The sequence below is a fragment of the Protobothrops mucrosquamatus genome, unplaced genomic scaffold, assembly GCF_001527695.2.
Source record: "Protobothrops mucrosquamatus isolate PMUCROS unplaced genomic scaffold, P.Mucros_1.0 scaffold1165, whole genome shotgun sequence".
NCBI classification, from domain to species: Eukaryota; Metazoa; Chordata; class Lepidosauria; order Squamata; family Viperidae; genus Protobothrops; species Protobothrops mucrosquamatus.
The window spans coordinates 191,490-259,484 of record NW_015387380.1 but is presented as its reverse complement, the minus strand read 5'-3'; the positions used below and the strand labels follow the sequence as shown (position 1 = coordinate 259,484).

Below are 67,995 nucleotides of genomic sequence, written 5' to 3'. Positions count from 1 at the left end.
TATATATATATATATATTTCACCTACTTATGTAGAATCTTATTTTGTGGAGTTAGGGATATTATTAGTAGTTTACTTTTAGTTGAATAGTATCCTGGGATAAGGTTTGGGAAGTCCGGGGGGTGGGGGGTGGGGAATGGGGGTTTAAATTTTTATGTATTGTGATGTATTTGTGATGTGTGTTTTTTTTATGATAAAAATAATAAAATTTAAATGTGAAAAAAAAATAAAATAAAATAAAATAAAAGAATGCCTAAGCTTAATTTGAATCCATTTCACCAGAGAACATGGGAATCCAAGCCTTCCATAATGGAGAGTAAACACACTTCCCCTTGATTGATCCCATCCAGAATGATTTCCATAGCTTACTGGAAGAAAGGGTAACTGGCAGCAGCTTTGGCAAGCCCAGATCACGAAATAGCAAAAGCAGCCATGTTTTCTCAGCCTGCAAGATGGAGAAAATGAAAATATTCAAATTAGAGCCATGAATGGCATTTTATATACATCACCCCCACTTTTGTGCCAATCGTGTGCGACTGGCAGCTGCCAATTGAGATGAGAAGTTTTAACTATGTGGCCGTTCTCACTACATATCTTCCATCTCTTTTATACCCTCCATATGCCTCTGAGACACCAATGCCACAAGCAAAGAGAAATTCTATTTGGCACAGAAACCCGTTTGGCCCAAATAAGAGGTCATGCAGAAAATTAAATACTTTCCTCTTCCTACTGATCACAGAGATGAAGCAATTCTTTAACACCATGGGAAAACATTGACTAAATGATTCCTCAAGAAGACACATCTCTGACTTCCGGTGGCTCGGTGGCTGCCGAAGGAGGTTGTTTGACAGCCTCCCGTCCGGGACTGTGTAAAAATCGCCAAAACAGCGTGTATCAGCTGTTTGGCGATTTGAAACTTCTCTCCGGGCAAAGGAGAGAAGGAGAGCTTACTCTGGAGTAGGAGTCAAGTTCCCTAGCCTCCCTGGGTGCTCCCAGCGAGGCGAAGGTGAGAACTCCTCCGGAGCTCAGAGTTCCTCCGCAGATCGGGACGTCTTCGCTATTAGCGAAGCCAGACGCCGTCTCCACCTCTGATCTTTTTTTTCTTGAATTTAACTGTGAGTACTATTAACAGACGGAGCTGACTAGGAAACTTGAACTTTTTATGAAGAAATTAAAACTTTGACTCAGAAGATTAAAGTACTCTTCTCAAATGATTGAAAATCGAAAGTTAACATTTTTGGGGGGAAAATGGCTGCGGCTTAGCCGCTTCTTTGTTCTAAAGAGACACTTTCACTTTCCTTCCGGTTGTGGATTGCTACATTGTTAAGACTGTAAAGAATTCTTAAAAATTACGGAAAAATTAAAGAAAAATTTGTTTGATCTTTAGCTGCTTTGGACTGTATACTAAGACTTTTTTTAAACCTAAGAATAGCTTCTAAACGAGGTGTAGCCCCTGCTTCCTCTCCAGCTGTACAGACTACGCATCAGAGAGCTAAAACTCCTCCACCCTCCTCACCACCTTATATTACTTTAAAGGATTTGCAGGATTCTTTGATGCAGATGCAGAATCAGATGTCTAAACAAATTGTGCAACAAATGAGAGTGGAGACAGAAGAGCTTCTTGCTAAAAAGAATGATGAATTGTGTGAGAGCATGTCTCAAATTTTTCAGGGCTTTGCTTTTCATATGGATCGTATAGAGACTCGTGTGGAGGAAGTGGGAGAGAAAATGGAAGGGATGGAGGAGAGAATGGAAAAAGTAGAAGAGAGTATAGAGATTACTCAAAATGACATTGTAATGACACAATTCAGAGAGATGGAACATGCAATAAGAATCAGAGGCTTGTGGGAGGATGCACAGGAGAAACTGAGAGAAGAGGTATCAGCTGCCCTAGCATTGGTTTTAGACTGCGACCCTGAAATTATCTATGGAGAGATTGAAAAAATATTTAGAGTCAATTCATGGGTTGCACATCAGAGAAAACAGCCCAGGGATGTTGTTGTTTATTTTTCTAGAAAAGTACGTCGAAATGAAATTATACAGGCCTTCTATCAACAGAGATTTCAGATTGCTGCTCAGGATATTATACTTTTGAAAGAAATACCTTTAAAGATTTTAAGAAAAAGAAAGGAGTTTGCTTTCTTGGCTCAAGAGTTGAAGAAGCAGCAAATACCTTTTAGATGGGAAATACCAGTTGGAATGGCCTTAACATATGCTGGGAACCGTCATAGACTCAACACAGTACAGAAGGCAAAGCACTTTTATCTAACGGTTCTGAAAGCTGATTCATCTTCTACATCACCAGCTAAAGGAACAGAAGAAGGAGTGGAACAACTGATTGAGGATTTGCCTGGAGCTATGTCGTTATCTGCAGGAGATCTTCAGAATTTACAAGTGTTGGAGGCAAAACAGGACCCAAAAGACCAGAGAATGACACGTGTGGCTCATAAGCGTAAGGAAAGAGAGCAACAGAAAGAGGCTATGCCCCAAACATGTTCAACTACTTCGGAGCCAGTGGGAGGGGCCAGACCTAAAAGATCTGTCATGATGGATCTTCAAGGGATGATTCAGAAGCTCCAAAAGCCAAAGGATGGCTAAATTAATAACTTTAAATGTTAATAGATTGAATTCGCCACAAAAAAGGAGAAAAATATTTTATTATTTGAAGCAACATAAGAATGATATTATATGTTTACAAGAGACACACATTATATTAAAAGATCAAAAATATTTATTTAATCCTAAATTGGGTTTATATTTTGCCGCCTGCGCTCAAAAGAAAAAAGCGGGTGTAGTTCTTTATGTTAAGAAGGAATTGATGCCAAAGTTAATAGATACTGATGCAGAAGGAAGATTTGTATTTGTTGAAACTACTTTGAATGGGGAAAAATGTCTTCTTGTGGGCTTATATGCACCAAACTTATATCAACAACAAAAGCAATTTTTTACTTTTTTGCATCAAAAGATAATGCAATTGGATTATAAATCTGTTATCATGATGGGAGATTGGAATGGTGTAATAGACCCAAAAAGAGATAAAAAAAACTTCAGCTAAAACTTCAATGCAAATTAAATTGCCTAAAAGTTTTTTTGCATTACAGGAAGACCTTGAGTTAAGAGATATATGGCATGAAAGGAATATGGGAGAAAGTGATTTCACTTTCTTTTCGGATAGGCATCAATCTTACTCCAGAATTGACTTTATTTTGATTACTACTGATTTGATTTCTAGGGTTAAGAAGGTGAAGATTTTTCCTAAGATATTGTCGGACCATAGTCCTGTATGGATGGAGATTTCAACTGATGGAGGTAGTAGAAGGACTTGGAGACTGAATGAGAATTTATTGAATTATGAAACAAATGTGCAGAAACTTAAAGATTATTTAAAGGAATTTTTTGCATTGAATATGAATAAGGGCACCTCTATATTGATGGTTTGGGATGCAAGCAAAGCAGTTATGAGGGGTGCCTTAATTTCAATGAACTCTGCTTATAAGCGAAAACAGCAACAAAAGTAGAAAGATATGGAGCAAGAGATAAAAATAAAGGAAAAAGCTTTCTCCTTAAATCCAATGGATAAGAGTTTAAAGGCATCTATTGTAATGTTAAAAGAACAGTATAATATGTTGCTTTCTGATCAAATTGCTATTAATTTGAAATATATGAAACATAATACATTTTGCAATGCAGATAAACCTGGAAGATGGTTAGCGTACCAATTACGTAAGAAACAAAAACAAAGACTTATTGAGAAAATGAACTATAAGGGTACAGAAGTTTTTCAACCGGAATTGATTAAAAGGGCTTTCACAGAATATTTTTCTAAATTGTATGCCTCTGAGAATATACAATTTGATGAAATAGATAATTATTTACAACAAGCAAATTTGCCATGTCTTTCTGAGGATCAAAAAGGGCTGATGAACGGTATGATCACGTTGGAAGAGATTGCAGAGGCATTTAAACAACTGAAGGTTGGTAAAGCCCCTGGTACAGATGGGTTTACTGCAATTTATTATAAAAAACTATCGGAAGAAATGTTAGAACCCTTGAGATGTCTCTTTAATGATATTTTAATGGGAGGACAAATACCACCATCTTGGAGGACTGCATTTATTTCACTTATACCGAAGGAGGATCAAGATACGACCCAGCCTAAAAATTACAGACCAATATCTTTATTGAATACGGATTATAAGATTTTTGCAAAAATATTAGCTAATAGACTAATGCAAGTAATGAAACAGATTATTCATGTGAATCAGTCTGGATTTATAAATGGAAGATATATGAAGAATAATGTTAGACAAATTGTGAACTTGTTGGAGTATTTGGATAAAAATAATCAAATCCCGGCGGCCCTTATCTTTTTGGATGCCGAAAAGGCTTTTGACAAATTGGATTGGCAATTTTTGTTACGTTTGGTTGACAGAATGAATTTTGGGGATAGATTTTCATCAGCGTTAAAGGCTATTTATCAACTACAGTTTGCTCAAGTGATTGTAAATGGGGGTTTGACAGATTCAATTAAAATTGAAAAAGGTACAAGGCAAGGCTGTCCATTATCACCGTTACTGTTTATCTTGACTTTGGAGATTTTACTAATCAAGATTCGAGAGTCTTCACTTGTAAAAGGAATAACTCTGGGTAACAATGACTATAAGCTTAGAGCTTTTGCTGACGATTTGGTTTTTATTTTGTCGGAACCAACTGACTCGGCAAGAAATTTGAAACAGATATTGACACATTATGGGAAGGTGTCTGGATTTAAAGTAAATAATAATAAGACTAAAATATTAGTTAAAAATATGTTTATGAAAGATATAGAAATTTTAAGTAATGTAACTGGCTTTGAAATAGTAAAAAAAGTGAAATATTTGGGTGTTGATATTACTGCTTCTAATGCTAAATTGTATAAAAATAATTATGATAAGTTATGGAAAAAAGTTCAAAAGGATTTGATGGTTTGGAAGAAATTACAGCTATCATTATTGGGAAGAATTGCAGTGATAAAAATGAATGTTCTCCCAAAGTTTCTTTTCTTGTTTCAGATGATACCTATTTTAAAAAAGGATTCAAATTTGGAGGAATGGCAAAGAGGCATCAATAGGTTTATATGGCAGGGGAAAAAACCTAGGGTAAAATTTAAAATTTTGCAAGATGTACGGGAAAGAGGGGGACTTAAAGCCCCTAATTTAAAATTATATTATGAAGCAGTGGTATTAACCTGGGTTAGTGATTGGATTAATTTAACCAATAGAGATATTTTGATACTTGAAGGTTGGGATTTATATTATGGATGGCATGCCTACTTATTTTTTGATAAGAAAATTGATCGGGCTTTTAAATCTCATATTTTAAGGGTTGCACTTCTGAGAGTTTGGAAAAAGTATTCATATAAGGTAAATTTAAAAATTCCAATGTGGGCTATTCCGGAACATGCAATACAAGGAATAGTAAGGGGAGCAAAATTACAAGGTATTGTTTATAAAGATTTACTTATGCTAAGAGGACAGGACTGGCAAATTAAATCATTGGAAGAGTTAAGACAGGATAATGTACTCCAGTCCTGGTTGTTATATTTTCAATTGGTTGAGAGATGGCATATAGATCAGAAATTGGGTTTAATGGTAGAAGATGTGAACTTGATAAAACAGATTAAAGATCAAAGTAGAGCCCATATTAGGAGAATATATAGCGTTTTGATAGAACTTGATTCGGAAACAGAATTGGTTAAAGATTATATGATTAAATGGGCTCAAAATATTCAAGAACCAATAAAGTTAGAAACTTGGGGAAAAATTTGGGTAAGAAATGTCAAGTTCACCCAAGCACAGAATCTAAGGGAAAATTTTTATAAAATGTTTTATAGATGGCATTTGGACGCTCAAAAATTGTCTTGCATGTATCCGAATTTGCAACCAAAATGTTGGAGATGTGGTAGTATGGATGCTACTTATTATCATATTTGGTGGACATGTAGGGATGTTAAAGCCTTTTGGATTAAGATCTGGTGGAACATTCAACAGATTTTTAAGAAAAAGATAAAATTTACACCGAAGTTATTTTTATTGGGTATTATGGACAATTTGGATCAAAGAGAAATTAAATTGATGTTGTATTGTATAACAGCAGCAAGGATCTTAGTTGCTCAAAATTGGGAAAAAAAGATGTTACCAACTATGGATGATTGGAGACAAAAAGTATCATATTTTGCAGAGATGGCAAAAATATCCGCGTACCTGAAGGATCATTCTCAGGAAAAGTTTATCTCAATATGGAGAAGATGGATAGATTATATTCAGAGAAAGTATGAATTGAAAAATTATTATGTAGCTTTTGATTAAAAATTCAGAACAAAAATAGTTATATCAAATATTGATATAATTAAAAAAAATTGTATGTATTTTAATGTTATTTTAGAGTCACAGCAAATTTGTACTAGTGTGTAGTAATAATGAGTAGTTTTGAATAGAATTGGATTATTGTGCGTTTATTTCCTAGATTAGCTTTGGGAAGTCCTGGGGGGGAGGGGGGAAAGGGGTAGGTTTGTATTATAGATTTATATGTATATATATGTATGATTTTTTAAAGAGGTGCCCGGTGATGCCCCAATTGCACAGGACGGGATGGTTGAGTGAGGAAAGGGAGGTAGGAAAGAGGGAGGAAGGAGGAGTGGTGGTAGGTTGGGAGGAGGAAGGTGTGGTAAGTGGAAGAGGGTGGTGCAGGAGGGGGACACCGGACACGTCCGTGAATGTATTGACTAGTGTTGTTTTTTTTTGGTTGATATTGTGATAAAAAAAGATCTATGTTTTTGTTTTTCAATGAAAAATCAATAAAAATTTGTTTAAAAAAAAAAAAAAGAAGACACATCTCTGTTGTTCTTTGGGCCCAGTAGTGATCAGTTTAATTCCATTTATTTGTTTATCATATTTATATGCCTGTCCTTAACTAAATAGTAAAAGATTTATTCCTGGAGGTTCTGTTAGATATCGTTTACAGGCATGAAAATTTCACAATTCATCCTGTATTCTATAATTACAATGAATTATATACAACTGTCATAAAAGCTAGTTTGTTGTGCGGGACAAGTGAAACCAATTTGCAAAGTTTTCATAAATCCCACGCATAAGTATATCATATGCAAGGACAGATATAAGCCCTGGGGAGGAAACAGAACTGAGGGCAAAGGTTAAAAGTATTGTATTGAACAGAGCAGTCTCAGAATTCAGTAGAAAGATTAGCTAGGCTATGCCTAATACTTTGCTTTGAAATACATGCTGGAATCCTTTCGGTTTACAAAATTCATCATAGTTTTTATTGAAAACTGTTTACTAAAAAGAAATGAATTGGATTGGACCAATTTTAATTTTATTACTATTTATTCTTGCAATTATGTTCCTTTTGAAAAAGGGCAGTTCCTGGAATAACAGCTCCCCCAATCTCCCTCCGGGACCCAGGACCTTGCCCATTTTGGGAAATCTGCACATGGAGGATCTGAAGAGGCCTTACAGAACAATGATGGAGGTAAAGACTGGTGATTAACAAGCATGAATATTTTTTGCCAAAATTAGCTGGGCGGGGGACAAAATCTTGGTAAGTTACAAAAGTAAGTCTCATGTGTTCCCTGATGATTTTCAACATTTAAGGAAATATTTTAAAAATAGAAATTTACTAGTATCTGAATATGTTGAAATATCCTGAAAGGATTATTTCAAGAAAATCTTTTTGTTAATGGATGTAAAATTTTCTAATTGAATAAACCATTTTCTAATTGTTTATTCAATGAGAATTTTTTAATTTTCTAATTAAAAACAATTTTCTAATTGTTTATTCAGATTTGCAGAAATTGTTCAAACCTCAATGAGTTTTTGAGGAAATATAAATGTTATTAAGCTGAATGACAGGATATGTACTTAGAGGTACTCCTATTTATTACATATTTTAAGCAAAATTATAAGTTAAGTTATAACAGTTGGTTTCTTAAACCATCTTCTACATATAAATATTGATCAAAATGGTCTCTTTGTTTTTCTTCTGCTGAATTCAAGTCGTCAAAAAAATATGGTCCCTTTTTCCACATCAAACTGGGATTTCAGGAGATGGTGGTGCTGATTGGCTACAAGATGGTCAAAGAGGCTCTAGTGAACCAGGCTGATGTATTTGCTGATAGGTCCACATCCCTCTTTTTGATGGGGCAGCAAAAGGATTTGGTAAGTTATTTCATTCTGGCTTATAGCTGACAAATCTTTCATATGTGTGATCAGTATAATGTAGAACTTTTCATCTGAGGTTTTCAAAAGCAATATTTCAGTTGAATGAAACTGAGATTCCAGGAAATGGTGGTGCTGACTGGATATTAGATGGTCAAAGAGGCTCTAGTGAACCAGGCTGGTGCATTTGCAGATAAGCCCTTTGTTCCCATTTTTGAAGATGCAACAAAAAGGTTTGGTAAGTTATTTCATACTGGATTGTAGTTGACAAAGTTTCAGATGTATGATCAGTATAATGTAGAATGTTTCATTTGAAGTTTTCACCAGAAGAATCTCAAATGAGAGTGTAAAACATTATCAATGAAATCCCAATACTTGCTGCATCAGTGTGATTCCTTCCATGCCATCCGCAGAGAGCAAAGTAGTGGCCAGGAGGGCATGTTTTAGAGCCCTTCAGTTTAGGCATCAGCAAGGGAAGGTTATATATGAAGGAAGATTAGCTGCTAACTATAGCTGGTCTTAATTGAAAAATGCCAGTCATGCACAGGACATCTCCCAAGGCCCTATCTCAATCATCTCCTGCCACCTGTCCTAGCAACAAGGGCCTGTGCATTTTGATTGGTGGATTGCAATTCAAACTCCACTGAGGCATCATTTTTTTAAAAAATAATGTCTTTGCAACCACATGGTCAGAAAATATCCACAAAATTCCAAGCTTTCAGGAAAAAGGTAAAGAAATGTTTGGTGTGAAGATAACATAGAAACAAACTATCTTATCCTTTTTCTCTTCAGGTCTTGTTTTTGCTCAGTGAAAACTGGAAAGTGATGCGACGGTTTACATTATCCACATTACGGGAATATGGAATGGGCAAGAGGACTATTGAAGGCAAAATCACAGAAGAGTGTAGTGTCTTAATGAAGACAATGGAGGCTTATGCAGGTGGGTTGGCATTTGCTCCTAATGCTCTACTGGAACAACTTCCAGAACAAATGTAGATTGAAAAATAATTTCCTTAGATTATATCAAATAAACAAGGAGTGTTTTGGGAGTACCTTCTCTCCAACAATTCTTAAACCCATTGTTTTCTACTTATAAATATGCTTCCTTGTCCAATTTATGCTACATATATTTACTGAAATGTGACTTATGGATGGCAAAATGGTTCCAAGAGACTTGAATAGAATTCAGTGTAATACAATCTCTCATAAATAACACTTCTAGAGTTATTCTTGTGTAGAGACTTGTCTAGATTCTCCATATAGAGCAGGTTGCAAGCCCTTCATCTCAGCATGAAAATATGTTAAAGGCTGGAATTATAACTTTTCCCTGCTTTGGGTCAAGGATAATCAAAGAACAGAAAGATATAGCCTAAAATACTTTCTCCAATGAAAGTATTATTTCTGAATTGTCAGTATGGAATCCCCCCTTATAGTTAGCATAGCCCACTTCCCACATAGCTAAAATAGTAGCAGATGGTATCTCGTATTTTCCAAAATATTAGTTGTTAAAGTCCTACTGTGCTAAATGTGCTTAACACACTGTATCCGGGTTGCAAACATCTGGATATTTATGGAATAGCATCAAAAAGATACACAAAGTTCTCATGATTGGCATATTTAGGGTTCTCTGCATTTTTGCATCCCAGAAATTATGTGGATAAAATTGACTTGAGGAAAAAGAAATAAGAGATGTCTGTGATATAAAAATAATCTAGAAAACTAAAGGTTCTTTGTTCAACTGACAAATGAGTTCTGTTTGTGGAGCATGCCTAGATATCTACAAACTTATTGTGCTATTTCCTTTTTGGAGTGCCAGTTGTAATAAAGAAAGGCATGAGATTGTAAAAATGCAGTATCTACTTTATTAAGTATTATCATTATTTTAGCCATTGTCTATCCACTGCAGGATGAAGGCCTCTTCCACATATTTCCATCCAATATGGCAGTGATGGCGAACCTTTTAGAGACCGAGTGCCCAAACTGCAACCCAAAACTCACTTATTTATCGCTGGGTGCCAGGTGGGCATGGCCCACTGGGTGGGCATGGCTGTGGTGGTCATGGCAGACTGGGTGGGTGTGGCCAAGGTGGGCATGGTCACCTTGATGTTGCTCGTGGGGAGGGATGCCTGTGGGGGACGGGCAGGGCTGGGGGAGATCCAGGGGGTCTCTGGCAGGTGGGGTGGTGGGCAGGAGGCTCGTCCTGTGGGGTGAGGTGAGGCAAGGTGAGACAGGGCGAGGGTGCCATTGTCGCAGGGCAAGGTGAGGCAGGGGCCAGGGCGGCTGCCTGACACCATCGGCCCCCGCACACAGAGGCCAGCGAGCCCATGGGGGCCGACAGTGTCCATCAGCAGCCAGAGCCTGCGGCCCCTCGACCGGTGCACTCTAGGGCTCCGCAGCCCGCCGCCTTTGAACTGGATGGCTGGCCAACAGCTGAGGAGGCGATGCAGTGGGTCGTGCCCAGGAAAAGGAGACCGTGCAAGGCCAGGATGGATGGGACGTGGGGGAGGGAAACCAGGCGTGCTGGGATGCATGCGGCCACATGGGACCTCGGCGAGTTAGCAGCTGGCTGGTTGAAGAGGGACAGTTGCCATCTCTGGGGCATGGTGCGCGTGCCCACACAGAGGGCTCTGAGTGCCGCCTCTGGCACACGTGCCATAAGTTCGCCATCACTGCAATATGGTCTTGAGTTTTCTTTTGCCAACTGGGCCCACAATACTTGTTGATGTTATAGATCCGTCTTGTCTTAGGTCTCTTTCGTGGATGCTTTTTATCAAGTGGGATCCATTCTACAACTGCCTTGATCCACCCGCCATCAATTCTTCTTCCTATATGACCAGCCTATTTCCATTTAAGTTCTTTTATTCTCTTGATGATATTGTATACTTTCATTCAATGACATTAGCAAGCCTCTTCGCCTTGTCAAGGTCCCAATCAGAGAAGAAGATTAAAGTCTATATAAGCATCTGCCATCCAGAGTTTGCATTCTAATCCTTTCCTTCTGACATTCTGAGTGAATGTTATTCTAGCTGTTCTGTTCTCAGATTTAAGAGTGGGAAGTGGCTGCAGTGTTATCATAATCATTCTGTCCTGCCTTTTGGGAACTATCAGTAACATACAACCATAAGTATCTGCACTGAGCTCTGCTATAATTTCCCCCTATATAATATACCTACTTTTCCTTCCTTTATTTTATGAAGCTCAGTAGTTATTTGATTTTTAAAATTGCAATCATTTAATGAGGAAGCATTGCAATAGCTTTGCCAAGTATTTTAACCTCAAGGAGTTCCACAGTTTCAAAGACAACAGATATTGCCATTTTTCCTGCTTCTGGGACAATGAATTACTATTGAAAATTTTTTCATATTTCTTAATCTAAATACTTCCAATGTCATCAGCACTAGCTATAGTTTTCTATGATTATTTATTTATTTATTTATTTAGTGTATGGCATATTATACATGGACTAGCAATATAAATTAACTGTCATGGTTCCGACAGATGAAACTGTTCAAAGAACTTCGAGGCATTGTTTATTTAAAAAATCTTTATTAGAGAAGCATAGTGTCGGCACTAACATAATCAAAGCCAAAAACTGAATTCCCCTCCCCTGAGCACATAGTATCAAAGCACAATTCCCTCCTCCAATTAACAGTCATAAATGACATTCTCCAATTAGTTTGAAATGCAGGCTTTCCCTTCAGTTCTCCAGCCCGCCAATTCTTATCATCTCTTATTTCAATAACCTTGGTTCACACACTAGGTCCAGTATTGTTATGTCTAGCTAAACTCTCATGCACATTCCTCCCCCCAGCATCATCTAACTCTAAGAGTAAAATATAAGAAGAAAATGGTTGCATCTCCAACTGTTGTCAAAGCAAAAACATCCAATGTTAGCAGCATTAACATTAACATTTTAACTAGATTAGTAAAATCCAATAAAAAATAAACATCAAAAAAGATCTATGTTCAAATATCAATGTCTTGGCCCAAAGATGCTTTTCCATGAGGCAACTGGACTTTCTTGTTTTTCTTCAAAGACGTTTCGCTTCTCATCCAAGAGGCTTTCGAGAAGCGAAACATCTTCGAAGAAAAACAAGAAAGTACAGTTGCCCCGTGGAAAAGCATCTTTGGGATAACTATGACCTGGATGACTGAGAAGCTCCATAGACATCAATGTCTTGACCATCTAGCCATTGAAGTGCAGCATTGTTTGTATTTAAAAACTCAGATACTGGACTGTTATATGACCTCAGCTTACAGCCAGTCACGATGTGATCTACAGTTTGACATGGGACCCTGCAGTCACATTGAGGGGATGATACTCTGCCCCATTTATATAGAGAGTCCAAGCAAATGCTGGGTGCGAGGTGTGAACCCTAGTCAGGATTGTCCATTGCTGACATGGTAATTCAAACCTGGTACCCTTTTAGGGGCTCATTTATATGTCTTACTATGTCTGGGCATTTAGTGACCTATTTGGCTTTCCACTGGGAATCAGTGTTAACGTTTGGGGGCAGATGTTGTGCAAGTGCCAGTGGGGCTTCCTGAATTTGACTCTTCCTGCTGATAAATGAGGAAGGTCAACATGCACCAGTAGGAGTCAGTTGTTCATATTTTTTCTATATTCTCTCATTAGTGCATCTTGCCTTCATAAAGCTGGCAGTGCTATATGGCTCAGGAAGCCAGAACATGAAGCCAGCAAGTTAGAGTGGTTTTAATACATCCGCTTATCATTCTCAGGGTGTTGTTGAGTCTGGCATCTAACTTACTAGTATGGCAGCTGGCAAGCCATGGGGTGGGGGACAGTATTCTGCTGTGGAGTAAACCAGCCCTAGGCCTGATGACCTGGGGATGGAAGCTGAAGCTTCCCATTTAATTCCACATAATTTCTGTTCCTAGTATTGATTTTTGCCTAGATGTTTCTTGTAGGAGAAAAACACCAGTATAATGTTACTCCAAGGTACTTTGGATGATGATCATAGGGGAGTAAATTGTTGTTTAAGTAGACCTTTGGGGATTCATATGCTAGTTTGTTGTTAAGATGGAAGCAGGATGTTACTGTTTTGCTGTTGCTTGCACTGAGCCTCCAGTCAGTGAAGAATTTTCCTAAGAATTTAAGATCTTTGGACAGGAGACTGTCAGCCAAGCCCATTTTTGTTTTGTTTTGTTTTTATACTGCTATGGCAAATCATCAGCATATCCAAATTTGTGTTCCCTTGTTGCTGGCAATGCTCCCCTTAAGTAAGCTGATTTTGAGTATTAATGCAGTGAAAAGCAGATTTAATCCTGGTTCTATTCACAGTTCTCTTTTGATCTACTGTTTGTTGCCCAGGAAAACCCTTTGATGTCACAACAATTCTGACTGCTGCTGTTTCCAACATCATAGTTTCGATTCTACTTTGGAATCACTATGAATATGAAGATGCCACATTTATATGACTACTGAAGCTATTGAATGAAAATATTTGAATTGCAGGAAGCCCTGCTGTGTTGGTAATCTAATTTCTTATTTGGAAAAAAAATGTCATGAAAAACAGGCAGCAGAATGTGTGTCATTCAAGCTTTATTGAGAAGTAAAGCATGTTGCTTCTAATGGGCATCTGTAGCAAGATTTCATCCAAAGACAACATGAAGATAATGACATCAGGATTCAAATCCTCTCCTTATGTTGTTGCATGCAAAAATCTCATGCATGTATGAAAACCACTTTTGTATGCTTTATCATTTCCTCTCCCTTCTTTTTAAAGGCTTGTGAATGCATTCAAATTGAAGGAGTGGGAGTCTTCACTGCCAATATCTTTCCACCTTTCTTTTTCCTTTGGCAGTATTACACAACTTTACATGTACTAAATAGCTCTCTTCATTAGAATTTGCACTGAGTTTCTTATATTGATGGTTCACATTGCTTGTTTGGGAATCAATACAATGTGAGCACAGGAGATCATTCAATAGTATGGTAGAAAATAAGCACTCTCTCTCCCAAAACCTCTGTGGAGGCTTTAGTCCATGGGATTTGGGGCTTAGTGAATTAGCAAAATTGACTATCCAAAGCTCATTCAGTCATGTCATTTTGCTTATTATTGTGTGTGTGGGGGGGGGTGTAGACTTAGGGAACATTGTTTTGATAAAAATGTTTGAGATGTCCATTTGAGAAATTCGAAGTTTTTAACTTCCATTATATTTGTTTTCTTTTATCATTCTTTCAGCTATATAATTTGTTTCCCATGTTGGGCTTCATTTTGGGTTCTCATAAAATGTTAATGAAAAATCTTTTGGGGCCATGTTTACTTTGTCTTTCATTACTTTTTCTCCTCTTCAGCTCTCTTTTCTGTGTAACAGTTTGCTCTCTTTTGCTTTTAATTATAATTACTCTTTTTAAAAGCAATATTAATTTTTCTTCAATAATCTCAAGTACAAATTTATGCATTTGCTTTGAAAACCTAGTTGTCAATGCTATTTTTTCAAAATCCAATAAAAGAATATTAAAATAGGCTTCTAGTTTTGACATCACGGAGATGCAGATGCAAAGGGACGGGGTTCCATCTTTCGCGTTTGGTTTTGCCCTGCTGGGGGACCCTGGAAAAAGTTGAAAGTCGCCCCGTAGAGACAGCAAGCAAGGAGGGGACTCTCGTTGATCATCGGGGGAGACAGCTCTCCAACTTGATCCAAGGAGCCCTCCAAACTGGCGGGGGAAAGACTGGCTGCATCCATGTAGCCAGTCCGAAGCTGCTGACAACGGAAGACAACAAGCACTACCAAGCAATTTTACAGCAATGTAAATGAAACTGGGTGAGACCTGATCCTCTCTTTATGATTTTAACACCTCTTCCTGAAAATCTGCCCAAAGCACGCCCCCTAATGAAAGAGGGAAAGGGAATTTCCTCCCCATTCCCTCAGAAAAGAAAAGCAGTGAATTAATTACTTGGGAAACATGCAAAACCTATAAGACTTATTTGGAATTAATATATACATACAGCTTGAAAATTTGGGGACTAAAAGTGTTTTTAAGACTCTTTTCTTTAAAAAAAAGACTTGAAAAGTTTACAATATAAGTTTTGGATCTAAAAATTGAAAAATGGTGTTGATGACATCTAGTGGTGAATTATGACATTACAACTTATTTATGCCTAAAAGAAACCTGGTTCGAAGCTCAGAACTAGATAAGACATTGGCTGGCCTTGGAAGCTTTTACTATTGAGAATTGCAGCTGAGAAAAAAGTAACAGGCTTGGGGGCTGCTTATCTGTGTGGCAGAGACAATAATACTATTCTAAATTTGGCCTGTTTAAATTTTGAACATAAATACTGACTTTCAGAACTGTGTTGTGGATTTATTTTCTTGTAGAAGAAACATATGGAACACTTTGGATTATAAATCTTGATTGTTAAACAACCTTCAATGATTCTTTTTTCTCCCTGGACAGAAATGATATATTTCTTACTGGACAGAAAAAATTGAGTTTTAGTTATTTCTGCTTAGGGGAGGTTTAGGAACGGCCAGTTGGCTGGATACATTTATAAAGGCTACTTACAAAATAAAATAAAATAAAATGGATGTTTCATACTCAGCTTTAAATAGTAAAATGCTATCTTTAACATCTGTTTCCAGTAGCCTTAGCTTGCCACATAATCAAGAAAATACTGATGAACCACAGAAAGAAATTCTCTCCATGTAGAAATTAATACAAAAAACAATTGCTTTAGATTGTGATCAGGTTAAAAATAATACAAAGGAGACAAAAGAACAATTTTCTAATTTAAATCTACAAACTCAGAAAACAACTACAGAGAAGGAACCAGCAACCCAGAAAACAGAAGGAAAACTAGAGAATGCTGACATAAACATTGTCAATCTAAAGGAAGAAACTAATGATCAGACTCAGATAAATGAAAACTTAGAAGATACAATGATAATATTGGAAACGGAAAAGACATTTTACAAACCAAGATTTCAGAACATACTGGGTGACAAGGAAGGAGAGCCGATGGAATGAAAGATAAAGCTGTTAACAGAACTGTGGGCAACTGGAGAAGGAGGAAGGCGGTTTAATGAATATCAACAGGCTAGTTCTTCCAAAAATACTTTAACTAAATTGTTTCTCTAGTCTCAAATAATATATACAAAAATAGAGAAAGAATTATTTGATGATCCAAATGACTTGGAAAGTTAGTTGGCAAAGGAAGAAAGCTAGAGTAAGACTGAAGGAAACAGAAGCTTTGGCCTATCACTTGTTTTGAAATTATAAATGATTGGGATACTTTGAACATGGATGGGAAACTAAAATTGAAAATAGCGAAAATAGGATATGGATTAAATAAATGGAAATTGAGTGCAAATGCAATTAAGATATGCTTTGGTTAGAAAAGATATTTTAAACTGATATTATTGACATTATTAGAAAAATGTAACAAATGTTGATATGCAGTTGTATATTTACTAACAATAATAAGAATTGTATTTGCTTTGTGCGGAAAAATGTCTATTACCAGAAGAAGAGAGGATGTACTGGAGGGTGAAATATTGGAGTTAGTTGGAAGAAGCTTACATGTACCACAGAATCACTAATTGTCTATTGGGCACTTGTCTATTGGGCACTTGTTTGTGAAAATAGAAAATTAATAAAACATTTATAAAAAAGAATATTAAAATAGTAGCATTAATAATAATCATAATAAAATAATCCAGTTTACTACCAGTACATTATCAAATCTTTCAGAAAATTTTCATCAAAGTGTTAACTCAGATAACAAGTGAGATTCAGCAACATCAAAAAATTTCCTTTTTCTTGGAAGAGAGCTTTAATTTCTTTAATATCTAACAAGAGGAATGACCCAATTTGTCCAGCATTATATTGACTTATCTTGTAGACAGTGCTTTTTTTGTTTAAAAAAAAAAAAAAAGGTGCCGGAACTCATACACGTCATACAACCTGCCTTGCCTACCCTACAAGGTTCCATCCAAAAAAGGTGCCGGAACTCCGTTCTGGGCGTTCTATGAGAAAAAAAGCCCTGCTTGTAGATAATAACTTCTTTACAATAAAAGAGTAAATCTGTTTCTAAATAAATTGACCCAGACTGATGAGACTGGATTTCTTCCTAAGATGTACAGGAACTTGTTTCTAGATTCCCCTTTTCTCCCCCCTCTTTTTTTAACCTCTTCCTACTCCATCCAGGTGCTGCTGGAGAGAAAGTGAGAGGAGGGGGAGAAAGCAGGGAGGATTTGTGTGTGTCATCCTTCCCCCTCAGTTTTAGTTTATAGTTATGGTCTAAGAATCTGAAGTTCTCTTGGCGGCACTAACCCTTAAGCCAGTGATTTTTTTCTTTTGGCTTAATGAGGGATTTCATTGGAATTTAGAAGGGAGCTCTTGAATTTCTAAGAGAATGTATGGAATGGGGAGAGAAAGAAGCAGACAGGGTGCACAGAACCAACACAAACTATATAAAGATAAAAAGTGTTTCAGGAGATTCAGCTTTGTACTTTGTTAGGAAGACGACAAGAGATCAAATTATATAGCAGTACATCAACACCAAGCTACATTTGCCCAAAGAAACATCAGTCAGAAGACTGACCCTGAGGAAAGAATAGAAAATAGACCTGTTTGCTCAGGGATAAACAACATGTACTTTCATAAAATATTGTGAAGGGACTTTATTGTGCTTATGATTTTATTATGCTTAAGCCTGATATTAGTATTTTGTAACCGTTATTTTGTAACCACTTTATATTGATACTAGTAGAGTGATACTTCGTAATCATTTTATATATAACTTTGTTTATGTGCAAGCAGCTTTGTAGGTGCCTTATATTGGGAAATTATTTACATAAAAGCAAATGTCTCATGCTCTATATACAGGAGATTGCTTACATGAAAGGAGCAAGATGAGATTCAGTGGTCCAGGAAACAGGGAAGGGGAAGGGGAGCTAGCCTGGATTGATGTGTATGAGTCATCACCTTGGAATTTGTTTTCCTGTGCTTCCTTATTCCTGGTACAGAGACTTGAGTCTCTTTGTTTTGAAAGGGTATAAAGAGTGGAAGAAATGTTTTCTGTGTGTGCCTTCATCCTTTTAAGCAGCCACAAAGAGGGAGGAGGACACCTGACTCTGTTTTGATCAAAATAAAAGTCATTTTCTTGCTGAAACCTCAGCTCAGGAGTTTCTTTGGCTCTTCAAAATTCCTGAGTAGCGCAGGGAAATTTGTGAGGTTAAGAGGAGAACCTTACAACTGAAAACCCTTTATGGACTTGTTGCTGAAATCAGTTAAATAAACTGTGTTATTTTTTATTTTGTTAATTTAAAAGGGTTGGTAGGGGAAAGATGTGAAATGTTAAAAGAGGGGAAGACAATGGGTTTGTTTGCTTGCTTTTCTAATATCTTTTTTCTTCCCTGCACTTTTTCTTTCATATTTTTAATTTTGTTTAACTTTCTGTTTTGTATTTTCTCAATAGGCAGTCTCTCAAATATCTAGGACCTATGCCATGTAAGGTTTATAGGTCACAACCAGCCCTTTAAATCACATGCATAAACAAAGTAGTAAGCAGTTCTACTGGTGGAGGAAGAGTGTCACGTAGGCATATGAAGGCAGCATGTCTGATTCTGCCCATATTGCCACATTCTGGACCATTTAATGGTTCCAAGCTGCTTTCAAGAGCAGCTGCTTCTAAAGCATATTGCATGGGATGACTAGGGCATGAATGGTATCAATTTTCTTTCATGGATGCAAAGTACCTACAAAAAACCCAAACAGCTAAGATCTTTGTAGGACTTTTATCATCAAAATGTACTAAGAAAAAGAAAATAATGTGGTATCTTCTATATACTTTCTTAAAATACTCTTTTTCCTAGCATTTTTCCTGCAGGGAAGGAAGGAAGGAAGGAAGGATGGAAGGAAGGAAGGAAGGAAGGAAGGAAGGAAGGAAGGAAGGAAGGAAGGAAGGAAGGAAGGAAGGAAGGAAGGAAGGAAGATGCAACAAGCACACATTTTTCCTTAGCATGTCTGATAGAGGGAACAAAAAGAGCCCAATTGCAGCCATATATAGAAATGTTCATATAGTACTTAACCTCTACTTTTGTGGCAACCCTATACAAATGCCAAGGGAGATGCCAATTTAGATGAGGAGTTTTAATTGTGTAGCAGTTCTCACCTACAGTACATATTTCAGACCTCCCAGATGTCAACACTGCTAACATTGGATGTTCTTGCTTTGACAAAACATGAAGAGGCAGCCACTCTCTGTATAAGCTGTGTGGTACTTTTAGAGTTAAATTAGATGATACTGGGAGGGGAGGAGAAAGAATGTGTGTGTGGATTAGTTAAGATAAGAAACCGCAGCCTACAGAACTGAAGAGAAACTTTGCCCTTCAGACTGATTGCAGAACGTGATTTATGAATGCTAATTGGAGGAGGGAATTGTGCTTGAATATTATGTGCTCAGGGGAGGGGAATTCAGATCTTGGCATCCACCATGTTCGTGCCGAAGGGTGCTGTACTAATAAAGAGACTTTAAGGTAAACAATGCCTCGAGGTTCTTAGAAGTATTCCCCTAATCGGAACCATGACATCATGTTTCATACCACCATACAGATAGGCCCTCATAGACCCCAGTGCCACAAGAAAAGAGAAAATTTGTCACAGAAATCTTTGTGGGCCAAATAAAAGATCACACAGAAAACATAGAATATACCTCTTTTCCTACTCAGAGAGACATGAAAAAAATCTTTATCATTATGATGAAAACATTGGCTAAATAATTGCCTAAATAATGACTCAAGGACACAGATCTCTGTTCTTCTTTGGGTCTGATATTGATGAGTTCAATTCTATTTTCTGAACTCCTTAACTGAACAGTGAAACATTTACCATAAAGCCCCTATAAAAAATTAGGACCATCTGCCCTAAAAGTTTGATTGTTGCAAAATTCAAATAAATTTAAACTTGTTTGCAAAGGTTTTGCAGATCCTGCCCATACATAGCCAAATTCAGGTCAAATTAAGGGGGAGGAGAGAGAAAACAAGGGAAAGGAGGGAGGTCCCCTCATATTCAGGGCATGCTGATTCAGTAGAAAGGTGGGCTATGCCTAATTCAGTGCTTTGAAATATATACTTGTATCACTTCAGTTTGCAGAATTCATTATAATTGTTACTGAAAACCGATTGCTAAAAGGAAATGGATTGGATTGGAGCAATTTTAGTTTTGTTATTTATTTTTGCAATTATATTCCTTTTGAAAAAGGGCAGTTTCTAGAGTAACAGCTCCCCCAAATCTCCGTCCAGGACCCAGGACCATACCTATTTTGGGAAATCTGCACATGATGGATCTGAAGAGGCCTTACAGAACAATGATGGAGGTAAAGCCTGATGATTAACAAGCATGAGTATTCTATGCCAAAATTGGTTGGGATGGGACAAAATCTTGGTAACTTGGTCAGGTAAGTCCAGTGGTGGGATTCAGCCAGTTCGCACCACTTTGGCAGAACTGGTAGCTAATTTTTTGTTGCCCAGGCCCAGAATGGACTTCCAGAAGCGGCATCCACACAGAGAACCGGTTGTTCACATATTTGAATCCCACCACTGGGTAAGTCTTATGTGTTTCTTGATGGTTTTCAATTTCTATGAACACATTTAAAAAGTGAGATTTACCAGATATCTAAATATATCCTTCTTGAGCAGGGGATTGAATTAGAAGACTCTCAAGGTCCCTTCCAACTCTGTTATTCTGTTATATTTATAGTATATATCCTGGAAGGATTATTGTCAGAAAATCTTTTTTGCTAATCAATGTAAAATTTTATAAATATTCATGTAGGTTTGCAGAACTCTTTCAAAATCCTAATCAGTCTTTGTGGAAATATAAATGCTGTTAAGCTGAATCATTTCATATATGTTCTTAGAGGCATTTCTATATTTTAAAACAATTAAAACAATTTATTCAAGGAGCAATATTCCATACAAGATTTTCTTACAGCTTTTTAAGGAAGGAGAGTAGTCAGATTTTCCTGATTTTCAGAGTCATTTATGAAAATACATTTTATTTATTTTTTCCTTAAGGAATTTCCATGATCATCTTCAGAAACTATAAGGGGCACAATAGGAAAGTTTCTGTGTGATCCTTTCAACAACCAGACAGAGTTTTTTATAGCTAAAATTCAACTATACGTCTGGCACTAAAGGCTGCAAAGCAGCTTTGCAAAATATTGGAATATAATTATATCTCTTGGATAGATTTCATCTTCATATAGAGTCTTACATAGTTGAGCCCTTTATGAGAATGTTTATGAGAAACATTTATCAGTTTGTCATGGTCACTTGGTGTGCAAAACCCTCGTATTGCATAAGGATCATTTTGATTTGTTCTATATAATTAAATTAAAAATCATAAAATTAACAGCTTCATAATATGCCATAAAAAAAATAACATGATCTCAGTCTTAGAACTGTGAGGCATGATAGTTTAAACAAAATTCTGCACATGATCAATTATTAATTATTGATCAAAACGGTCTTTTTTTTCATCTGTTGAATTCCAGTTGTCAAAAGAATATGGTCCCATTCTCCGCATCAGACTGGGATTCCAGGAAATGGTGGTGATGACTGGATATGAGATGGTCAAAGAGGCTCTAGTGAACCAGGCTGATGCATTTGCAGAGAGAGTCTTCATCCCTCTTTCTGAGGACCTTTATAAGGGCTTTGGTAAGGCATTTCATCTGGATCATAGGTGACAAATATTTCAGATGTAGTCGGCCCGACAGGTCATAGAGGTCTCTCGCCAATCCAGCAAAAGGGAGAGAACTCCAACCCATGAAAAGCCTGGCTTGGTCTTCTACAAAAAGGGGAAGATGATCTGATGAGAGGCGTTGGTCATTTGGGACAAAAAGGCTTATGCTGTCCGTTGGGCTCTTCTGACCTGGAGGCAGTTTTGGAAGGCAGTATGTTTCCCTTCCAGGTGTGGATGGACCACAAGAACCTGGAGGCATTAAGGACCCCAAGGAAGCTATCCCCTAAGCATGTGCAATGGGCTCAGTATTTTAACCACTTTAATTTCACCCTTCACTACTTGCCGGGAGGGGTGAGGAAGAACTTCCTAAAAGATGCCTTTCACCAGAAGTGCCCAAGAGGAAGTAGTTAACTCCATCATCCCATCCAGGCAACTCATGGCACCAGTGCTTATGAGGTAGCAGAGAACAGCCTCTCTGCAATCGGCGGGAGGGTCATTGACGCAACTGTTAAAAGATGACTTGGGGTTGGATGAATGGTGCCAGAGACATAAAGATGACCTGATGTCAAATGAGGGCTTAGCATGGAAGGGGAGTAAATTGTACGTGCCAGCCAGTCAGAGAACCTTGTTCTTGCAGAGGAGCCATGATGCCAAACCCGCAGGGCATTTTGGATTCGTGAAAACCCTTCATTTGGTAAAAAGGACATAGAAGCCTATGTGGCTAGTTGCCCCAAGTGCAATTCCATGAAGTGCCTACCTGGGAAGCCTCCAGGCTTGCTACAGTCGGTAGCCAACCCAGCTAGGCCGTGGGAAGAGATATCCATGGACTTTGTGATGGAGTTGCCTGAGAGTGCTGGGAGTACAGTAATTTGAACTGTCAACAACTTGTTTCCAAAGCAAGCACACTTTATGGTGTGTCTGAAGATTCCTTCAGCCCGGGTCCTAGCCAAGATGTTTGTGCAACACAACTATCAACTACAAGGGATCCTGAAGCCCATTATCTTGAACAGGGGGTGCAATTCACCACAAAGTTTTGGCGGGAATTCTTGTAAATAATAGGCTCCTCCCAGGGACTTAGCTCCTCCTAATGCTGGTATTAATGAAGCAAAACAGGTACTGCACCAGAACTGGGTTCATTCATTCTGTCCCCCCATTCGTTTGCAGATAGTGATTAGAACTAAGTCCTTGGCTGGTCCCTAGAAAAGCTTTCCAGAACTTGAAAGTGAATTGGACCCTCCTATCAGAGAGGATGCATTGAGGCACTCCATGTAGATGGTAGATATAGTGCAGGAACATTTTTGCCATCCCATTGGCCATTGGGATCTTCTGGCAGGGGATAAAGTGCACCTGTATTTCTCTCACTTTCAAGAAGCTCCACAATAAAGTCCATGGAGATCTCTCTCCAGGGCTGATGGCTTAGCTACCATTTGAAGCAGCCTTGGTGTTTTCCCTTGTCTTCGTTTTGCGGTCACACATATAGGAGAGCTGGAGACATAACTCTCAATGTCCTTTTTGAGTCATGGCCACCACAACTGTCTCTTGAGGAGGTGCAAGGTTTTTATGAACTCAAAGTGCCCCCCCCAACTTTGAGTCATGGCAGGTTTGCATGGTTTTTAGCCTCTGGTTGGCAGGTACATATAGCTTCCCACCTAGCCAGGCTAGCCCATCCTGCTTGGAGCAGACATTTTTGTGGCTGCCAAACCACTCATCTCCTTCCAGGGCTTTTTATAAAGCTGTTGCAGTAGCATTGTCCATGAGTGGCTTTTTTTTCTGCTGCACTCTTGTGGTCACCTGGGCTGCTAGCTGATTTGAGGGTAAGAAGGGTTTGATTACTTCTGCTTTGATGCGGTTGTACTGTGGCATCCTTGAGCATCTGCCAAGAATTTCTCGTCCCCTACCCCCAGTAGGTAGCGTAAGGTGAAGTTGAAATGTTGGAAGTATTGAGTCCATCGTGCTTGTTTAGGGGACAACTTTTGAGGATTATCAAACCTTCCAGCTTTTTGTGATCAGTCCAGACCTGGAATGGGATTTTATTTCCCTCTAGAAAATACCTCCAGGTGAGAAAAACCCACTTGACTGCATAAGCCTCTTTCTCCTATACTGCTCATTGTTGTTCAGTTTCAGTCAGCTTTCTTGATGTGTATCTGCATGGTTGTAATTTCCCCTCCTCGTTCTCTTGCAGTAGCACTGCCCCCACTGCAATGTTGCTGGCGTCAGCCTGGGTAACAAAAGGTTTTTTGGGATCCAGATGTCTTAATACCAGTTTGGTGGAAAAAACGTGGCCCCTGGGACAATCCTGATAGCACAGTTGGTGGGTCAATAGGAAGGAGTTCGTCTGGCCCACGCTTTCCTAAATACATCTTTTAGGTCCTGGTTTTCTTTCAGTATGCTTAGTATTTGCTTTCCCCTCACAGCTGCAGCTGCTTCTTACCAGGGGCCCTTCGGGGAGCGGCGCAACATTAAGTTTACTGCAGGCTTTTCGCTCTCACTGGGAATTTTAACAGCCCTTTCCTCCAGTCCACCCATAGCTAACCCCAGGACTAGGGGCCTCTCCATTCCTGGTGCTGCTATGAAGCTTATAGTCTCTGAATGAGCTCCCATTGTCATCCCTGGTGAAAGTGGCTGGGATGCCTCCTGCAACTGACCCATCTAATTAGCCTTCTCAGGAGGATTCCTAGCTTCTCTACTAGGGCTGGGCTAGACACCTGGTACACACGTGGTACACCCCTAGTTTTTTAGGAAGACTTCTTGCCCAGTTCCAGGGAGGTACAGTTCTATGGGAATAGGCACTGGCATGATCACCCAGTTACCAAGGGATCCTCCTTGTAGTTGGTGTCTGAGAACCCTTGGTCTTCCTCCATGGGGTCAGGGTTCCCTCCCTTCATTTGGGCAAGGGGTTGAACTCCATGTCCTCGGTGCTCCTCTGGGCTGCATCCTTCACACGAAGCTATAACTTAATGGGTTTCCCACTTGGAGTGTGTTCTCCATTCTTCACTGGGGCCTTTGCCCTGCATTTGACTGCTTCCCACACTTGAAACAGGCGGTGGAACGTGCCAGCTGGCTTTGGGATCTGGTTGCCTCTCATTTCCTCTCTGGGGGGATGATCTCTTCCAGAATTTTCTGGAGTGGTACTTGTTCCAGGCTTGGTTGATTTTTAGCTCTCTCAGCTAGTACGCACCAGTCATCAAGAAGTGCAGAGGCTCCCCTCATGATGTAAGTGTTGTATAGATCATCATTTAGGCTGTCCTTGAAATAGCTCATCAGGATGTCCACCAGTCAGTCAAGGGGCAAGCCAGGTCCTGGGACTCCTTGGTGTACTCAGCTACTGGCCATCATCATTTTGATGTGATCTTGGACTTTGCAGTTAGCAACACAGTCTTCAAATTGCCATCTCAGAGCTGTCATGAATTGATTGAAGTTTTGTAGCTTGGGGGTGTTTGCGTTGTGAAGGGTTACCACCCAGCTAACTGCCGTCCCTTCCAGTACCAGGATGACGACACTGACCCTGGCTCTCTCAGTGGGGATCTCTCGGTCATACCCCTGCATGTAACTGGGGATGTGGGCCCTGAAAACTCCGAGCTGCTGAGGGTCTCTGTCGAATTTTATGCTGGGGGGGTGCTTTGTGTTCATGTTTGTAGGCTCCACCATTGCCAGTTCTCAGGGCATTCACTCCTCCAGAGAGCCCTTGGGGGATCCCACATTGGTGGCTGCTGCCCCCTCCAAGGCTTCAGCTGTGCCTGAGATTGCACTCAGGGATGATGGCTTCCCCTCCTCACTTGCCAATCATTCATGTCAGCCATTGTCCTCCACCATTTGAGCAAGGACTTCTCTTGCCTTCATATTTTGGAATACCTCCATCATGAAGCTCATTGCTTGATTCGTGAGGAAGTCAGTGTGGTCTGCTTCTTCTGAAGACCAGGAATTAGGGGACAGTATCAATTGTGAATTATTATTATTATTTATTATTATTATTCAAATTTCTACCCCGCCCTTCTCCCAACGGACTCAGGGCGGCTTACAGCCATTTAAAACAAGTACATGATACAAAATACTAAATTTAAAATGTAATTAAAATAGAATATTAATTATTGGCCTTTTCTTGTTAAAATTATTTTAAAACCAAATTAAGATAACCCTTAGGCCAGTCCTGCTAGCTTAAACAGCCATGTCTTGAGGGCGCGGCGGAAGGAGGGGAGATCCGGAATCACCCGGATCTCTGGGGGTAGTTCGTTCCATAGGGTGGCCACTTGCAGAGTCCTGGATGCAGGGTCATGAAAGGACAGCAAGGACAACACCCAATGTCCTAACCCACCTGAGAACATATGATATCTTTAGGGAAACACCAAAAGGGTGCTTTCTCCCTTCTTATCTACAGTGTGCCAGACTTATGGGATGAAATCTTTATCTTACGTGTGTCAGCTTTGCTGGATGTGTTGTTTATGTAATTAGAAAGAATAAATACAAGGATTTCTTGTCATTCGGGGCTTCTCTTATTTAGAGGAGTCCGTCTCTATTCAGCTGAATAAAAACGTAAAGCTTGAAGGCAACTTCTGGTTTCCTGTATTTCTTTATCAAGCAAAACCTCAGAACCTGCATATCACTTCCCCTTGCTCCTCATCCTCATCCATCGCCTCCAGTTCCTCTCTCCATCCATGCTGAGGGCTGCTTCAGATGAAGGTGACTCCTTTGGTTCTCCCCTCCCAGTCATCTCTCTTCCCCACACCAATGGACCATCTCGGCTTTGATGAGTCTCTAGGCTAGAAGCTTCCTCCATCCATCTGTTGGAGCTTGTGCTGGGGTATGCCTTAGCAGAGGATTCTCCCCAGCATTCAGCCTCTTCCTGGTCACTGCTGTAGTTAGACATCGTTTGCACAGTCCCCATGGTAGGGCAGGTGCCTCTTTGAATTGACCACTTTGAATTCTGCCTAATGTAAGGTCCTGCATCAGCTATCCCATCAGGAAAGCATGACTCTTGAAACAAGCGTTATTTCAGAAGGATCTTTTACTGAGAGAAAGTGATTGTAGAGAAGTCAGGTGGACTCTGAAGTTCCCACATGAAATGTTAAATTTCCCATTGTCCAAGCCCCATCCATCAGGAGCCAATCCACTGGCATGAGGTTGTTGTGAGAACTGTGAGCCGAAGTTCTCTGGCTCTGTGACCTTGTTAGCAGGCAGGAGTTAGCTGGAAAGAGTCAAACCAGATGGCCCTCAGAGCTCATTTCCCCCTCCCAAATTCCCATGCAGATACATCAAAGTGAAAGAGCAAAAAGGAAAAACAAAGTAGAAACATCCTCAACCCCCAATTGTACTCCCCCCCTCCCTCCAGAATGGTAGGGACCTGACACTGTTGGACTAGATGACTCAAATCCATCAGAATATTGTTTATGTCCTTATGTAATGGGACTTTACAATCTATTGATAAACAATTTTGCAAATATAACTATTTTGATAGGAACAAGGTATTATAGATTATATTGAAGTTGTAAATGTCTTTACTCTACACTTTTGGTTAATTTATAGGATTAATAATCACATTTAGTTCAAAAATATTGGCATAGTTAGAATACTGGCTGAATGTATCATAATCTTGATGATGTTTCATTCATTGAGTGTTATCCTCAGTGCTTCCTGCATCACATCTATTAGGCTTCACATTTGGGCTCAGCAGGAAAGGATGGTTTTCTAAACTATTCAGCTCCCAGTTCACTATTTTAGTCTGAGTTGGCAGAACAGTCACTAACATCAATTGGCTACATTCAAACTTTCATTGCAGATAAGAATGAAGTCTCACAAAAAAATGTCACGCAGTGCAATCAGAAAGTATTTTTGAAGTTCAGTGAATTATAAATGAATGAATAAACATAAATAAAATTCTGGCCTAGCATATTTGAATATATTAAGAAACAAAATAGAACCAACAAGGATGAACCTCTCTCACAATTTGCATCTATAGATCAATAATAACTAATGACGTTCAGCCATGAAACAGTCCTTGTTGAAATCAGTTTAAAATAATCTCTTTCAACCAAAAAAATTTGAATCTCAACTACTATTGCAAAGTGTTCTTTATGTTCGGGGAGGGGAGGCGAAGTAGCAAAAGTGTTTCCCTTTTCATTTGTTTTTATCTGTAAAATGGCTAAAACATATTCTTGATAGACAGAATATTACCTTTAATCAATCAATCAGATTAGCTTTAAAATGAAAATAATGTATCTTTTATTCTATTCTATAGTCCTCAAAAAACTCTAGAAATCCAAGGGAAGCAAACCCAATCCATATAATTGACCCCATCTAGAATATTTTCCAAAGGTTACTGAAGATACACATAAAGTGGACACAAGGAGTTATATTGCTTGAAGAATTTAATTCTCTAAAGGGGCCATTTATGATGATGTACAATGCATCTCCACTCTTTAGTGGCCATGACTATGCAAATGCCCATAAGCCACTAATTCAAATACTGGGATTTTGCTTCGTAGCAAAACATCTAAGAAATCTGAAATATTGTTAATAAGCAAGAGGATTTCGTAATCCAGTGTGTATTCATTAAAAGATGTTCCAAGTATGGGATTACAGTGCAGTTCAAATGAGTTTAAACCTGTTTTGCATGTTTTCATTTAAGGATAGGCACCACCCACGAAAGTATCAGTGTGTGTGGTAAACAATCAAATACAGATCCAATTCCTAGATAGGAAGTAGCCAAAGCAAGGTTGGAAGTGATTCGGCGTAAGGGGCAGACTGAAGATTCAGTAGAAATAGGCACTGGGCTCTGCCTAGGGCAATAGTTTAAAATACATGTTTGTATCATTTCTGTTTGCAGATTTCATTTTAATTGTTACTGAAAACTGCTTCTGAAAGGAAATGGCTTGGATTGGATTTGTTTTATTATTATTGCTATTCATTCTTACAGTTTTATTCCTTTTCAAAATGGGTAATTCCCAAAGTAACAGTTCCCAAAATCTTCCACCTGGACCCAGGACCCTACCCATTTTGGGAAATCTACACATAATGGATTTCAAGAGGCCTTATAAGACAATGATAAAGGTAAACCTGATGATTAATAATTATGGATGTTCTTTGCTAAAGTGTATTGATGCTGATATAAAAGTTTAGCAATTTACCAGGTTATCCAGTTAACTGGAATAAGATCGGTATGCTGCTTGCTGGTTCTAAGGAGTCTATGGAAGTCTGTAAAAATGACATTGATTTGGTGTTTGCATTAGTTTATACATGCTGCAAAGATTAGTCAAAAAAAGTTAATAGAATGCACATTTTTCTATGTTTATCTCAAACTGGAACAGATGGTTAAAATTGCCTATGACTGTGTAGAGGAAGTAAAATGTAAATATTGTTACACTAATATATGTATTAATATAATAATTTGTAGATTAACATATTTTAAGAAGATATATTCTTTAGTTAAATGGCCATTGTTCAAAATCTTCTGCTATATTTCCTGCTCCAGAGAATTTTTCCAAAATAGTTGAGTGAAAAACATAATATTGAACCTTATTTACAGGATTTTAATCCCAGCTTAAATACTGCAAGATTCAAAAAATGAAAGGATTAGAAATGTCCCTTCCCCCCCACCATCACCACCAAGGATTTGCTCTAATTCATTTGTGGCCTGTTATAAAGTTTTGAAATTTTTACAAAAGTGTGTGAAATATTTGTTTAAAAAATGGAAACCTCCGATGTCTTTATAAAGTATTTTTAAAATAACTGCAAGGGTTTTGGCACTAGATTCTTTTAATGTCTGATATTTTATATTGTTTATAAAATAAATTTAAAGCTGTTACATTTATATAGAAGCAGATGAGGCTGTCCCTATTATGTACATTAATCTGCCTGAGCAGGGGGTTGGACTAGATGACCTCCAAGGTCCCTTCCAACTTTATTATTATTATTATTATTATTATTATTATTATTATTATTATTATTATTATTATTATTATTATTATCATCATCATATTTCAGACTGCTAAATGGGAGAATATGTGATAAACGGTGTCATTACAGACTGCATTAAAATCTGCCTGAGCAGGGGGTTGGACTAGATGACCTCCAAGGTCCCTTCCAACTTTACTATTATTATTATTATTATTATTATTATTATTATTATTATTATTATTATTATTATTATTATTATTATCATATTTCAGACTGCTAAATGGGAGAATATGTGATAAACGGTGTCATTACAGACTGCATTAAAAAAAATCCTTCATCCATTGATAATATTCAGTTCATTGCTGAACATTTGAGCTAGTTTAAAGTTCCCATTCCTACAGCAGAAATTAAGACATTTGTAAACAGGATTACTGGGAGAGAATGAGTAGTAAACAAGGTATCAAGACAGAAGCAAATATATTGATAAAGTACTCCACGTAATTTTTAAGTGCATCCCTGTTTTTGTTGTAAGTAACTAATTCTTCCAAACCATTTTGATTGGAAGACCTCTACCAACCGTGTCCTGTCCTCTAGAATTAAAACAGTACACTGGCAACCTTCAGTGACAATGAAAGATAGGAGAGAGGATTCTGCATCAGCTGAGGAAAATAGCATATCACATCAAATCCAACATGAATGATTAATAATGTAATGAAAATGCAGTTCTTGAAAAGCAGGTTTGTAGCTTGGAAGACAGGCTTTCCCTGCTTTGGGAGGCAATGGTCTCGGTCCCTTCCTGTCACTTTAGGAAATATTACAAACACCAAAATTGTCCTGATTTAGACACAGGACAGATCTGAGAATAACTGCTCGCATTTTGTTTTCTAGGCATTTCTTAAAACTGTTTCATTTTCTTGAAGTGTTGGTGCTTTGCACAACTGAGAGATCAATGTGCAGTGTTGTGTGTGGAAAATCAAGAATAGTGCTGCATGGGGGGGATAGAAATGAATATATCAGAAAATATTATTATTGAAAATGTTCTTCCTGCAGAGCTAACTTCTTTAACATTTTCAAAACCTTGACCAAGTTCTGACCTGAGTATCCAATGGGCAATAGTATTTGCATGCTTGTTAAACAGAAGTATAATAACTTATAACATAAAAGAAAGAGCAAAAAATCACTTCAACCTTGGATTTATGAGACATGATTTGTAACAGAATTTTCCTTATGTGAGTCTAATTGTTGGTCAAAATTGTCTTTCATTTTTCATCTGCTGAATTCCAGTTGTCAAAAGTATATGGTCCCGTTTTCCGTCTTCAAATGGGATGCCATGAAATGGTGGTGCTGACTGGCTATGAGACAGTGAAAGAGGCTTTGGTCAACCAAGCAGAGGCATTTGCAGAGAGAGCCTCTGTTCCCATTTTTGAGGATTATGCAAAGGGTTTTGGTAAGTTATTTCATTCTGGATCATAGTTGACACTCCTTGCAAAGCTCTAATCAATATTATGTACATGTAGTTCTCATTTAGCAACTCACTTGGATAGCGACTGTTTGCTAATACAATGGTAATAAATGGTAGTAAACAGCAGTAAAAAAACATTTTTCAACCAATGCACACACTTACACCCAAATTTCTTGCATGAACTAAGAGTAATGCTGGTGTTGCTGTACAAGAGAACTTTATCTAAATGAGATGACAGCAACCAGTGATGTTTGATCTTTGCAGCTCTCGCTCTCTCTCTCTCTCTCTCTCTCTCTCTCTCTCTCTCTCTCTCCCCCTCTCCCTCTCCCTCCCTGTGTTTCACCTGGTTTGTTTAGCAACCATGCCTTATAGCAATCTTTTCACCAGAACTATTTACAGTTGATAAAAAAGGATTACATGTAGAATGTTGCACCTGAAGTTTTCATAGAGATGTACACATCAGAGAACTTGGACAGCTTCTGGAAATCACAACAGATTGACTTGACTTAATCCCTCAGTGCCAACAGAGGCATCTAGAGAACAAAAGATATGGCAATTTTTATTTATTAAATTTAATGGCCACCCATCTTACCACAGGGTAACTCTGTAAGGAATAATTCTATTAACAGTAAGAATCCAACCCTTGAACATGTTTGTTTTACTTGTTTGCAAATTTGGGGTGCAGGAAACCCCATTGTTTTGTGCATGCATTGTTCTTTAGTTGCCCCAAATTATGGTACCTGAGCATTTGCACAGCCAAGTCACTATGTTGGAATTAGCTGGTCCAATGTCTAAGGAAAGAAATGGGGGGGGGGGTGTTTCTCCATTTGGATTATCTCCTATTTCTCCTTGCAAGAGACACCAAGGTATTTTTACATGCTGGACTGCAATCTTTACTCATCATAGGCAGCTTAAACTTTAAACTTCACACTTAAGCAACCATCTGATAAGAGCATGAACACTGCATTTGCTATGCTGGAAGTAAATAAATGCTTTCCATACCCTTCATTTTTTTATACTCTTCAATCATATGCATTATAATGGTGGAATTTTCCTGGTTCAAACTGATCTTCAACTTCAACTTATTTCCCATTTAACCTCTTATTTACCTCTCCAGGTGTTATTCTTGCTCATGGTGAGAACTGGAGAGTGATGCGGCGGTTTTCAATATCTGCATTACGGGATTATGGAATGGGCAAAAGGATTATTGAAGACAAAATAAGTGAAGAGTGCAGTGTCTTGACAAAAACATTTGAGACTTATGAAGGTGAGTTGGTATTCCCTCCTACAAACTTACCAATTATCTTTCAGAACAATCTGTGTATAGAATATCTAGAGGAACCTTTTCAGAAAAATTGCCAAGAAGTGTGATTTATGACAAATTGTTACACTAAATTAGCTATTGAAAATTATAGAAGGATAAATTTTTTCCAATATGAGCACTACTTCTGTATATGAAAAGGTGTTAGGAATTGGACTTACTATTCCTCCAGGCTCTGGGTCAGTGATATTCATGTTATCTAATTAAGTAGAATAAATTAATAAGTTAAAAACCTAAGCACTAAATCAACACCATTCACCCAATTGTTGGCTGTCTAAGTGATTCAATTTCCTGTACCCTCTCATTCATTCCCACCCAGGCATTCCTGTCCTTTAACATTCTCCCTATCACCACAAGATATATTGAGATAATTGCGTAATTTCCTCTTAATTCTGGCTCAGAATTCTATTATCTTCAATACATGGAACATAATATGCAACTATCACCGATATATAAATTCTTATTATGATCCAACGTGTTAGACATACTAAATTTTGAAAGAAGGAGGAATGAATATGGCTAATAAAAACTATCAACTTCTTTCTCTGTATTTAATGAAATTATTATGGTAGCTTCCACCTTAATACTACATTTATTTTCACATTAACAATTCATTGTTTGCAATTAATAAATATTAAATCATCAGGATGAATTAAACTTGACAAAACCTTTCTGGATTCCAGCAATATTTCCATATGTGTGTTTGGAAATACATTGGCCATGATCATCATCTGTTTTAGGAATTAGGTAGTAGAATCTGCATTAAGAAAATGTAACAAAATAGTGGATGTAAAATCTTCTGGAAAATGTATCGAAGTTTACATAACAAAATACATGTACATCCTTTATAAGACTAGTATATATTAGCTCTTTTGACAATTTCAACTTATCTTCATGGTCTGACACTCTCTGTCCTAGATTACATGACTCTGTTAACTCACTTCTGCAATCATGGGTGGGAAGTTAGGTCCTTAAACCATCTTATTGTAACAATTTCAAACTTTGCAAGGAATGGGTTCATTTTGAATAACAGCAGAAACAAACTGTAGATAAAAGTGAGAACGCTTCCTCTCTGATGGGAAGAGCTGGGACTCTGCCCTTCACTATAGAGAGAGTAACTGTGCTCTGAAGCCTTAGATCAGTGGTTTTCAACCTGTGGGTCGGGACCCCATTTGGGGTCGATCGACCATTTCATGGGGGTCACCAAGCAAGGCTGTCCGCCATTTTTTTTGTCCGCCATTTTTTTTGCCCGCCATTTTTTTCCCCTTTTCTGGCGGGTGCGTTACCTCCCTTGGGCTGGGCCAGCTGGTGGTCGGCCTGCTCCGTCTCTGCCGCTTGCCAGCTACACCTCAGCCGGCGCAGGAGGCGGAACCACGCATGCGCGGTGCTCCCGGGCAGGGAAAGTCCTCGACTTACGACCGGTTGGGTAGTCCTCGACTTACGACCGGTTTAGTCCTCGACTTACGACCGGTTTAGTCCTTGACTTACGACCGGTTGGGGTCGTGGCATTAAAAAGGTTGAGAACCACTGCCTTAGATCTATGTGTTAAAAGTTTGGGGTTACTCATTTTATTCTTCATGCTGCCAGTAACATGATCTGTCCTTAGCTGTTCTTCCATTCCACATTCCACATAGGGACTAGAATGCTGCTGCTCTTTTTTACCTGTCATCAGAAATGTAACTGCTTCTCACTCAAAAGGATGCATATCTCTAGTATAATATTAATGTGTAACTCCTTCCGGCTTACAAGGATGGGTTACAGAGTTATTCTCTGTGTTACTGTCAATACATTTTAGCTCATAAACCTGCATTCTTCTACTATCTTCTATGCAGAGTACAAACTATGATAAATGCTATGTATAAACAATCTTATCCTCAATCTTAAGGTAATGAAGAGTGAACTTATTACTGGGATTCTTTCACAATTCTGTTTTAATTTATTGCTCATGACTTAGGAAAGCCATTTGACCCGGCAACAATTCTGAATGCTGCAGCTGCCAATATCATAGTTTCTTTTTTACTTGGCAAGAGATTTGAATATGAAGATGCTACACTTCTAAGACTACTGGAGTTAATCAAAGAAAATTTACACCTTGCAGGAACCCCTGGTGTTTTGGTAATGTAATCTTTCATATGAAGAAAAACTTCATCCCTACAGTTTATAAAGATTAATTCATGAGATTTGGATCTAATGAATTAGAAATTTTCATTAACCATAGCTCCAGTACTCATGTATTTTGTTGTTGTTGTTGTTGAGGTTGATGATGATGATGATTTTGTAGAATGTGGAACAAACCTATTTGGATAAAAATGCTTTGAGATGTCTACCAGAGAATATATTCATAGTATTCAGCTCTCTTAATCTGCTACTTCTCTTATTATTCTATACTGTTTCAGGCGTATAATGTATTTCCCAAGTTGGGATTCCTTTTGGGTGCTCGTAAGAAAATAATGAAGAACCGAAAGGAATTCCACAATTTCATACGGGCCACTTTCCTTGAAAATCTCAAAGAGCTGGATGAAAATAACCAGAGGAGTTTTATTGATGCATTTCTTGTTCGTCAGAAAGAGGTAATAAAGCATTTTAAGTATGCCAGGAATTATAGGTGATTTTATTTCTTTCATATGTTTTAAATATATTCTGGCTGGTGCCAGAAGATTTGCGGCTGGTGAAAATCCTTGCTTTAGAAATGTCCAGGAAAACTATTTCTAGGAGTGAAAGCAAGGAATGGATATGTGAGTATAGTTTGGACTTCGTGTAATCTTCTCATTCTCAGATACTGTGGGGAGTATGAATTGAAACAAAAATAATAAACATTAATAACCTACACCAGCATGGGCACCATTAAACAGCCAAGGCTGATTAAAACACTGATTTAAAACTTTGTGAAACAACATTAAAGAGGGGCTGTAAGCCCCACTAGGATATGAGATTTCCCATTATTTGGCAGCTCCACATTTTCCTGAATTCCTGATAGGTGGCTCTCAGCAAGTCTTCTTGCAGCACCCTTGCTGGCCAACCAATTCACTGTTCTTGTGATGTCTTTATTCCTTGCATACCTATTAAAACTACTACAATGCTTGTACACCTCTAACTGGAATTTTTCCCTGTAAAAAGCAACACTGGTATATTGTAGCAGTTGAGCAAAGCAGTCGCATGGGGGTCTCACTTATCAATCACTTTTCTTAATGACCAATTTTGGTCATAAGTCGAAGATTATCTGTAGAACCACTTCTACCTTCTCTCATGGAGGGATAATTCCGATAGGGAGATGGTTAGGTGGGCCCTTGGGAAGCAACCCTTTTATCTTTATGTATAAACATTGGGATATTAATTATTAAGATACGGGTTGGGATATGTGTTGAGCATTATTCCTATTGATATAAAAACTGATCAGTGCAGGAAAAGAGGAAAGCCATTCTCCCTTTTTTAGAAACTGTAATCTAAGGGAATCCATGGAAAAATGAAGGTGAGCTCTGAAACCTGAAGTCTTTCTTCTTCATGTTAGTTAAAATAAAAATCACTCTTCATGAAAGAAAGCATTGACCTGTCATTTATTGAGAAGAACTGGCAGAGAAAGGTGGGGGAAGTTAATCACAATTTTTCTCCAAACTCATTCCTGGTTGTTCCATTGTCACCATTCACTGGAACATAACGTGTAACAGTCACTCAGCATAAGCATTTCCATACATAGGCCCAGCGAAAGAGTTCATGTATTCTGACATATATTTCTGCCCTTTCTGTGGTAATTAATCCTAATTTTAATTTCCCTGCATATATTGATAAATGCTAATCTACAAGATCAAGCTATCTTCATTTACATCAATTTCCTTTTCCATTTTCTCTTAAATTCCAAAACAGGAAACATTTTAATTTTTTTTTATTTCAATTCATTCAATAATTCATGGTCTTTACCATATGTTTCTCACTATCACAAGTCACCGTCTTCTTTAGCCCTGGCCATAAAGAGATGGGCTCATAAACCCTAGTATCCATCAGGATATTTTGTCAGTCAAGGCCTTGACATAATTCTTTGTGGCAGGATACAAGTTTCAAGGTTCCCTGCTAATCATAGAGCACAAAACCAGCCACTTTGGGCACATTTTAGTCAGCATGCCACAAACACAACCAAAGGTCAGTTTTGCTGCATGTAGGAGCTCAAACTACAATCTCTAATTTAAAGTCTATTTTGCCAGCCACTCTACTATTTATGCAACCCAATACAGATAGTCCTTGAATTATGACAGCAATTCAGACTGTAATTTCTGTTGCTCGGCGATGGTTGTGAAGCACAACCTAATTGCTAGGTAATGGATATCCCTGCAGTTCCAATTGCCATTTTTAATTGAATTGAAGTGGTTGTTAGGCGAGGACTTCCTCAAAACTTCCTATGGCTTCCTACAGCCAAAGTCAGGGTAGAAGATGCAGGAAGTTGCACATCCCAGGAGGTTTCCAAGCAGCTGAAAAGGTGACAGGTATCTGCCACCAGATATGGGATGACATGCAGGGGTACACAGGTGGCTGGAGCAGAACACTGCAAGCACAGAATGGCTTGGGATGATTGCTGTCAGATGGAGAGAGACTGAGGATGTGCATGGGATTGTGGGGAAAGCATGGCATGATTTGGGGAAGATGCTCAGGAGCACATGGGGCTGCACAAGGGTGCAAGAGAGGGGGAGTCGAGGCTTGGGAAGGAGCGTAGTGTAGGAGGTACATGTGTGACATATTCAGGATGCCTATATTCTGCTTTAGTTTGTTTATATAAGCAAAAATCTAGAGTTTAGATTTAATCATGTTCATAATCACTATAAACATATTATTTGATAGGATTATTATCAATAGTGGGGGGAAAGGCTAAGATTTGTTGCAGATAAGCAACACACTGTCCTCCAGTTTTTGTGAACTACAACTCTGACAATCTCCTGACAATGGAAATTTAGAAGCCACTGGAACATCTGTTCATGTATGTAGATTATAGAAATACATTGAATTTCCTTGATACCGTTTCTTTATACTCCTCAGGAGAATAAGAAGTCAACAAATAGCTATTTCCATAATGATAACCTTATAGCTCTTGTGGATAATCTATTTATTGCTGGCATGGATACAACTTCAATCACTTTGTGTTGGGCCATACTCCTAATGATGAAGTATCCAGAAGTTCAGAGTAAGCAGTTTTTATTTGACTGGATTTCAATAAAAAATATATAATTACTTGACAAATAATAAGCAGGTGGGAGAATAGGAAGCAAGAATAAGTTGCCCTACCTATTTATATTTGAAGGAATTAATGTGATGTGAGAGTGAATATAAGATGTTGCCATATGAAGGGTTCACACGTGTATTTTCAGAGATTTCTGAAAGCTGCACCAGCATTATGCACATATCACCTCCCATTACTGCTGAATATGAGCTAAGACTGAAAACAGTTTTCTGCTAAGAATGATACATTCCAAGCACAATCCTCCCTTAACTGATTTCTTCTATCTCACTAATCATTTCATACTTCCTATAACTTAAACCAGTGCTTTTTTTCTTAAAAAAAAAAAAAGGTGCCGGAACTCACACACAACCCGCTTTGCCTACCCTACAAGGTTCCATCCAAAAAAGGTGCCGGAACTCCGTTCTGAGCGTTCTATGAGAAAAAAAGCCCTGACTTAAACTATAAATAATCAGTGATTAATCAACATTTTTTGCATGGACATAATCATAGAATAAGTTATATAGTGAATAAAAGGGGGGAAAGTACATAAATAAAATTTACAAGCATACTGTATATCATAAATTATTATCTTCAGATCTGTACTATAAATGTACTTTAGAATTTTTGCATAAATTCCCATTTGAAACAAAATTCAAATTATGGAATCGTCTTGATGTGATTCTATTCTCCCAGGGAAAGTCCAAGAAGAAATTGCAAAAGAGATTGGGGTTCGTGAGCCAAGGACAGAAGACCGAGTCAAAATGCCTTACACCAATGCAGTAATTCATGAAGTTCAAAGATTTGCTGATATTGTTCCAACCAATTTGCCCCATGCAACCACCAAGGACATAACTTTCAAAGGTTTCTTCATTCCCAAGGTGATTGCTGTGAAATAATCCCATTGTTAATGTTCCAATCTTCCTTTGTACAGTATAAACAATTTATGACCATAATTGAGCCCACAGTTTTAATCATAAGTCATGATGGACGTAAAGCACATCACCATGTGACCACACCTAATTATATGACCTTTTTTGTGGCAGTCATTAAGCAAACATTGTGGTCATAAAGTGAATGCCATAGTCATTAAGTGAACCCAGTATTCACTATAGCACATTTTTGACCAGAAACTGGAAGTAAATGCTGGTTTCTAGCAAAAATATAAAATTTTTGCAGTCATATGTGGGCTGGTTGCCAAGTACCCAAAATATGGGTATGTGACAATAATGGGGGGGGGCAGGACATTGAGGCTTTGAATCTGAACTGTTTTTCAGGGTCTGTTGTAAGCTCAACCAGCTGCTAACTGACTGGTTGTAAGTCAAGGATTTCCTGTATGTAAAATGCAGCTTTAAGCCCTGTTGAACGCTGAATGTAACTAATAATCTATTGCTTGTTTTTTCCTTAAACTTTTTTGAACCAGTATATTTCTCCATGCACAGTATTTATTATATTATAAATACCATAGTATATTTAAGTATATAATACTATAGTGTATTTAAATACATTTATTATACTTAATACTATACTATACTATTACACATAGTGATTATGTGTAACTGCCATTTCTCTTCTGTAAAAAAGTTTCAACCATAAAGGATTTATTTTCCTTGCAGTCGTGTGGTTGTTAGCTCTCTTTGTAAGAGTCATTGAGCCTCTTTCCATTCTCCATCATTCAGTCAAAACTGAAGAAGCTTGTTGGATGAGAAGTAAAATGTCTTCTAGCAAAACAAGAAAGTCCAGTTGCCTTTCGAAAGAAAGCACCTTTGGGACTCTGTCAAAGCATTAAACCTAATCAGGGCAAATTATCTTTTTTTAAAAAAAAATTCATGGGAGAATTTGGCACTGCAGGGGTAGTCAATTTTGGCTTTTTTATGACTCGTGGACTTCAATTCCCAGAATTCTTGAGCCAGCTTAGCTGGCTCAGGAATTCTGGGAGTTGAAGTCCACGAGTCATAAAAGAGCCAAGGTTGACTACCCCTGCACTATAGACTGTTGCAGTCAAAAGAATGGAAATTCAAGAGGATACACTTTTTTTCAAAAAGACATAAATCCTTTTCAAGATTTGATGTAATATAGATTTCAAAGGGCCGATAAGATAGATTAGGTGGACATTTAACCAAAGACCTTTTCTAACTGCAACAGTGAACAGTTAAAATAAAACCAATTTCTTTAAAAAAAAATAATTTTAATTTTTCCTTTTTCTCTTTACAAACAACAAAATACAAAGTATATTTTTTCTTTTTTCTTAACAGTACTATGTCCTATATCTCTTACAGTTATTTACATTTATTTACATTACTTCTCATACTTTTTTATTCCTCAATTCTAACCAATTATAATACATGTCCCATATCTCATAAAATTCTGTAACTTCTTTGTCCTTCATTTCTAAGGTAAGTTTGTTCATCTCAGCACAATCTAATATCTTGCGTATAATCATTGCAGTTTTAGATGGAGATTGTTTGAAGCAATATTTAAAAAAGAATGGATTGTGGAGTACTGTAAAAAAAACTAAATGAGGTTTTTGATAATAATTTGGATAAAAAATACGGAGGTAACACCTATGACACCAGCAAGGCTATAGCTGAGGGTATTTTGTTCACTATAATTCACACACAAAAAATGCACAGTAGATTCGAAGAATTTTTTAAAAAAGGATGAGTAATAGAAAGTCCCAACAGACTCCACTATTTTATATCAAATTAAGTTTTTATAACAACCATCTATGTTAACTATGAGAGAAATAGAAACTAAATTAAAATATGTAAAGCAGAAAATTTTTGACTTTCCTAAAAAGTCAGGAAATTGTTGGCTTATAAATTGAGAAAGCAGCAAGAAAAGAAAACTATATTAAGGATTCAGGATGACAATACAACATTGATAGATAATGTTAGTATAAAGAAATCCTTTCATGGTTTTATTTACACTTACATGAAAGGCAAGAAGAGCTATTGGAAAATATTGATGAATACCTGATTTACAGGATTTACAAAAACTCACATAAACTCAGAAATAAATAATGAACAGTCCCATAATAACCTTCAAAATATTGGAAGTTATAAAGAAAATTTAAAAAGGCAAGACACCAGAGCCAGATGGACTGTCATGTTTATATCACAATTTATGTTCTGAAGATCAACTTTTATTGCCATTAAATAATTTGATGGATTTGCCTTATTACCAAAGGAAGAACAAGATTTAACTTCAGATCTTACAGTATTTTACTCATGATGATAAATGTGGATTTCTACCTAGAGGACAATTAAGGAACAATATGAGAACTGTTTTCAATATAATGGAGTATGTCTAATACCAAATGAGAAACAAGTAGCACTAATCTTTTTGGATGCTGAGAAAGCCTTTCATAATTTGAACTGGGATTTTACGTTCAGCATTGTGGAAGATAATGGCCTTTGGGAATAATTCTCCTAGAGGGATTAAGTCTATTTATATATCCCAGAAAGCACATTTTACTAGTTTTGATACTACAGGAACCCCAGATTGGTGTAGAACATATAATGAAGAAACTGAAACATTTGGGCATATTAGCTGGCTTTAAAATTAATCAACAGAACAGAAAGATGTTGACTAAAATATAAGACCAAAGGATGAAAAAATAGAGAAAAGGGTTAAATATTTAGGGGTCACACTGACCAATACGAATTGCATATTATTTCAGAAAAACTATTTTAAAACATGGAATGAGGTTAAAAAGGACTTGGCAAGGTCGGACAAATTAAACTGTCGCTATTGGGTAGAATTTTGGTTATTAAGATAAATGTCTTATACAAGATTTTATTGTTATTTCAAACTATACTAAGATTTTCAACTGATTTACCTTTAAAACAATGGCATAAAATTTCATTATAATAATTTCTACAATAATGTGTTAAATGGAAAACACTCTTCTTGTATTTTGTTTAGGGCGTGCACATTGCTCCATTGCTGACTTCTGTGCTCCATGATGAATCTCAGTGGGAGAAACCTCATGAATTCTATCCTGAGCATTTTCTTGACTCTGAAGGAAAATTTGTGAAAAAAGATGCATTCATGCCTTTTTCTGCAGGTAACATCACTCTGTATACATGAAAAACTATTCTTGAAAGAGTTTCAGTCAGCAGGATAGTTAGGAAGGTTCATTATTTATTTAAGATTATAATTATTCCTTTGAGGCAACTCAACTATGAAAAGCCATATAAAATAGTTTAAGAACCCAATAACCCCACCTTTTTTGCCACATATGCTTTCTTCCAGGTCAAAGAATATGTGCTGGTGAGAACCTTGCCAAAATGGAGCTCTTCCTCTTCTTTACCAGCTTCCTTCAGAGATTTACCTTCCAGCCACCCCCAGGAACATCTAAAGATGACCTGGATCTGACTCCTGCTCTTGGACTTACCACCCCTCCCATGCCTTACAAGACCTGTACTGTGTTATCTTGATCTGGCAAAAAAAAAAAGTTGTAACAAGCTGTTTTTCCCAACCTTTAAATGGCTTTACTTTGACAGACAGGTAAACTCTGACAATCTGATTCCATATTATATATATGATATGATATGGTATGGTATGGTATGGTATGGTATGGTATGGTATGGTATGGTATGGTATGGTATTGTATTGTATTAATTATATTATATTATATTATATTATATTATATTATATTATATTATATTATATTATATTATATTATATTATATTATATTATATTATATTATATTATATTATATTATATTATATTATATTATATTTATTATATTATATTATATTATATTATATTATATTATATTATATTATATTATATTATATTATTATATTATATTATATTATATTATATTATATTATATTATTATATTATATTATATTATATTATATTATATTATATTATATTATATTATATTATATTATATTATATTATATTATATTATATTAATTATATTATATTATATTATATTATATTATATTATATTATATTATATTATATTATATTATATTATATTATTATTATTATTATTATTATTATTATTATTATTATTATTATTATTATTATTAATTTGTATTCTGCCTTTATTACTTTTACACGTAACTTAAAGCAGTGAACATACCCAACACACTTTCCTACATTTTTTCCCCCAAAGCTCTTTGGGCTAAGAAGAGAGACTGGCCCAAAGTCACCCCAGCTGGTTTTCATGCATAAGGCAGGACTACAATTCACAGTCTCCTGGTGATTAGCCTAAAGTCAACCAGATGAATGTCATTGCTAAAGTAGGACTTGAATTCTCAATCTCCTGTTTTCTAGCCTGATGTCTTAACCAGTAGACCAAACTGGCTCTCTATTGTTTAGGTTTCATGTGTTGTCTAAGAGCTGAATAGCAATGATCTATAAACATATAAAAAGTAGGTTCTGACAGAGAAAAATATTAAGAAATCATGAAAAGCAAAATGCTTTGCATCGTTACTAAATTTTTCTTTGGGGGCCGGTTGTTTCTTTTGGTTTTTATTATTTTTTCCCCTTTCTGTTTCTGTTTAGAAATGTTTGTCTTTTTTGCTCTGAATATTTTTAATTACTTTTTTAAAAGCAGTCTCATTTTTTTCACAGTAGTCCTAATTGTAAATGTATATATTTGCTTTGTAAACTTAGTTGTCAATTCTATTATGTCTTCAAAAACTAATAAAATAGTATTAGTAGCAGCAACAATTGAGGAGGAGTTATTACCTACCTGAGAATATTCCATAGGGCCTCTAGCAACAAATCAGGGGATGGACAGGCTACTCTTGCCAACACCAATGGCACAGAGTGGAATGCAACATGACCTAACGTCTCTTTGCCCAACGCCTCTGGAGGAGGTCCCATAAGGCAAGCATCATTAAATGGTGTCAATGTCATCCATTCTGAACAAGACCCCCAGGAGCTGATGCAGGACTTATATGAGACAAACTACCCTTTAGAGGAGGCTATAATTGCTGATAATGGTCTCCTCTCCTAACATAATAACCTCATAGCTTCCTCTTGTCAAAATCATATCTCCTGACATCCCTCAAATGACTATCCTCTTTCACTTCTAATCTGAAATATCAACAAGACCAACTTTTTTTTTTACTATATATCACACTTTGATGTCCTTTTCCTACAGAAAACCTGGGTTTCTTCAGAGGTGGAGCTAGATGGTTACTGGGTTAAATCGATCTTGGCTATCCCAAGCAAGGCAAGTGGGAGATCTAAAGGTTGTATTGTGACTCTAGTTAGCACAGCTTTGCAATTCAAATGTGATTCATTGCCTTCTCTACAGCCATTGCTTGTTGCTGCCTTGTTTTCATCCAAACAGGTGGAGATTTTGCTTTTTAACTTTTATATTCCCCCTCTTAGCACTAGCACTTAGACTTATATACTGCTTCACATTGCTCTGCAGCCCTCTCTAAGCAATTTACAGAGTTAGCATATTGCCCCCAACAATCTGGGTCCTCATTTTACCGAGCTGCAGATGACCTAACTAAATATGGAACTTGTTTTTATATTAGTCTTTGTAGTTGAGGGCTGGAGTTGGCAATGTAATTCCAACTTTTATGAATGATTTATGAAATGATCCAAGAAATTACAGGCCTGTCAGTTTAACATATATTCCAGGGAAATAGTGAAAACTTCTAATAAAGATTAAACTTAACATTTGAAATCACAGGCTTTTCTCAAGGATATTGAATGTGACTTAACTAAGCGAAGGTTCTATCTACTCTAGCCTACTCAGGTTTTTTGGGATATTAATACATATATGGATGTGGGTGAGCCAAACCCATCATTTACTCAGATTTTCAAAATGTCTTACATTAATGGAGTGGGTGTCAGAATGGGAAATATCATTCAATATGAGCAAGTATAAAGTGAAACCCATTGAGGCTAAAATCTTAATTACTGATACACACTAGTGAGATTAGAACTAGCAGTGACTGATAAGGAACTATATCTTGGTTTAATGATAAATAGTTCAATAACTTTGTTGACACGATGTGCATCTGTATTTTAAAAAGGCCAATAGCATGTTAGAGGTAATAAGAAAAAAATTAAAAATAGAGATGCTAATAGAATGCCACTATAGATATTTCTTGGGTTACAATGGCAATTGGGGCAGGAATTGCCATTGTTTAGTGAGGTGGTCATAAAGTACATTATCACATGATCACATCACTTAGTGATGGCAGTTCCAGCAGTCCCAATTAAACAATGACAACATGGTTCATTAAAGGAAGTCTTCATGTGACTTTGGCTTCTGTGTCTCTGACTTCCTGCTTTGCTTGTGGGAAGCTGGCAGAGAACACAGAACATCATTATCATGTGACCATGCTCATTGCAACAACATAATAGTTTGCTGGACACTAAGCACTTACATTATAATCAAATGGCTGCAGGAACACTGCAATGGCCCAAATTCCATTATAGGTCCCTCTTGTTTAGTGCCATTGCTAGTTTGAATAGTTGCTGAATGAGTTATCATAACTCAAGAACCACCTGTATACAAATCAGTGATGCAATCGCATCTGGAATGTTATGTGAAGTGTTGGTCAATGCATCTCAAAAAGTATATAGTAGAACTGAAGCTGGAGGATGGCAGCTAAGATAATAAGGGGCTGGTGCACTTCCCTATAAGGAAATTCTCACATTTGAGGGAAATGAGAGGAAAATGACTGAGATATACAAAATTATTCCTGATAAAGCAGACAAAGAGAAACTATTGTCCCTTTCCCAAAATACTAAAATGAGAGGTGAATCCTTGAAATTGATCCTTAAAAAAGGACAAAGAAAAGAAATATTTTTAGTCTATTTTTATTTTATTCAAGAAAAGTTAAAATACAAAATTCTAAAATTTTTTTTTAAGAAATAAAGAAAAAGCATAGAAGAAACAATACATTTAAAGAGTGTATTAAAAAAACCTTAACATATATAAACGTATCATCCAAAGTGCTCTCTAAATCTGGTGAGGAAGTTTGGCAAGTTATCTATGATGGATCATTGCTTTCAATGAGTGGATGTGCATACCTAGCACTAGAGTCAATTCAAAGACTGAGGATTATGGTGACTCTTGATCTGTCTGTCATAAACGCCTCTGGTTGGGTGCCGATGAATACTTCATACTCGGTTAGGAATATTCTCATCTTATCACACTCGCTGTTGAATCACTATGGTAGGCAGCTGGGAGTCTTGAAGATAAGGGCAACGGGAACCAACAGTTGTGCCTGAGCAGGTGAGGCAGGTGGTTGTGGTTATTGAGTCAGGATGTGTACTTGCTGAATCAGTTGGTGAAAACTGGCTGCTAAATTCCATATTTAGTCTTTCATGCCATCTTGGCACCTGTTGAGAGAGTGTACATCTGGTTTGTCCACTGTTGCTACAGCTCTGGGGTCTGAAGCCATGACTTGGGTAATCCAGAGTCCATGAAAAAGAATGGTGAAGAAGGGAGTAGTTCAAATTAATGTCAAACACAGAAAATCAGAAGTCCAGGCAATTCAAATGAATATAAAGATTTATTGCAAGCTTATGTTTTCTACATGAATCTGAACTACTAATGGTGAAGGCAAATTAGCAGTAGATAAAAGTCAATGGAATTCAAGGTGGCCTGGACTTAGATGTATTATGGGTGAATCTGGTCACCTCCTACAAGAATAATAATATTAAAAAGGCAAGATTGAAGTTTCAAAACCCTCTATTAACAAACTGTTATTGTAATTAACTCATAGAAAATTTACCACTGTTTCTTATATATCCCAAATCATCCCAAGAGTTAACATTGATTCATCCTGTATCAAATATCCATGTTTGCTTCTTAATACCATCTCTTAACAACAATTGTATGGTTAAATATAATGTCCAATCTCCGAAGTTGATCTATTTTCCCCCAAAAATCTAAATGAAATTGGTTTCCAGTTAAGTGTGATAAATCCACTTAATCTAAGTGTGAGAAATCTTCTTCAATCCTCTTAAGGAAGACCCATTTATCTCTTACCCACTCAATCAGTTTTCTGCTGTTGAACTTTAGGGAGGCTTGTGCAGTCAATTCAGTTAGTTCTAAGTCTGTAAGGTCCATATGGAGGTGGTTGATTGAGTAATAATTGATTCCACCTCCCCCCCATTCCATCCTCACCCTATGCTTCCTATGCTAATGCCCAATAAGTCACTAGTTCAAAAAATATTTCTTTCCAACAAATATATTACTTTCAGACCACATTCCTTTTGTGAATCTGATTTATCTGCATTTACTTGCATCTGAATATTTTCCGCAGCCATTATCATTTCATCCAACTTTTAAAAAAGCTTTCGAGTAGGGATTGCATGTTACCAAGTGTTCTTTTTTCAGATGCCAGTCATATTTCCTTATCTGTAATCTGATACATTGTTGCTCTATGTAACTTAGCAATTGCAGATAAGAGAATTCTTTAAAGACAAGAAACAAGAAAGGTTGAAGTAATATCCATCAGAATACAAAAATAGAGAAGGAGAGAAGATATTTTCTGGATATCTTGATCCAAAGTTAAAAGAAAGATTAAAAAAGTAAGCTCCAAACTTTTTGCAAATTAATAAAATACAAAAATCCCTGTAATGAATGTCCAATAAAAATGCAAAATCAAGTGAAAACATTTTCATTACCCAGGAACGAACTGTGACTTCCTTATGGAAAAATAAAAGTTATTCAAAACAAGAAAATAGATCAAAGGAAAGAAAGAAAGAAAAAACCCAGATAAAGTCTATCAGGGGGTTATAATAAATCAGTATTCAATCAGCCTGTCAACTTTTAAAGAGAAGAAGCAAAGAAAAACAGAAACTTTTAAAAAGTGAAGTTAAATCTTAGACATACTTAAGAAAACAAACTGCCAAGAGGAAAGATGAATGACTGGTGACTTTTTGACCACTTCCACAGGAAACTGCAGAAGATCCCTCTTCCAAGTGGGTCCACAGTCATCTGATAGCTCTCTTCAGTCATTCCTACATGCTCCCATTCATAACCAGGGAGCAATGCTGCCAAAGAATCAGCTTTAGCAGCAAAATCAGCAGATTGTTGGCAAGAGAGAGAAATTCCCTTACTGTTCAGCATCCATCTTGGGGAGGAGTCCCCAAAAGAAAATAATTTGTATTCAATATGCAACTAATTTTTAGAATGTGATACCATGAGATGAGTGCTGGTTATGAGTCTGGCTGCGTTCAAAAAAGGGTTGGTTCAATTCATGTAGGTCATGGGGATCAATGGCTACTAGTCTTAATGGGAGTCTGACTGCCTCAAAAGACCATGTCCTGAGAGACTAGTGGGCCTCCCTGTGCAATTAGTTGCCCATTGTGAAAACAGACTGTTGGACAAGATGGGACAGGGGTCCAATCCAGTAGTACATGGTCCTTATATAACAGGACTTTACAATCTATTGGGAAACAATTTTGTCAATATAAATATTTTTATAAGAACAAGATGTCATACATTATATTGCAGGTGTAAAATGCCTTTAATCCATAGCTTCTTTTACATAAAAGATTATTAATTACATTTGGTTCAAAAATATCAGGACAGATTAAATTGTGGCCAAATGTATAATTACCTTTCATTGATTGATTGCTACCCTCAGTGCTTCCTGCATCACATCTATTAGCCTTCACATTTCACATCAGATGTGAAATGATGGGTTTCTAAATAATTCAACTCCCAGTTCAATATCTCAGCTTACGTTGGCAGAAGACTCAGATAAAAATGAAACCTCACACAAAATAATTAATTGCTATATAGTGCAATCAGAAAGTATTTTGAAGATCACTGGATTATAAGTGAATGAATGAGTAAATAAAATTCTTCCCTCACCTATTGAAATATATTAACAAGCTCAATAGAAATAAATAGAATGAATTTCTCTCATTATTTGCAATCTTGTCTAAATTACGGTGACTAAGCATGTTCAACCATGAAACAGGCCTTGTTGAAATCAGTTTAAAATATTCTCTTTCAACCAAAAACATTTGAATCTCAACTGCTATTGCAAAGCATTCTCTATGTTTGATTAGGGGAATCAAAGTAGCAAAAGTGCTCCCCTTTCATTTGTTTCTATCTGTCAAATGCCCAGAAAATGTTTTTGATAGCAGACTGTTACCTTTAATCAATCAATCAATCACATCAGATCAGCTTTAATGCCTACATTCTAGAAATGCAAGTCGTCTCTATGAAGAAGGAAAACCAACTCTCTTAATTGATCCCATTTAGACTATGCTCCGGAGCTTACTAAAGAAACCGGCAAGGTGGACGCAAGAAGTTTCATTATTTGTATTCACATGCTTGGAAAAATGTCTAATTCTCTAAAGGGGCCATTTATGATGATCCACAATGCATCATCACTCTTTAGTGGTCATTCCTATGCAAATGCCCAATAAGCCACTAATTCAAATACTGGGTTTTTGTTTGAGTAGCAGAACATCTTAGAAAATGTCTTTATATCAGAGTGATCCAAGCAAAGAGGAATTACATCTCAGAAAACTGTGTGACAGAAGTAACAGATCAAGCAGAAAATGGGGGAAAAAATGTCCCCACTTCTTTCTCAGTGATTGGACAGAGATGGGAAATTCTCTACAACTGTGTGAAAATATCAGCTGAATCAGCTGAACTCAAGGAGGTATTTCAGCTTTTGAGATCCAGTATTAATTAATAGACTAAATCAGGGGTGTCAAACTAGCAATGTCACGTGACGTGTTGCAACTTTTTTTTCCTTGGGGTTGGTGCAGTTTCGGCATGACGCATCCAGTCCGTGGGCTGGCAATTTGACACCCCTGGACTAAATGATTCCATTTGCTGGATTCCTTATCTGAAATATTGTTAATAAGCAAGAGGAATTTGTAATCCAATGTATATTCATTAAAAGATGTTCCAAGTGTTGGATTGCTGCACAATTCAAATGAGTTTAAACTTGTTTTTCAAAGTTTTGATTTAAGGATAGGCACCACTCATGAAAGTTTCATAGTGAGTGGTAAACAATCAAATACAGATCAAATTCCTAGATAGGAAGTAGCCAAGGCAAGGTTGGAAGTGATTCGGCGTAAGGGGCAGACTGAAGATTCAGTAGAAATAGGCACTGGGCTTTGCTTAGGGTAATAGTTTGAAATACATGTTTGTATCATTTCAGTTTGCAGATTTCATTCTAATTGTTACTGAAAACTGCTTCTGAAAGGAAATGGCTTGGATTGGATTTGTTTTATTATTATTGCTATTCATTCTTACAGTTTTATTCCTTTTCAAAATGGGTAATTCCCAGAGTAACAGTTCCCCAAACCTTCCACCTGGACCCAGGACCCTACCAATTTTGGGAAATCTGCACAAAATGGATTGGAAGAGGCCCTATAAGACAATGATAAAGGTACACCTGATGATTAACAACTATGAATGCTCTTTGCCAAAGTATACTGATGCTGATATAAAAGTTTAGCAATTTATCAGGTGTGGGAAGTCAGTTCCTCCTCCCCCCCAGAGAAAGAAATATTTTGGGGGAAATTAAAAGGCAGAATATTATATTTCCCCAAAAGATCTTAAAGGCAGAAACCACCACCACCCCAAATCTCTCTGCCCAAAACAGAAACCAGGTCTGCAGAAAGGCAGATGTGATAATCTTGTCAGAAAGTTTGGAGCCAGAAAGCTGGCTGTTGGGGGCAGTGTATTCCACAGGCGGTGTATTCCGCATGTTGCAAGGGACCAAGGAGAAATCCTTGTAGTCTCATCACAGACGGTGGGAAAGAGCATGGGAAGCTCAGGATCTAGGATCCCACCAAGGTCTCCTTTAAGGAGGCTAATGGATGCCTGGGACCGGGACAAATTGCCCATCCAGGCGGGAATGTGTAAGAAGCGTGTGCGTAAGTTATGCAGGAGTGGACTCTGCTCAGGGATGAAGCAAGAAAAAACAATATGGCTAAATAAAGGTACTTAAAAGGAAAATAAAACATACAGTAGGAATAGTGATTCTCTCTCTCTCTCTCTCTCTCTCTCTCTCTCTCTCTCTCTCTCTCTCTCTCTCTCTCTCTCTCTCTCTTTCTATGCAACCACATAATATGTTTAAGATTTGTACCTTCCCTAATTTGAGTTAACTGAGATTTATGGTGGGAATGACTAGGATGTATACAACTAAGAGTTCTGTTTCCTATGCTGGTCTCTTTCCCTTATTTTTGTGTGTATGTATATATGGGTCTTTGTGTATTAGGTAAATGTTAACTGTTAAAATCCCTAAACCTAAATCCCTAGAGAGAGAAAATTAAATTCTGCTAGGAAAAGAAAAACAAAAGCTAAAATAAGCCACAGAAAGGAAAATATTCTAACCCTATTTGCCTGGCCAGCAAAATAGGATGAAGAGAATTGAGTTCCCTTTGGCCTTCCCTTTTAGGAGGGAATGTTTTAAGTTCATCACAAAAAAGTTTCATTCTTGCATTTACTGTATGTGTTTAAATGGGTTTTATTTGTCTATTTAACATCTGCAATGTTAACCTTAATGCCTTTTCAAACTCTACCTGCAAGCTACACCCCCCCCAGCTACTTCTCCATTTCTTATCCTCTGTTCTCCATGCCTTTGTCTGCCTCTCCTGGGAGAGTCCACCAAGAAAGGGGGGAGGAGATCTTGTTCTCATGTCTTTCAGCCCTACACAGATGACCCCCAAAACCTTTGGAAGCAGAGCACACTGATCCAGATGCTGCCTCCATCCATTTGAACCAGGAAATTGGGTTTGAATCAGCCATTCACTAAAAAGCTACCATGCCACCAGAGTGGAATAGATCTCCCAAGTCTTACCATCCCCCCCCCCCGATGCCTGTGAAAGCTGCAGAGAAAGGAAGGAGTCCTGGAGCCATTGGCCCCCACATGAAGCCTCAGAAAACTATGGGGGGAGGGCAGAAACTCATGGTAAGGTTTTCTTTCTTGCCTCATTTGTATTGTAATTAAGCAGTTGAATGGATTCATGAAGGGACGGCATTTGGGAATGGTTGGCACAGCAAGTATTGAACACCTGGGACTTCTGTCTGGTGGGAAGAAAATTTGTCCAGGATGCTTGTATTGCCTGTTTTATATGAGTAGCTGCATGCACACATGCATGCACACACACACCATTCAGAATCATACTGAATCTATCTCCTTCACCTACCTTCAGTAAAGCTCCTTAGGCTGGTTTTTGCCCTGTGGCATTAAAACTATGCATGCACAATTTCCTGAAAATTCCAAGGGGGAGGGAACCAGCCTCCTCAGGTGATTTGCAATTCATATGCTCTCACTGCGGTGGTAGAAGGAAAAAGATCTTCAAAACCCAAGCCCAGAATATGTTACACTGGTAGACTCAGAGTGGGATACCTAGGGCTCACTGTGCAATTTAAGAAAGATTAATAGCCTGGCTTGTACACTGGCTAACCTCAATTGGACATCACAAATCTGGATACACTAAACTAAGAGCTAAGGCAGGCTCAGAAAGCAACCCTTGAAAATGGGCAGCCAGTGGTTATCTACCATGGAAAAACATGGCTGTGAAGAATTTTGGGAGGCATGTGCAGACCTGACTGGAAGCTCAAAGTGACATCCAACATTTGAAAATAATTGGCATAGAATATTGGACACTATAAATTTCTTTTCCATCTAACAGAACTTTTGCCCTTGCTTTTAGACCTTTATGGGTTGGAAGCTTCCCTTTTGGGAGCCACTGCAGGGATCTTTTTCTGCTGCATCTATTAGTGTCTTCCCTTTTTGCATTAAGAGTTTAAAAGCTTCTTTAACAAGTCTCCCTGACCAGATCAATTTTTAATCTTGTGCCAGTAAAAGTATGTCACTCACACACTTATGGCATAAAGGAGGGATTGTGGGAAATCAGCCCCCCCCAAGAAAGAAATATTTTTGGGAATATTAAAAGGCAGAATATTATATTTCCCCAAAGGGTCTTAAAGGCAGAAACCACCACCACCCCAGTCTCTCTGCCCCAAACAGAAACCAAGTCTGCAGAAATGCAGATGTAATAATCTGGTCAGAAAGATTGGAGCCAGGAAGCTGGGATTAGAAAGATAAAAATCCCTAGAATCAACAATCCCTCACACCCAAAAAAAATCCAGTACTCATCAGCCAGGGAAGCAGGATATGACTTTTGGGACATAATAGCAATATCAGTAGGAAACAATATTTTTTACTATTACTGAGAATTTATTTCATAAAAAGTAAGAAATATTTATTCAGGGACAGTTATTCACAGATTTGGTGGAATAGAATGGCAGATATTTCAAGATGGAAAAAGCTGCAACTGTCAAGTTGGGTTGAATATCTTGCAAGGCTTAAGTTTTTGTTCTAATAAAAACTGAAAAAAACACTAGATCACTGATTTTATGTAGTCTAATAAAAGTTTGAGAGAAAGTTCAAAAATGTATAACCCTTGAAAAGGTGTATTGAACAGGCAACTAGTTATGTTACCAGGCTAGATGTTTGACTGGGATAAGAGATTGATACGAACACCTTATGGCTGGATTGCCAGGTTGAATAGTCTATTTCAGTGGTTCTCAACCTTTTTAATGCCGCGACCCCCAACCGGTCGTAAGTCGAGGACTAAACCGGTCGTAAGTCGAGGACTACCCAACCGGTCGTAAGTCGAGGACTTTCCCTGCCTGGGAGCGCCGCGCATGCGTGGTTCCGCCCCCTGCGCCGGCCAAGGCATAGCTGGCAAGCGGCAGAGATGGAGCAGGCCGACCACCAGCTGGCCCAGCCCAAGGGAGGTAAGGCACCCGCCGGAAAAGGGGGAAAAAATGGCGGACAAAAAAAATGCTTGGCAGCCATGCTTGGCGACCCCCATGAAATGGTTGATCGACCCCAAATGGGGTCCCGACCCACAGGTTGAGAACCACTGGTCTATTTAAAAGGGATTTCAGATCATTAAATAAAGGAAAACGCTCATGTTGTGTGCCTTCAACAGATATACATTGAAAGTACTAATGTCAATCTGTTGGAATGTAAACATCTCCATCAAAAATATATGACCTCAATTTTTTAAAATGTGGAGGAGCTATATATATGAAAACTTATGATCTCTAAAGAAACAAGCCCAAGTTGAGGAAGGAAGACTTATAATATTAAGCTTTCAGACTGAATCTGGAAAATAACAGTTGTCTCAATTTATGCTCAAAATAATACCAAAATTAAGTTCTGTGAAATATTTTTACAATTTTTTTTAACCTTCAGTTTTTCTTGAAATTGCAGAGAAAGGTACAATATCTTACTCCTTGTTGATCTGAATGATTTTTCCCTCATACTTGAATAAAACAATTGCATCCCATTCAATACAGTTCAGTTTATTGCAGTCATGGACCAGTACAAACTGGTTATCCAAGAGAAGCTCTTTCAAACTTTCTCAATATTTTAGTATATATATCATTGCTATCTTTCTTGGGTGTGTGGAGATACAAAAATCCTACAGAAAGAATTCACTTCATAAAACTTATACAACTTCTTTCTCCATCTCCTTTACAGCCTGAGAAAACAGATGCATGTTCAATTTCTGCTTCACAATTAACCAATCTCATAGATCCGGAGGTTAGCAGATGTTGGGGCGTTAAGCAGGGTCAAGTCGCTACTGCGAAACATTTACAAATCCAGATTTCTTTTGCTGACAAAGAGTTAAAGAATTAAGTTGGGAAACTAATATGGCCATTTTGAGCTCTTTTGCTCTCATCAGTTAGCCATACCCTTTATGGGATTCGAACGTGGACAATTTACATACTAGGCAGTTGTTTAACCACCAAGCCACAGGCTCTCCTCCCCTCTTTGTCAGCCAAGTCAAGGGAGTATATACAGAAAGTTTTTCAGACAGACCGGTCTGATTGATTACACCTTGGCAAAAGAAATCTGGATTTGTAAATGTCTTGCAGTAGCGACTTGAGCCTGCTTAATGCCCCTAGTTGGGGGGCTGCAAGGCAAAAGAGATTGTAAAAAGTAGAACTGCAGTATAGCAGTCAAAATGCCAAGGTGTAATCAATCAGACCGGTCTGTCTGAAAAACTTTCTGTATATACTCCCTTGACTCAGCTTGGTGGTTAAACAACTGCCTAGTATGTAAACTGCCCACCTTCGAATCCCATAAAGGGTATGGCTAATTGATGAGAGCAAAAGAGCTCGAAATGGCCATATTAGTCTCCCAACTTAATTCTTTAACTCTTTGTCAGCAAATGAAATCTGGATATATATATACACACCCCCACACACACACACCAATATTTATAGAGAGATGGCAGCTCCGATCACACTTTGCTCGCACAAGCATGAAGCTGAAGACCCCAGCCTGAAGATGACGAGTAGGACCTCGACGAAACATCCCCAAGATACTCTCAATCTTACACGGGAAAAGACCCGAATATGCCAAGACCTGCATATATATATATATTGGTTGCAAAAATGCGAATCCCGGGCATGTTTATCCAATGATGCAATCAGCTATCTCCGGGAGAGGTACAAACCAGTTGTTTATTGTTAAAACAATACTTAAAACAATATAAACAGTTATATACAAAGTTAAAAAACAACTTAGCTTTTGCTGGTCCTCGGCCAGCGTCCTCAGAGTGAGGCTCAGGGGGTGGGGAGGTTCTTTTTATACCCTTGTTGATCTAACTGCTTACTCATAGCCCATGTGATAGGGCCATTCTTCCTAATTGACTGTAATTGCCTTAGTCGTCCCGCCCTCTCTTTTTTGCACTCCAATTCTGCACTTTTTTCCCTTGTCATCCTTGCCAGGCCTCTCCCTCCCCGTGCCGTTGCTGCTGGTGTGCTTTCCAATCGCTCTCTCCTGCTCCTTACAGGATACCCCTTCCAACCTATTCCTGTCAAACTTCCCTTCTCCAGTTCTCCTCCCCCCCTGACCTGCCGATCTATATGCTGTTCCTGCCTTCCATCATCCATGCCTGTCAATCCCCCCTTCTCCGGTTCTCCTCCCCCCCCCCCCGATCTGCTCATCCACACACTGTTCCTGCCTTCCATCATTTCCTCCTGTCGATCCTCCTGTCCCTGGCTTTTCTCCCCCCTGGTCCGCTGATCCACACACCGTTTCTCTGCACCGTCATCCATTCCTGTCGATCCTGCCCTCTCCAGACCTCCTCCCCCCCTAATCTGCTGATCCACATGCCGTTCCTGTCCCTCATCATCCACTCCTACCAACCCGCCCTTCCCCAGCCTTTCTCCCCCCCTGGTCTGCCGGTCCACCCGTTGTTTCTGCCCACCATCATCCATTTTGGGGGTGCGGGATTCGACCGTATGACCCAAAATGTGTGGGACAGGGATACCCAACAATTTGGAGCTAACCAAGAGGGAACAGGTTAGGGGGGGAGGAAAATTGAAAAAGGGAGCATGTAGATCGGTAGACCAGGGGGAGAGGAAAACTGGAGAGGGGACAGGAATGGATGACAGAAGGCAGCAATGTCAGGTAGATCAGTGGACTAGGAGGGGAGGAAGGCTGGAGAAGGGAAGATTGACCAGGGTGGAGGATGGAGGGCAGGATCGACAGACCGGGGGGGGGGGGAAGCTGGATAGGGGAAGGTTGTTAGGAACGGATGATGGTGGGCAGAAACAATGGGAGAATAGGAATGGGGGGGTGTTGAAAGGGAGAATAGGAATGGGGGGGTGTTGAAAGGGAATGGATTGGAGCAACGGCTACCCGGGTATGGGCAAATAAAAGTGAAACCACTCTGGAACAGGCTGGAGGGGACAGGCAAGAGGGTAACACGAGTAGACAAAGAGGAAAAATAGAGGATGTGGTTGTGTGTAAGAAAGGAGGCACCCCGCCCATACCGGGCCCCAAAGAAGGAAAGCTCTCTGATGCCGTCTGCATGGATGGGAGGCACAGGAGAGAAGTAATTACTAATAGGAAATCGGCACCTGGAACATATTTAGCCACATCTGGCCCAATGACGAGATCAAAGAGTCGCGCGCATACCCTGGTCAATCTATAAGAGGAACTCTCCCACTGACCGGCATTGTAAGCCCTGATGATGTCGGCAGATGCCGACGAAAGCTAGGCATTTTTATTAGGTATTTTAACATTAAATTATTTTATTGCACTCCCTGGTGCTCACGTTTACTTATTGGTTTTAATATGGATATACCCAGGGATCACATTTTTAATATAATTATTAATATATATATATAAACTAAAACACAGATCACTGAGACTAAAAATTTATTTAAAAACTTAGCTTTCATCAGCGTCTGCTGACATCATCAGAGTTCCAGCCAGGATTGAGAATCATGCTCTTATAGTCTTTGTAACGCCAAGCGTTTGGCTAACGACCATGTTATTGGTCTATTCAGTTCCCTCCCCCTTGTAGTTAATTGCTGTGTTGTTTCCATCGCACTCATTGACGGCTGTTTAAATTTAGGCACCCTGCTTCTCTCCTCACGTCCCGCCCATGTGGAGTGTGTATTCTGCCGTGCGCAGTCATCTCGTTGCTTTTCTGGTGTTTGCATATGCAATGCTGCCGTTTCAGCTGGCTGTTCCTTATTGCTGTCATTGTCCCTGTCCATGTTAGCTCCAAGTCCCCTGCTGTCACACATCAACGACGTCTGCCTCCCCTCAATCATCTGCTGTGTAAGTGAGACCATGAAGTGTCTTCGGACGAGACTGCATGAACATCAGTTGGCCATCAAACGCTATGAGCAGTGGTCCCAAGTGTGGGCTCACACTGTAGAACACAACCACACGTTTAACTTCACTGAGGCCAGGGTCATTGCTCATGATGCAACAAAGGACGGCCATCTGCTAAAAGAGGCATGGCTATCCAACAAGCATTCCATCAACCAGCATATTGAACTGTTACCAGCTTATCAGACATTACGCTGGCAGACATCTTTAAATAAGAAAACTGCAAAGATGAAACAGCCACAGATCCTCACTGATACAAACAGGTTAACAGAGGATCGTATCCCTTCCTCAATGTACTTTCTTTGACAAAAGTCAAAGAAAATTTTTTAAAAAGATTCTTTCAACATAAAAATAACAAGAAAAAAATCAAGGAAACAGTCAGCCCATTAAAGAGAGAAGATGGCAAGGAAATTACAGGCAACAAGGAAAAAGCAGAACTGCTTAACTCATATTTTGTGTCAGTCTTCACACAAAAAGAAACTATTGCCCAACATGCCAAAAAAACCACTGCAAAAGAAACAAAAATTAAAATAAGCAAGAAAATGGTAAGGGAACACCTATCCAACCTAGATGAATATAAATCACTGGGACCCGACAGATTACATCCCAGAGTTCTGACGGAGCTGGCCGATGTTATCTCAAAACCAGTGTACCACATCTTTCATAAATCCTGGAGTACCAGGGAAGTACCTGAGGATTGGAAAATGGCTGATGTGGTCCCCATCTTCAAGAAAGGAAAAAAACCAGACCCCGGAAACTACAGACCAATCAGTTTAACATCAATACCTGGGAAGATCCTAGAAAAGATAATCAAAAAACAGATCTGTGAACAATTAGAAGCAAACAAAGTCATAACTAGTAGCCAGCACAGGTTTGTTAAAAACATATCATGCCAAACCAATCTCATTTCATTCTTCGATAAAGTGACTAAACTAACAGACCAGCAAAATGCAGTGGAAGTAGTATACTTAGATTTCAGTAAGGCATTTGACAAGGTAGACCACAACCTACTCCTTGGTAAACTAAGAAAAGGTGGAATAGACAACATCACCACCAGATGTAGCTGGCTAACAAACCATACTCAATGAGTAGTTTTCAATGGCACTACATCCACATGGAGAGAAGTAAGCAGTGGGGTGCCACAGGGTTCCGTCTTAGGCCCAGTACTCTTCAATATCTTCATCAATGACTTAGATGAGGGAATAGAAGGGGAACTCATCAAATCTGCAGATGACACCAAACTGGCAGGAGTAGCCAACACACCAGAAGACAAACTCAGGATACAAAAAGATCTTGACAGACTTGAACAATGGGCCCTATCCAACAAAATGATCTGTGGGGTAAAGCACGAAGAAAGCCCCTCCAGTGGTGCACAGCAGCAGCGAAGCCTTTCACTGTCACTCCCTCCTGGCTCTGAAATGGCAGAGGGGGGTCGGGCCTACCACTCCCATCTTCCATAGCATGGCAGTCCGGCTCACGAGAGGATGAAAGGGAAGGTTGCTGAGCAAGGAATGGCCTGGCTGGAGGGGTCTTGAAAGAAGTGGGTGTATGGGGCAGCTCCACCTCCTCCCATACCTGCCTCGCCTCATTGTGCTGGCAGCCGTGCGATGTGCCACATGGCCTCCTGCCCCATTGCAGCAGTGAGGTGGGACGGACTGGGCGGGTTCCTAATTAGGCCTTATTTTTGTAGTAAGGCTTAAATTAGGCCCACCCCAAAAAATCTGGGTAGGTGGGCTGACTTCCCACATATGTGCATGAAAGAGCAAACAGATGTGGGAAGAAAATGCCCCTGCGGTTTACTTTTTCCAGCTGGGAGAGCATGATCAGGCCGATGAAATGAAGAGCCGGGAGACGAACGTATCGGAAAGGAGGTTGGTTTATTTCGGAAGCCAATGCTACTGGTAACAGCAGCAATGAATTCCGGGTCAGCTGGCAAATTGATTTATTGAATACATGAGTTTTTGTACAATTTTACAGCATTCTGTAATCTGGAGGCTTACTTTTGTGTATTTGTTATTTGATTTTGGCTAGCACATTTCATGAAGGCTATTAACGGGTGTAACGTGTCGGCATCCCTGACTTAAGCTTGTTAAACAGATGTAATTAGTTTTACCCCTTTATCTCTAGCCCGTCTATAGCCTCTCGAAAGCTGTTTCTGTAAATTAACAGGCTGCATTCATTGTGTTTGCTTTCGCAACAGCTAGAGCCACTCAAACCTCTGATTGCAACATTGTTGCTTTTTCTTAAGGCTAAAGTTCATGCCAGTCTGCCGGAGGCTATTTATCTGACCAGCTTCAAGTGAGAGGGAAAAAATTTAGATGGTGTTACTTTTTACCTTTTGCTGTTTGTGCAATTTTATTTATTTTCTATGTCTTAGAAGACCTTTGTTATAAATAGGGCTTTTTCCGGGGTTGGGTTTTCGTCCTACACAAATATACTTTGTAATCAGTAAAGTTGCTTGCTATTTTAAATTGACTGGGTCTCTGTGCATTCTAAAGAATCGTTTGTGCCTCAGTGTTCAGTTGAAAGTAATTTGAGTGTGGCAATTTTCCAAGGCAGTGAGTGTGTGAGTGAATGACCATAAGTTAAACCTGAGGGCACACATGTGGAACAAGGGTCTCTCAGTCCAAATATGGATGTAACTGAACAAAGTTCAAATACTGTATTATGAAGTTGTGGATCCAAGACCACCAAATTATGCATTAACCCCAAAGTTAATGGCCAGGAAGAGAGGGAGGGAGAGAAAGAAGGAACAACAAACAAACAAACATGTTTTTTCAGCATATAAAGTTGAAGAAATGAAAAGGACCCAGTGGCAGTCATATATGAACATTTGCATACATCGCCCCCAATTTTGTGTCAATGCTGTGTAATACCAAGTAAGATGCCAATTTAAACGAAGAATTTTAACTGTGTGGCAGCTCTCACCTACACCATATCTCCCACTTCTCCCATATAGATAGGCCATTGAGACCCCAGTGCCACAAGAAGAGAGAAAGTTTGTCAAAGAAACCTTTGTGGCCAAATAAGAGATTATGCAAAAAACAGAAAATACTCTTTTTTCCTCACAAAAGTCGTGGAAAATTCTTTATCATTCAGCCAATGTAAAAATGTTGGCTCAATAATTAACTATATAATTACTCAAGAAGGCACGTCTCTTTTGTTCTTGGGACCCAATATTGTTTAATTTAATTCCATTTGTTGGAATTGTTAACTGTATAGTGAAACATTTACAATAGTGGCCAAAATTGTGGAAACTTTTGCGAAAAGTGTATTTTTGAGGTTTGATGGCTAATATCACCACTTTCTTTTGGAATAGTACCATAAAATTATATATCAATGGAAAGATAATTTAATCAATAATGTAATGCAACAAAGTTTGTTTAACTATCTGTATTGTATTCTATGGAAAATTATAGCCAAATAACCAGAAAAAGGAAGCACAACTTGCTTAGGTTGATATCAGGTAGCTTTCCTTCATCTGATTGTAACCAATGAGCATGAGTGTTTAGAGAGCCAATCAGGTGTCATCTTGTTTTGGCAATGAGCCAATCAGGTCACAGTAGGATTCAGTTATTGATGCCATGTATTGAAGCTGAGAGGAGGATATTTGTCAGTGTGTTATGTGATTGCTATCAAGTTGGTTGGGTTTTTTTTGTGTTCTTTCATTTAGTGAGCTTGTAAAATGTAATAAAATTAAAGTAATGGTGCAAAGGACTGGTCACCCAGAAAGCAATGTAAAATAGTATTATTAAGTGAACAAGGCTACAGTTATAAAGAAATTAAAAGAAAAATTGGTGGAAACTTAACCAAAGGTGGCATTTCTACTGTACACTTTTCCCAAAAGGTTTCCACAATTTTGGCCTCTACTGTACATGAAAGCTGTATAAAATATTATTAACATCTGACCTAAATGTTGGATTGTTGCACAATTCAAATAAGTTTAAATTTGTTTGCAAAGGTTTCATAGATCCTGCCCATGCAGCTCAGGTCAAATTCCACGGGAGGAGAGAGACAAAACAAGGGAAAGGAGGGAGGTTCCCTTATATACAGGGCATGCTGATGATTCAGTAGAAAGAGTAGATGGGCTATGCCTAATTCAGTGCTTTGAAATACATACTTGTATATCACTTCAGTTTGCAGAATTCATTGTAATTGTTACAGAAAGCTGATTGCTAAAAGGAAATGGATTGGACTGGAGCAATTGTAATAGTATTACTGTTTATTCTTGCAGTTATGTTCCTTTTGAAAAAGGGCAGTTCCTGGAATAACCGCTCCCCCAATCTCCCCCCGGGACCCAGGACCATTCCCATTTTGGGAAATCTGCACATGGTGGATCTGAAGAGGCCTTACAGAACAATGATGGAGGTAAATGATTAATAAGTATTCTTACCAAAATTTGTTGAGATAACACAAAAATGTGATTAGTTGCTCAGATAAGTCTCATGTGTTGGCTGATGTTTTTCAATGTCTATGAAAATATTTTAAAAGTGAGATTTACCTGATATCTAAACAAGGGGTTGGACTAGAAAACCTCCAAGGTCCCTTCCAACAATCTTATTTATGTTATTCTGTTATATTTATGAATCCTGGAAGGATTATTACAAGAAAATCTTTTTTTGTTAATGGATGTTTAGAAGTTGAGTCATGGCAACTGGTCTTCTTTTCTTTTTTCATTTAAAACATTTGGCTGCTTATCCAAGTAACTTCAAGTTGCTTTTGGGGGGGGGGACCCCATATACTATATATCCTCCAGGGTGTTTTCATTTCTCACCTAATCTGAATAGGCTCATTAGGACCCATCTAAGAGAAAGTTTTTTGAGTAATCACCTTTAACGACTCTCTACCTACTCGCCTGGCTACCCTGGAGGACATATATGGGGTCCCCTTCCCCAACTTGCTCAGACTGAACAAACTACTTGGATAAGCAGCCAAAAGTTTCAAAACAAAAAAGAAAAGAAGTCCAGGTGCCATGATTCAACTTTCAGACAACTCTACCTGGATGACTGTGAAGCTTCACTGACATTTGTTAATAGATATAAAATTTTGTAATTGTTCATTCAGATTTGCAGAGCTATTTCAAAACCCATGGAAATATACTGTTAAGCTGAATGGTTTCATATATGTTCTTAGCGGCACTCCTATGTTTTAAGCAGAATTCTAAGTAATTAAATAATTTCTGCAGAGAGCAACATTAAATGCAAGATTTTCTTACAGCTTTTTAAGAAGAAGAGTGGGCTATTTTTCCTGATTTCCAGAGTCATTTATGAAAATATATTTTAATTTCTTTCCTTCGAAGTTTCTGTGTAATCCTTTCAACAACTGGATAGAGTCTCTTTAAACTAAAATTCAACTGTATATCCAGCACTAAAGGCTTCAAGGCAGCTGTGCAAAATGCTGGAATATAAGTATATCTCTTGCACAGGCTTCACCTTCATACAGAGTCCTACATAATTAATCCCTTTATAAAAAGGCTGCCACAAAGAAGAGGGAGTCAGGCTATTCTCCAAAGCGCCTGAGGGCAGGACAAGAAGCAATGGGTGAAAACTAACCAAAGAGAGAAGCAACCTAGAACTAAGGAGAAACTTCCTGACAGTTAGAACAATTAACCAGTAGAACAACCTGCCTCCAGAAGCGGTGAATGCGCCAACACTGGAAGTTTTTAAGAAGAAACTGGACAGCCATTTGTCCGAAATGGTATAGGGTTTCCTGCCTGAGCAGGAGGTTGAACTAGATGACCTCCGAGGTCTCTTCCAACTTTATAATTATTATTATTATTAATTTGACATGGTCATTTGGTGTGCAAAAACCCTCTTATTACATAAGGGTCATTTTGATTTTACACACACACACACACACACACACACACATACATACATACACACAAACACAATGTAGTAAATGAAATGAAAATTAAAAATCATAAAAATACAACATCATAGCATACCATAAAGCAAAAACAGAAAATAACATGATCTCATCGTTGGAACTATGAGTCATGATAACTTAAACAAAATTCTGCACATGATCACTCATTAATTATTGATCAAAATGGTCTCTTGTTTTTCATCTGTTGAATTTCAGTTGTCCAAAAAATATGGTCCCATTTTCCGCATCAGACTGGGATTCCAGGAGATGGTGGTGCTGACTGGCTATGAGACGGTCAAAGAGGCTCTAGTGAACCAGGCAGATGCATTTGCAGAGAGAGCCTCTGTCCCCTTTTTAGAGCATTTTTCAAAGGGCTTTGGTGAGTTGTTTCATTCTGGATCATAGGTGACAATCATTTCAGATCTGTAATCGGTATTCTGTAGAACTTTTCACCTGAAATTTTCCTGGGCAATAACCTCAGAGAACCAGGATAGCTTCTGCCAATTAAAACAAGATAGAGAAAAATATTTATTTTGCTATTTTGGCCTGATCTGTTAATTGAGAGAACTAGAGAATAAAAAGTAATGGCAAAATTCTAATAAAAACATTTTGCCCCCTACACACACACACACACACACACCAGGTCTGATTTCACTTCTTTGAAAATTTGGGTGTGAAGGGTCCTAATGTTATGCACGTATTTCTCTGTATTTTTCTCCTTATGTACATAGTTATCCATTCCTTTCCTTTGTGCAATGTTTCTGCCAATTTCTCTTCCCTTATACACCTTTCCATCTTAACCTTGATGGAAACTGGTAATTTGCAGAGCCAGTTCTTAGTGTTCAGTTAGTTATGGAAATGGCTGATGTGCATAATGGAGCACGGGCTGTTTTTGCCAAAAGCCCCTTAGATCATCTCTGGCCACCTCTCCTGGCAAGAGGCACCTGGATATTTTACTTCATTTATTTGTTTTTTTATCTTTTTGAACTGCTTATCTCCCATGGGAAGGACTCTAGGCAGCGTACAATAAAATTGTTAAAATAGAAGAACAACATATGGAAATTAAAAATTTAGGAAATTTAGAATTTAAAGGGAGGCAAGGATGACTAAAATCTGTTAAAAATTAGTTTTAAAAAACCAAAGGGAGAACTCTTGGGGGGTCAACCAATTTTACACGTTTGACTGCAACACTTCCTCATCATAAGCATCATCTGCATTTCTTTTCTTAACTATCACTTTCCATTATTTTTTAAATTAAATTTTCATTACATTTCAAAGTCAAACATTAAAATACAAAATAACACAAAAGGGAAAAGGGAATAACAATGCAAATTAAATGTAACAGAAAAATGCAACAAACAAATGTATAACAAAGATGAACTCCAGCTTTCTTTTGGTCAGAGAAAATAATCATAGAACAATCTCTCTCTAAATTTAAACAAATAATACCAATAACTTTAAATCTCAATAGTCCACACTCTAAAATGCCAATAGTCTTCTCTTAACTTTAATCTAATTGATATTAAATCATCAAATATATACATAAAGTCCAATCTAATCCTAAAATCCCAAAGTTAAAAGTTGATTTTTCTTTTTATCTTGTAAGAAATCAAGCAGCAGACTCCAAGTTGCAAATAATTTAGTCAAATTACTGTCTCTAAGAAAAGCAGTCAATTTCTTCATTTTGGCTAGACCCATTAGTTTCAAAATCCATTCTTCCATTGTAAGCATATTTTCCTCTTTCCATTTTTGAGCATATAACAACCTTGCCACCTATAGTCATGTGTACAAATGATGTCTTCTTTCCAACTGTTTATCTGCTATCCCTAAAACAAAAACTTCAGTTTCAATTATACATCCATTTCCAAAATTTTCTGAACCCACCTGATTCCAATTGTTTATGGAGATTCTCAATCATCCACATCATGGTTGTCCCAAAACTGTTTTTTTTTTCCAAAAGGCAATTAGGCTTTCATGGTGTTTTCTTAGAAAATGTTTCCTTTCTCATCCAAGAAGCTTCGGGGCATCTGATTCCAAAATTTTTCGGCTTTCCCACATATCCACCAAGAATTATAAAAGGTACTTTCAGATTAATTACATTCCAATATTTGTTTGATACTCTTTTGTACATCTTTGATAACTTGTCAGGAGTTAAATACCATCAATACATCCTTCCATAAAAATGGTCTTTCAAATGATAATTCAATGTAAATTACAAATCTTGTATACACATAACTCCCTATTGATCAAGCATAATATTATAACCAAAATTTTAGTCCATTTTACCATGCCATCTTTCACATATTAATCTTCAAGATTAAATTTCAATAATAAAATCAAAGAAAGTGAAAATTTTGGTGAACCTATTTTGGAGAATTTTGGTGAACCTATTTTGGAGAATAGGTCAACCTATTTTCTGTTAGGGTTTTACAGCATTCCAGCACAAAAATAAGTCCAAAAAATAAGTACACATTCAAAATGAGCAGGAAGCATAGTTTAGAAAAACTTTATCTATAAAATATATATAAACAAGATACATACAGTTTCATTCAGCTCTGGGGAACATCAACAACTCTGAATTTGGCGATCAGAAAAAAAAAAACAGAGAAGACTAAGACATGCCCAGACCTAGGCTGGATCACATGCCTTACACAGCCAATACTATGTCTTAATCAAAAACAATTGTCATTGGCTGGTTTGTTGCTATGACTATTCCAGTTCATAAAATTTCTTACATAGTGACATTCCTCCCTTTATGACTGGAATAGACATAAAACCAAATAATTTAATACTCTTCCCATGGTGTACTCCACCCAATGGCTTGGTCATTACATCTGCCAGATTGTCATCTGAAGAAAAATGAAGCAAGCAAATTAGTTTACTTTTGATGGCTTCTCTGACATTACAATACTTAATGTCCGCATGCTTGCTTCTACTTTTCACTCTGTTACCTGTTGCCATTTTAATGCAAGCAGCATTATCTTCAAATACTGTTACAGCTTCTTTAACTTTTATACTTAAATCATTTAACAGCTGTACATACCAGGTCATCTCTGAACAAAGTTCAGACAGAGCAATAAATTCTGCCTCTGCAGTAGAAATAGCTACAGTTGTTTGTTTTCTGGACTTCCATCCAATCAAAGTCCCTCCAAATAATATCACAAACCCAGAATTGGATTTTCTGGTTTGCACATCATTGGCATAATCACTGTCAACATAACATTTTAACTTTAACTCTTTAGAGACCTGTATTTGAAGACCCAAATTCACAGCTCCCTTCAAATACCTGAGAATTCTCTTCACACCCATCCAATGCAACTGCGTTGGTGTGGCAGTAAAGTGACTTAAGATGCTTACTGCACAAGCTATGTCTGGTCTGGACCACTTGACAAATATAACAGGCTTCCTATTGCTGACTGATATATCTCCTGATCACAGGCTTCGCTTTTGTCCTCGTCCAAAGTGTTACGAAAATCTATACTCATAGGTGTTGGAGCAAAATTACAATCCTTCATGTTGTATCTCTCCAACAGCTGTTCAATTTTTCCTTCTTTGACTGAGAACGTAGCCAGCTTTCTCAGTTTTTTGTATCTCTACACCAAGATAGTTTTGTATTTCGCCCAGACTTTTCAGCTAAAACTTTTTCTCCAATTGATTAGCAAATTCCTTCACCTGTGCTAGATCCTTTGCAATGAAGCAAAGATTATCCACAAATGCTAATAATTGGCAATCCCCACCATGGAACTTTGCAGTATATATGCAACCATCAGCCTTACAGCTCTTGAACCCAAGACCCTTCAATGCCACATCTAAACAGATGTTCCAGTTTCTGGCTGACTGCTTCAGCCCATAAATGGCCTTGTTCAGTTTATACACAGTGCCAGGCTTTTTACTTTCATACCCTGGTGCTTGAACCATGTAAATTTCTTCCTCCCATTCTGCTTTGAAGAATGCTGTGGTTATATCAAAGTGCCAAATTTTATGCCCACGTGACGTTACCAACCTTATAGTTTCACTTTTTACCGTTGGTGCAAATACTTCATCATAGTGCATGTTTTTCTTCTGCGAAAACTCCTGTGCCACTAATCTTGCCTTATATTGGACTTCATTGTTGTGTAACACTTTCTTTTTGTATACCCATTTACATTCTACAGCTTTGTAACCTTGTGGCAAAATCATAGAGGTGAACAGTTTATGTTCATCCATGGATTTCATTTCTTTGTCCATGGCCTCTTTCCACTTCAGTTTCTCCACTTTGGGTAGTGCCAATACTTGATAGTTTCTTGGCTCATACCACACATTACACACCTTTACTTTCCCAGCAGAATACCTGTCAGGTGGAATCCCCTTGTTCCATTGCTCTGACCTGCATGGCATTCACTGCTCTTGACTGTCAACCCTTTCCTGCTTCACATCAGAGTCACCATCTTCTTCTGACTCCTTTTCTTGTCCTTTTTCAGCTTCTCCTCCCTGAACGCTAACACCGTCACTAAGTGAGTTACCATCACTAAGTGGATCATCCCCAGAATTGGCATCAATTCTGCCCCAATTCTGCTCTGCAAAGCTAGCAGATCTGGAAATTACTATACTTCTGCTCCCATCACTAAAGCGATAGCTCTTTGAGCCAGGCTCATAGCCCATAAATCTGAGCTTTCTAGCCTTTGGTTGCCCTTTTCTCCTTGATTGCTTTTGG

The 67,995-nt window shown here is 38.1% G+C and overlaps 2 protein-coding genes across 2 annotated transcripts in view; both read left to right on the top strand.

The window, feature by feature from the left end:
* Window positions 1-7,372: 7,372 nt before the first annotated feature.
* LOC107291684 (cytochrome P450 2K1-like) lies at window positions 7,373-42,238 on the top strand. The gene is made up of 9 exons (XM_015820705.2): window positions 7,373-7,526; window positions 31,098-31,260; window positions 32,393-32,542; window positions 34,551-34,711; window positions 34,993-35,166; window positions 37,619-37,763; window positions 38,493-38,677; window positions 41,724-41,865; window positions 42,054-42,238. The coding sequence occupies exons 1-9, from the start codon at window positions 7,395-7,397 to the stop codon at window positions 42,236-42,238; spliced, it is 1,437 nt and encodes a 478-aa protein (XP_015676191.2). The 5' UTR covers window positions 7,373-7,394.
* A 19,381-nt stretch (window positions 42,239-61,619) lies between these two features.
* The window catches only part of LOC107291683 (cytochrome P450 2K6-like), a 29,749-nt gene continuing 23,373 nt past the window's right edge, over window positions 61,620-67,995 (top strand). Inside the window, exons 1-2 of the mRNA XM_015820704.1 lie at window positions 61,620-61,802; window positions 63,519-63,681. Of these exons, the coding sequence (XP_015676190.1) occupies window positions 61,620-61,802; window positions 63,519-63,681 (346 nt within the window). The remainder of the gene's footprint in view (window positions 61,803-63,518; window positions 63,682-67,995) is intronic.

What these genes read in the sequence shown, in the direction of transcription:
- LOC107291684 (XM_015820705.2), top strand. Translation starts at nt 7,395, where the DNA reads ATGTTCCTTTTGAAAAAGGGCAGTTCCTGGAATAACAGCTCCCCCAAT. An exon ending in CTTACAGAACAATGATGGAG is followed by an intron (nt 7,527 to 31,097) that starts GTAAAGACTGGT and finishes GCTGAATTCCAG; the next exon opens with TTGTCAAAAGTATATGGTCC. An exon ending in CAGGAACCCCTGGTGTTTTG is followed by an intron (nt 34,712 to 34,992) that starts GTAATGTAATCT and finishes ATACTGTTTCAG; the next exon opens with GCGTATAATGTATTTCCCAA.